At 42.1% G+C, this 72089-nt stretch overlaps 2 protein-coding genes across 2 annotated transcripts; both read right to left on the bottom strand.

Moving 5' to 3' along the window:
* Positions 1-23519: 23519 nt before the first annotated feature.
* Positions 23520-27992, bottom strand: LOC141001553 (ras association domain-containing protein 10-like). Its single transcript, XM_073472667.1, has one exon. It carries the CDS (start codon positions 27626-27628, stop codon positions 26186-26188), a length of 1443 nt encoding a protein of 480 aa, XP_073328768.1. The 5' UTR covers positions 27629-27992; the 3' UTR covers positions 23520-26185.
* Positions 27993-33627: 5635 nt separating this feature from the next.
* LOC141001645 (transcriptional enhancer factor TEF-1-like) lies at positions 33628-60147 on the bottom strand. Its single transcript, XM_073472792.1, has 11 exons — positions 59815-60147; positions 52882-52946; positions 50871-50933; positions 46791-46922; positions 46490-46539; positions 43687-43748; positions 41673-41800; positions 39947-40120; positions 36770-36910; positions 36525-36677; positions 33628-36405 (listed from the first exon to the last, which is right to left on the bottom strand). The coding sequence occupies exons 1-11, from the start codon at positions 60017-60019 to the stop codon at positions 36292-36294; spliced, it is 1287 nt and encodes a 428-aa protein (XP_073328893.1). The 5' UTR covers positions 60020-60147; the 3' UTR covers positions 33628-36291.
* Between the last annotated feature and the right edge of the window lie 11942 nt (positions 60148-72089).

The raw sequence follows: 72089 nt of genomic DNA, 5'->3' as shown, positions 1-72089 counted from the left end.
GTAATGTGTGGTTTAAACAGTGGGTTATGTGCAGGATTATTGCTTGGTGTTGCCATGAGGCAACCAGCAGAGTCCCTGTGCCCATAAATTTGACCACTGGAGTTTTCTTACAGTGATTGTTTATTTGACCTGAACTGCCTCCATCTCTTTGGTCTACTCACATCTTTCCATCGACTTTGAGTACAACTGCATTTGAGTCTATATTCACAACCTGCTCATTTGAACCTGTTGTTTTGTAGCAAAGTTGTTAGCGTATGTGAACACAGCCATCACACTTGATTACGGGGCAAACCAATATGGCTGAAATTACTGAGAGAGGATGGTCTCGCCTTGCCTCTGCTCCAAATCTGTCTGAAGCAGTTTGTTTGCGGTCAGACATCTCTACAGCTATCTCAACAAGTTTACCTGAAACATCATCCGAAAAGCAATTGTGATGCCATTTTATCGATTAGTCTCTGAACTGGAACAACAACAAAAAACTACAGGTATGAAAATGCCTGACAACACATCTTCTGAGCAGTCATTTGCCTCATTTTATCAGATGGTTGCACTATTGTCATTAAGGTACTGGGGAATACATGCTTGTGTGTTAGTTTTCATCATCTTAATGATGCTCATTTAGATAAGACATACTGTACTGTCATAGCTGGTGTTTACACTATTAAATCATTTTCAGACTGTTCCCTCTGTTTCTTATTTACCCTTTTTTTTTTTTTTTTTTACAGTCGCAGTGTCTCCCTTTTCATTAGATCTCAGCAGCAGCGTCACGACAGGAGAGCTTGATTTAGTGCTGGCATTAATCTGTCATGCCAAGAGAGAAAACACAGTTAACTGGATTCGCAGTGGATGGATGAAGGGTGTGGGCTGAAACAAAAGCACACTGATACTTGGCTCAGATATGATACGAAACGTTGTTAGAAGACAAAGGAACAATCACTAAAAAAGAAACAGATTATGGGAACATTTTAGTCTCTCTTCTTCTTCTTCCTGTAATTAATTGTGTTCTTTCCTTGTCTCTCTTTTTCAGTGTAGTGACCTATTAAGAGCTGTGGAATGCACAGCTTGGACCCTCTGACCTTGTAATGGTTTGACCCGGTAGTTCAGGATCAAAGACAAACTGCACAACCTGGCCAGAAATGTGGGGGTGGACAGAGGGGTCACATACCTCTGTTCACTTAGCCTGCACAGTTTCAGTGCGTCAGATATGAAATCAGCTCTGTGTATGAGAAACATTAACCTGCCCAGAGATTTGAACCTGTTACACTGTCTGGAAAAGTGTATGTCTTGTAGCTGCTTTTACAGGAAACCGAATCTATTTTAGGTGACTATGAAACAAAACAGATCACACTGCAGTCAAACATTAACATCAGATTTCCCTGAAATACTTTTCTTCTTTTTTAAGAATTTGTATTTATTTTAGGAGCTTTTAACACCACAGAAGCAAACCAGACACATCCAATAGACCAGACTATTTGTAGCATTTTGCTAAGGCATAATGATTAACAGGAGTATATTTTCAGTTCTGCTTATGATGTCTTTTCCAGGAGGATTTGTCATCAGGAGAAATGTGTTGCCCTTGTGATGTTTCACATGAAGAATCCAGAAAATTGCTGTTTGGGACGTCCTGGGAGCTGAGGGATGTAAGGCTCGTAGCATATTATTATGTTCCTGTTCAAGTCTGTTTACATGCTTGTCCTTAAGTCTCAAACACCAGGTAACAGATTTCAGTCGTGGACCAAGGTCGTCTTGGTGCAGATATCATCACCATGTGTTTAAAAGCACTTTGACTTTGTAGTAAATACTGCAGAACTGAGAGGCATAGATGCAAATTTCTTTTCTCCCTTAATCCAGCGCTTGTCTGTACATATTTGGCCACCTCCATTTATATACCTCCAAAACACTTTTCACTGCAAATTTCTTTTCATCTTTATATTTGGCACAGAAAGTATTAACATAAGCTGGAGGTTTGTTTTCTGATATTCCATTATTTTGATTCGTTTTCTTTACAACCAGTTGCAAAAATACATGGAGGCGCTGCCTTTTTGACATAAATTGTCATAATTCCACAATATGGAATTTTTTTTTAAATTAAATTAGCACTAAATAACTAATGTTGACATTTAGACAATTAATAGAAATTAAATATTTTTCTGTTTTGATATGCTTCTGAATTTCTGTATTTTTTAGAAATGACATTCTGGGAAGCTCAAGAAGTGAAATAGAAACCCCGTACTGTACATTCAGATATAAGGTTCTCAAAAGAAAATATTGAAATGCTGTTAATGGTGACATTTAAATTTTAACATGAAGTATTCAGTAGTGGTTGCATTTCATGATCAGGTATCCAGTTGCTTACAGTAAAAGGATTAATTGTTGTGACCTTTTTTAACTTCCATATGTGTGTGTGTGTTCTCATTTGCACTGGGCACCAAATGCACATTATATTTAAACCACATCCTAATATGAACTTTCAGATTGCCTTCTGCCCTCTCCTCTTCCATTATTTGAACTGTATGAACAGTACGAACTACACAACTATTCTGTATGTACATACAATATGCCATTTGAGATGTTTAATGTTCCAGTGTAATAAAAAAGAGACAGACAGCAGGTAGAAACACGTCAATTGGAGAAACTGACAACCATTTGAGAATGAGAGAGAAGATAAATTAATGTGAGTTTGAAATCCATAGCTAGATAGGAACCGGAGGTTAATGATTGCCTCCTGTTTCCTAACATCCTCCTCCTGTTGAGCTAATCTACAATCACATTCTTTCATTCTGGGGGAAAGTGGAGGAGAGTCCCTCTGAACCTGATCTCCCTGCACCACAGTGGATGAGCGCTGTAGTGAGCTAACCTGGGAGTGTCTCATTTAGAATCCTGGCAAGGACTGCAGCTGCATCAAAAATGATAGCGACATAAATAATCACTTCAAACGCATATATGTAATTGGGTCAAGTGCTGCCGTGACAAGACACAGAACTGAGTATACGACTGCTGACAGAGGCTACAACAGTGAAAAGAGAAAAACACTAATGACATAAAAGCAGAGCTGGAGAAATTCTTCTGCAGTGATTTAAATGACAGCTGGCTGTAGATGATTCTGATCCCAGTTATAAAAGTCACTTTGTTCTCAGCCGATGAAAAACATTGTTATGGCCCCGGAGGTTATATGAACATTCTCTTGTATGTTCTTCAATTTCCTCTGTGCTTTAAAGCCCCTCTGTTGTGTTATCTGTGCGAGTGTGTGTTTTGCTGAGCGAGTGGAATGAAGACTGAGTGTGTAGGTTGTCCCAGGTTTTCCCTTCGTTGAACACTTTACACAGCAGCTTGGTTTTGTGTGTGATGACTCACCTTTTGTTTGGTCACTTTGGTGGAGCTGTAATTAATACTTTTGTATGCAGTAACTTTTTTTTGTTTGTGACCTTTGTGTTGTGGTAACTGCACTCCATGTTTGTCGGGTCACTTGTTGGTTGCAGCTTAGGTGTAAGCTGGCAACATTTGTGGTTACTGGTTGACTACAGTGTGACGTCTTTGTGTTGTGGTTGTTGTAGTCCACTTTAGGTGTGGTCACTTTTGTGTGTGTGTGTTACTTCTGTTTTACAGCAAATTAGTTTTGTGTTTGGAATGGATCAGTGGATCTTTGAGTGGTGGGTGTGACTTCTATGACCGTCTGGGCACTTTCTGTTGCTGGTTTCCTATAGTACACCCATTACAGTGAGTTGTGTGTGGTTGGAGACCAAGACGTCCATTTTGTGCTGTGGTAGTGGCAGTCACTTTTGCTGGGTCTCCGTGTGCTGCTTCTGTATTTTAACTACTCATTGTGACATTATAAGTGGGTCGGAATAACCTAGTTATAATAATAATAATATATAATTTTATAATAACAGTAAACCAAAATAACAACGCTTAAACAATGTGACTTGTAGTGATGACCCTTTGGATATCATCCCTGCAGCTTTACAGAGCTTTATAGTGAGTTTGAGCTCATTGTTTAGCTAAATAGTGATCAGGCTCTCACTCGCGGAGAGGGAATAGGAGAGGGAACTCGCCAAAGACTCGGTAGGGAGGGCTGACCAGGTTGCTGTGACATGTCCACACTAAATTTGGTTATTTTATTTTCTATATTAGGTGCTAAAGACGTTCGCCCAAAATCACACAATCAACAGCAGTAAACAGCAGGAGCCTGCTGGCTCTCGCTCCCAGGGACAGACGCTTTTTCCGGGCCAAAGTGTGACGAAGAGTCTATAGGACAGACAGGATGACACTAACTGCTACCATATTACTGTTGTTCGATCTCGTAACAATGCTTTGTGGGTTGAAGTGTGGGACATTTCTCTTTTATTTTTAGCGATATCCAGTGAAGGATCTGTTTAGTTGTCAGACTGTGAACACCATCACACCGTCACACTCCTGTCCCGCGCTGCTGGCTTCCCCTTTCACACAGACATCGTCGCACCTCGGCTCTGTTATTACCTCTGCTGGTGGGTCAGAGGCGGAATAAAAAACTGTCATCCCAGTCTGCCTCTGTAACTTTCATACAGATGGCGAGGCGTAATAACGGCGCAATATTCCCACCTTGAAAAGGCAGTGTGAAAGGGGCTAATGAAGGCAACCAGTAAGGTCTTAGTAAGAAAAGCAGTGGGATCCATAAAAGTGTATCTTGGACTAGCTGCTAGTCTTGGGTAAACTCGTGTTGCCGATGAGTTAAGTGATGTCAGGTTTAAGAGCATGGCGAATGGAGGACCTGTCTGCAGAGTAAAAGGGAGTTCTAGTCGTTCACCAAGCAGGAGGCCACATCAAAATCATCCCAACCATTCATCTAACTGAGCTGATTAGCTCCAGAGCAGGAAAAATAGAATCCTGAAAATAGGCTCTCTCTCACACACACCAACATTTCCAGCTCTGATGACAAGAGCAGAAAAGGAAAGTTAAAATGTGCTACGCACTCACACACGGCTTAAGCGAACACACATGCTGCAGAGGTAATAGGAAGTGGCAGGCAGGAAAGCGGACGGCGGCATCTGTTTCCATCTATTCATCTGTTGGTGACGGTGATGAGGCTGGAGTCAGAGTGAACATCCTGCATGCCGCTCGCCCTATCGTCTGCTCTCTCTCTCACACACGCACATCATTCCTCTCCAGATGTGCAGCCTCGTCGTCGCTCCGTTTAGCATTATCTGTACAATCACTCATGGTGCAGTGTCATTTCTCTGGAGACACCCACCATGTAATGATACTGGATGTCTGTTGAGGTCAGTGGAAATAAGCATGTGACTCAAACACTCCATTTGAGCCAGATATGCATCAGTTGGTTTTCTTTGGACAGAATCGGAGTATTCAAGCAAATAAGAGAGTTGATGTTCAGATTGAAACCACTGTAATGTCTGAGCAGTAAATATGAAGCTACATCTGTTTAGCTTCGCTTGGCATGAATACTATAAACAGCTAGCTTGGCGTTGTCAAAAGGTACCACCACTCTTTTTTTATTGTTTATTTTGAGAACATTTTGAAGTATTCTCATTTGATTTATTCAGGTTTGTCAGGTGTCCAAATGCCACAGGCTCCAGGACTTGTACACACCCGACTCACAGGTGGATCATTTGTTGGATATAAAAGTGAAGTGCCGGCATGAGCTGTCAGAGGATTAGGAGAGTTGCTTCCTATCACTCTCATTGAATACTGAGCTGGTACATTGGTATCACAAGAATTATTAGCGTGCATAGCACCAGCCCATGAAAATACAAATGCCAAGAATGAACCTACTCCTACTTCTACTACACCAAGCCTTCCAACAAGTATGTGTTTGTGTATTCAAAGCCTGACAGGGGGTGTTTGTAAATTCAGTCTGAACCATTGGAGCGGTGGTTCAGAGGAGTAGAGCATGTGCGTTAATTACGACTTAACGAACAGGTTAAACCTTCCTGTTGACATGTATTATGAAACAAAATGTAATGCCTCTTGTGCAACAGCTTTTAAACAGTAATGAGGATGATAGTGTAAGAGATACCACTGTAACAATATGCCAATGAAGATACATTTCAGAAACCCAGACTACTAGCTCGAAGTTAGTTTGGTAATGGTAAAACACACAAACAACTCGCTCTTCTCTTCTCGTGTAATGCTAGCTCCTACTGCCATTTCAACTGAACACTGACTGCTCGTGGTGGTGCTCTGAATAACTAAACAGTAAATTCCAACAGCACTCTGAATTAACAAACCATCAAGTTTGTGCCAGTGTGCTCTCAGAGTGATTATTTTCCAATGCTGTGTATTAGAGCTCCATTGTTGTCCAAACCAAAGTGATGACCCTTTGGATATCATCTCATTTGCAGCTCCCTGCAGCTTTCAACCATCATAAAACAGCATTGCACTGGGTGACACGTTCCTTCCATAGCATAAAGGCACACATTGTAGTTTATTTTAAACTGTAGCCTCCAACAAATGCACTCCTGTTTTAGTAATATTTTCATAAAACAGCCGTGCCCACTGAGCCTTTTTTTTTTGTGAGTCATTTGTGAGTTTTGTTTAAAGATCTCCATCTTCAGTAGGAAGCAATAGGCTGAGAGGAACAGACGGTAAGGAAGTCAGAAGCTACTGAGAGACAGACCCACATGTTTGTTTTGGTCTTTCATGGGAATCTTTGACAATTGCCATATAGTAGTCAGTGGGGAATGACAAATACATTTTTGATCCCGGCCGTCTGAATTGTGCAGTGGATTAATCATGCTTTAACATTTTAAATGATCATTTTGCAAATCAAGACAGTCACAGTTACAAGATGGAACAATGGGAATGACTCAGCCTCTTTGTAAATCATCTGATTTTGTCATGTATTTAATTCATGTTCTCTTGTAACCCATCCAAGTGTTTATTTTGGCGAGTACTTCTTATATTAGGAACACGTCTGTATGTGACAATCAGAGCTTGTGCCACTAATGAGGTTGTAAACCTGCCACTGCACCCCGTCCCTCGCCCTTCTAAATAATAAATGGTGTCATTATGTAATTAGCCACCAAAATCTGAGGCTACAGTGTACGTTGTAACACCACCCAACCCTGACCCCTCTGCGGAAGGAGGACCCACCCTGCCCAGTATGATAGTAAGTGGGTGGGCTTGTTTTGTTGTCCCGAGCAGCCTGCTTTACAACACCTGGACAAAAACAGGTAGTTCTTCTCTCAGTATTTCTTAACTTATCAAATTTCTATCAACTTCCCCATGGAGCTGACTGTGGCATGACAACACAAATCGAAACAAGTAAGGGATTTACAAGTTTCCCAGAGCGTGCGTGTTTGTGTGTGTGTGTGTGTGTGTGTGTGTGTGTGTGTGTGTGTGTGTGTGTGTGTGTGTTTCACAAAGTGTAAGGCATCATTAGCTGTCTGTAATTCCTGTGTAAGATGATTGATAAGTTGCCGGAGCTCAGCTGTGATACCACCCACCTGTGGGAACTTGTTTTTGTGTTCACGCTCACACAGCGCTGGAACCCGTCAGCTCCTTTCTGTCTGGGAACATTTAAAGTGTGGTGAGAAAAAGGATGTGATGACACTCACAGGTCTGGTAAAAGTCACATCCTTGAATGTTTAAAAAAAAAACCCTGACACAGGCAGGTCTGTTTGGCTTTGACAGGAGTCAGGAACGTGAGGTCAAGGCAGCTCCAGGCTGTGTGTGTTGACTCCTGGTTGATGTTTAATCCAGAGTTTACATTACTGCACTGGGTGGAGTGTGGTCTCCATACCATGACCAGTGCAGGAACACCCTCACCCGAACTCATAAACACAGCAGGAAATCAACTGAAAAACTGTAGTTTCATTGATATTTCAGTGTATCAGCTGTGAGGACAAAATATGCTGGCTGTTCTAGCATTTTAAAGTCTACTCTAGAAATAATGCCAATATATGTCAGATGTTAGAAAACCAGAGGTGACATGCCTGTATGAGATTTGTTTAATTAATTCTACTGGATTATATTTTTTGCATCACAAATCTCTTCCCGTCTATTGGCCTGATGGCGATGCCGACTGTTCCACTCTGAGCTCTTAACCCGGCCCTGCCCATCTGGAAAACCAATGACCAAAATAGATGAGTGCACTTCCTCTTTGATGGCGGTGATGTCAGGAGAAGGCCAGATAAACCGTTCTGATGTTTGATGCCAGTTTTCCAATATGCTTGTTTGTCTTTCATCTCGTTTTTCCAACAGATGAGGCACCATCGCTTCAACCAAATATGTCCCCCCTCGACCTCTGACCGTCCCTCCTCGACTCAATACCAACCGTTCTGAATCAGTGAGTCCTCAGCTCACCCTCCCATTTGTCTGGTTTTTGTTTGGTGCTCAGAAAGAAAGATAAGAATTTATGAAAGGGATTGAAGGAACTTTCTTGTGCTGAAGAGTAAATGCAGCGCAAATAATCTCTGCCTGTCAGTGAAGCTCCTGAAGAGACCAAAACCAACAAAGAATGTATCCTCCAAACAGGTATCGTCAGTGTAGCCAGGGTCTTGTTCCTCTGTGCTGTAGAACTCCATCACAGTTCAATAGCTATTAAAGACACATCAATAGGCCACACTGTGAAACTGACTGACATGTTTCTTTATTACAATGAACACAGGCACTGCAATAAATAGTAAACACAATTCAAATTGATCGTGACTGAAAATTAGAAACTACAGTGCCCAGCTGCTTTATGAAAACACAGGTGTTTTAAACAAGAGACGAATGTTACGTTCAAACTAAGACAATTACAAAACAGCTAAAAACAACCAGCTACATTGTCACCAAGTCACTGTTGACTTGGCCAACTCAACTTTGATTTGTAATGCTTTATGCCTGTTACACAGCAACTAGAGCCTGGGGAACTTTTAGCCTGTAGCATTAGGGCTTTTCACACTGCATAGTCTTAGCCCTGGGCTAAGGATAGCTCTGGGTTAATTTAGCCCCTTTTCACACACAGATTGTTAACCCAGGGCTAAACGATTCACACTGCACTTCTACTAGCCCAGGGTTAAGCACACCAGTGCTCTGAAGTTAAGCTAAGCCTTTTAGGATGTTGTTTTACTATTCCATTATCTTTAGCCCAGGTTCACACTGGCACCTTTTAGCTCCTGCCTTTGTTGATTTTCCGGGGATGACCACACAAAGTCGGGTCTAACCCTCCTCTGGAGCAGGGCCAGCAAGCCCTAGACTAGCATCGGGGTGAGCCCACTTTGGAACAAGCCAGCATGAACGCTTTCTTAGTCCAAGGCTAACAGCCTCCTTAGCCTGAGCCCAGTGTGAAAAGCCCTTTTGTCACTGGTAGTCTGAACAGTCAGAGTCAACAGCCATTCTAGCAGCTCTGTGAAGTTGTAGCCAGAGCAGTGCTTTGAGCAAAATGCTAACTGTTTACCGTGCTCACTATCTTAAGCCCCTTTCACAAATGCACTGTAACTCTAGATTTATCACAAGTTTACCCAGAGGAGCTGTATACGTGAACACAAATGTGTGCATTATTTGCCCTGGACTAGCAAATAGCTCTGTAGTCTTAAGTCCCAGTGAGCCTCATGTGTGAACAGAGCAGACAATTGTCCGGAGTGAATCCACAGCGTGAGAGAGCGTGTCAACAGCATGTAATCTTCAGTGTTAGTGCTGGACGTACACTGTGCTTTGCACTCTTCTCTGCATGTCTGTTTATTACTTTCCACTCTTTTGTTGATATTTCGGATACGCAAATGTGGACGATGTCCTGATCTGACTCTCCGGATATTGTGCGGAGTTCATTTGTGAAACATGTTGGCATACAAACGGATGCTAATTAGCACTAAATGTAATGTGCAGCTAAGGTTTTGCAGAAATTTTGTCACAATTTAAAATATTGAACAAATTAAAATGTTGACCTGATGATGGCGCTCAATGAAAAGTTATTTCAATACATCCTATGGGACATGAATGTCTTTACACTCCATGACCATCCAGTATTGTTGAAATTTCACTCAAAAGCACATACGTATGTGAAGCTTGTGATAGCATGAGAGGAAAAGTCAAATAGATTCATCATCTGGGGATTAAACCTGTTTGTGGTGCGAGGAGGAAAGCTAGGGGATCACCGAAGACATTGGGATTCATCCCATGGGGACCATGAATATCTTTACAAAACTCAGAGGCAATCCATCCAGTAAGAGATACTTCAGTCTGGACCATAGTGGTGGACAACCCACCGACAGACCAACATCACCATCCCTAGAGTCATATATGAGATGATTATATCACAGGCCACATATCAATGAGTCATCATCAACCAGAGATCAGAGCTGAATCTTATAAAAGTGGGGCAGCGCCCTTTCTCTGAAGTTATATAACATAAGAAGTCTAAACATTCCTAAGCAGAAGGAATTTTAAAGTTTGTTTAAAACCACTTAAAGTCAGCTGTACTCTTACTCAGGTACAGTAGCAGGAGTCAAGTCATAACTTCAGACTCGACTACTTTGATATGCCTCTTCAGATCATCAGTGACGTGAAGGAACCAGCAGCTACAGTCTGACAAATCCAAATTAACTACAGATCTTCAAAGCCCTTGTTTTTATTCACACAGACTGTCAGAACTCAGATGTGAAACAAATGTTCCTGAGTCTGGAGCTTTTCACTTTGTGTCTGTCTCTGACGTCACCAACGCCGCTCTGTCTGTCTGGCTGAGCTGCTTTCGTAAAATATTGATCATCCCTCCGCCTTCCCTGCTGGCGCTGGCTTTAATTGACTGGCAGACGAGTGCAGGGACGGAGCCGGAGAGATGATTGAAGTGACGGAATAAAACAGAGACAAGAACAAAACAGAACCGGCTCATCAAGTTCATAAACGTCAAGGCCCGACGCCCTCCCTCCTCCTCTATAAATCACAGTGTCTCATTCCTCTTGTTTATCGTCTGCTCTCACACTCCTCGCTCTCTCACTGCAGCTTGGCCTCTCTCCCTCATTCTGATCCATCCATCTCTGCTTTCTGGGTAATGAGAGACTGAACCTGACAGAGCATTTTCAGGACAACACACTGCAAAGAAAATTGTGTTGAATTATACTGTATGATATGGATGGGTGTTCTATTTAAAGCTGCACTTGGCAGATTGTTTATGTTAAAGACTGACAGCCTGAATTACAGCCTGGAACAAACAGCGCCCCCCCTCCCCTCCTCGCTGTTTACCCAGGTGAGGTTAGCTGTCCGATCAGGAGGCGACACACCAAAGCTCAAAGGAAGAATTCTCACAGTGACAGTGCTAACATGCTGCTATAATGTTTACATAATTACCATATTCATTTAGCCTGTCAGCATGCTAACACTGGCTGATGAGCATTAAAGGCAGTTGAGTACAGCTGAGGCTGAAAGGAATGTCAGTGATCATGCAGTATGTGGTCATGGACCAAATTGTTGGGCATATTAATAGTTTGATCTGATTATGGCTCTTGATGAAAATGAAGTAAATAAAATTCATCCTGTCTGTATTGAATTTAATGGCAATCCGTTCAGGGATGCAGGATATGGATTTTTTCAGCTAATACCGATAACTGATGATCATCTGCTTCTCATGGCAGATACATAAGATAGATGATCATTTCACATTTTTATATTTTAAAAAAAGTTCCTAACCTGTGGTTTCTACACACCTGAGGGAGAGAGCAAAGACAGATGATTTAATATTCCACAACTCTAATAAGATTTGTTCTGGTAAAACTCAGACATGTTCCTCTTCTCTCTGAACTCTTGTGGAACATGTGTTGCAAATTGCAATCATATTTTCTTCCTCTGAAGCAGTAAAAAAAAAAAAGACTATATGTTCGTCTCTCTAGTCTACACTGCGTGGCTCTACAGAGGTGCAGCAGCTTGACATCATCAGTGTGATAACAGTGTGCTGTGCTTCTTCTTCTCTCTGTTTGTTGACTTCTGACTTGTGTTGTGAAGCACTTTGAGTGGTCGCTAAGACCAGAAAAGCAACTACATAATACGTAGACCATTTATGTTTGTTTAAACTGTACGCTTATTCGTGTTTGAGTTGAAGATAGCTGATACTTGTCCCCTTGGAGATGGAATGAGTTCTAAAATCTTGATTTAATTAGCAGAATTTCTGTCTGTTGAAACATTTAATTTTCTTGGCTTTGCTACGTTACTCCATTCACCTACAAGCTTTGTGAAACTTGTGTAATGTGAAACGTTCTCCTCGATCTATTGTAGCTTAAAATGTAACTCATTTGTCCGTAGATTTCAACCAAAGCATCTGTCAGATCAATAAATACCATATCTCACAACCATGTTATAGCCAAGACCCTGCACAGAAGGGATGGACACATGGATGTTGTTCATCACATAAGTCCTCCTAAAGTCAGAGGTTGTCCTCGTATAAATATTTAGCTATAGAGGCATAAGTTTGAATTTTAGACAGAGCCAAACTGCCTCCTGACTTTATGCTAAGCTATGACACTGAAATCGATCACCTCGTCTCATTCTCAAACATCTCCCTCTCAGTAGGTCGGCTCTGGAATACTGCAGCATTTCTGAAAAACTAGGTGTCATTACTTTTGTCCAACTGTAAAGGTGCACTGTGTAGTTTTGGGGAAGACATTTTAATCAGAAGAGAAAGATCTTCATTGACTGATTTTGTGTTTATGCCTAAACAAATTAAACAAACAAGCTCTTTTCATTTTCATGACTGGATAAACAAACTGACCTTAAAGGACGACATTATTTTATTATAAATCCCTTACTTTCCTCTGAGAACAGCTTGTTTATTCAGATATGGATACAGTAAATGTTTCTGAGTTTGTATAATTACATTAACAAAAAATGTACTTAACAAAACTACATAGTGCCCCTTTAAGCTATTTCCAGAGCAACTGCAATGGAGTTTGACAACAGAAGTCAAGTCGGTCTATTTATATAGAAAATGTTTTGGAAACATACAATATCAGTGTTCAGTGTCAGCCCCTCAAATGTAAAGATTTATGATCCAAGTCAGGCTGAATCATCAGGTCTTGATTTATTTGTGTCTCCAGACATGTCAGGCAGCAGGGAACACTGTCACACCAGGTAAACAAATGTAAAACCAAAGTCTGACTTGGTAGACTTTGTGTAGATGTGAGGTGTTGCCTCTGAAAAATGACTGATTGTCAATCCATCACTGGTTTCTGGCACACAGCATGTGCTGAATCCAGTGTTATCGTGCTGAAATTGCATATACATTCAAACATTCCCACACAGGGTAAAGCTTGTCTTCTTTTGTGATGTTGCTCTCTCCGCCCACATTAATTAAATACAGCGTTGCCAATTATTTTAAATAGAAAAAGTTATTAGAATTGCCACTAGCATTCATTTGCTCCCAGCGGTTGAGAAGTAAAGCTGGCAACACTGACAAAATGCAGCAAGTACAAGCCTGTTCTCTGGGATCGTTTTAAAACACTACAACCAAAAACCCAAAAATCCATCACATTACAGCCTGAACATCAGACACGATGACACACAGTACTCACCAGCTGAACGTGGCGTTGCTTGTCTGTGTGTTTGTGTGTGTGTGTAGTGAACTCAGGATTCACCCCTGAGTGTGTTTGAACGACCTTCCTTCCAAACACATTTCTGCTTCGATGACAGTTCCACTTTGCTGATAGTTAGTGGTGCTGATGGCTAATGAATGGAGTCCGTGCTATATTATCACATGGTGTAACTATTTACACATATATCTGTTGATGAAGATTTTGTAGGTGGTGCACCTTCCTTCAAATGATCGGCCACTGTCGACTGTAGTATTTGTAATAGTGCTATTTACAGAAAATCCTCTACCCTGACGTGGCCCAGGAATTTTGGGTGAAAAATCCTCCAGTCACAGCATGTATAGGACAGCAGGTGTGTGTTTATATGTAAGGCTGCTGATTTAAACTTAAAAGTCACTAAACATGATTAGAAATGGGAAATGGTGATTGTTACAGGCCACTAAAAACATGAATATAGAATACACAATTAGATTGTTTGTCAAAGAACTCTGATCCTCATCCAGACATACAAGTGAGCCACATGATATACTGTCAGGTGAGGCGTGAAGGCTGTGCTTTTAGTCATGAGTTTAAATGTCAATGGGATTTTGAATGAGGTTTTCCTCCTGGAACACAACCCGGATGTTACAGTGCACTCTTATTATTCATTACATATAACTGAAAAAGTAATGACATATTTAACTAATTACTCAACAGTGAACTGCTTACATGACTTGTTTCTTTACTTTTGTTACTCCTTGGTTCACTGATCATCAACAGCTAGCTTAGCTGCAGTGCTGCCACCCTGCACTCCAGAAGTAGGCTCAACTCTGCATTAAAAATTCCAGTCAGGCATTATACAAGCTGAGCCCCAAATAACACATTAGAAACAGTGATAGCATCACTGAATTTATTATTTGTTTCAATTCAGATTCTTTAATTCACCCCCGCTGTCTTATTTTCCTGCTGGCCTCTTGCACGTATGATTACATTCCATCCTTGCCAGCCTCATCACTTCCCGTCCTAATGCAGGTTGACATGGCAGAACGGCAGCTCTGGCCCGACAAGCTGTTTATGCTCCATTATTTATGACTTGAGTCTCTTACTCAGATGTCAGTGTTTTTAGGTTTTATAGAGGATGTGGATTTAGATACATTCTGCCTGGGGGTAAAAACCTGTCTGAATAAATGAAATCACTGACAAGCTCTATAAATCATGAGATAAGTGACTTGTTACTCAGGGGTCAGCGCTCTACGTAAGCTCTGATAAAAGGTTTATGATGGAGGCGGATCTAATATGCCACAGTTGCTGCAGGATGCTGCTGCAGAGTGTGACGGGGGTCCTTCAGCTTGTCTGGATGCTGATTTAGACACGTCAGCCTGAGGAACGGCAGTGACAGTTGCTCAGTCCAGTCATTAGTTTTATTCAAAGTGAAATAACAAGCTGAAAGGATGGCCCTGAAATTTAGTGGAGACATCCATGGTCCTCAGGATATTAATCCTAATGACTTTGATGATCCCCAGATTTTTTTGTATCTACTGCCACCAGCAGATTGATATTTTCAGTTTAGAGCAAAATGTCTTGTAACTGTTGGATTCATTGCCATCACATTTGGAAGAGATATTCTTGTAAAACTAATGAACTTAAACTGTAAAACTAAAACTAATTTGTAACCTGCAAAACTAATGATGCCAGCATGACTGGAGGTCTCAGGTTGTGTCCAAAATGATTCCCTATTTACTGACTAATGCATCATATTTACTGTCCAGCCTTTATATTTGACAGTCTGAATTCTCAGTTTGAGAGCTCTGCAATGGAACAAAAACCAGTGGTGTCCATGACCTGTATACCAATTAGATGTAACATAAAACTAGATAGGAGGCACCTTATAAGTCCAATGAGAATTCCTCGCCTGGTGCATACGCCCAACATGTTCCTTAGTTTTACTTCATGGTTTTGTGGCCTTCTGAATATTCACAGTAGAGTTTGTCCCATCCAGCCTCACACATACACACACTTTGCCACTCCAAAACACTTCCCAGCTTGAGGTGACTTAAACAAACCTAATACGAATTCAAAAGCACATAGATTTGTATTATTCTAGATTGCAGATTGTTCTCCAACTTTAAAAACGTATTTCACCTTGTATTTTTATTATAATCACGGTAGGGTTGTACCTGGGCAGCAATACATTTTTTTATTTAATTTGATCATATATTATGTACACACATATGGCTTTATTTTGACTGAATCATTTTAGTTTGATGTCGTTCCCAAATTTCCATAAATTGGATCAAATGACCCGCTGAGACGAAAGATGAGTTTGTAATCTGTGTCCTCACACACACAACGGGACAATCTCTCCAACCAAGTGTGTACTTCTTTAAAATGAGAGAGGCCATTTAAGGACAGAGCAGGAAGGAGAGGTGTGTGTTTCACTTTTATCACAGTGGCTGATCGCTGCTGGGAAAAAGCTGCTGAAACACAAAAACTAACGTGAACCAGGCAACAGAAAATATACGTACAGAATATCTGCTCTTCATTTTGATATTGTCATAATAAACTCTGTGTTCCACTTTAACTGTGTTTTAAACCTACCAACAAAAATTAAGCTACATCTGTCACCAGCTGTGTGACCGACGGGTGTCCCTGAGTGTTGGCAACACGCACACTCGCAGCTTAAACGGGCAAATGAAGACACCGCTGTGTCTGACTCGTTTTACCTGTTCAATCAAAATCTCAAATTTGATAATGATCAACAGTCTGAGGTGTGAGTTCCCAACATCAGACGTCTCTCCACCCACGTCTCCCACCAGATCTGTTGTGACACGAACAGAGAGTTCACCAGGTAACCCAGAGGACAAGAGACAGAGGACAAGCAGACTGAGTCACCAGGATGTCCCCCGTCTATTCTGAGTTTTAAATCTGATGATGAAATGCGCGTATTGTTTTTTTAAAAATAATGCCAATGATGCCAGATGTGTGTGTGATTAGGAGGACACACAAACCCCCGGAGCAACCGTCTCAGCCTGGATCACAAACACGACACACACATGCAGTCGTGTCTGTCTGCGAGCTCTCGTCAGGGATTAGCTCAACACACAACTGCACGTGCACGCTCTCACACACACATTCACACTGTCCTCTTTTATCCAAGCTGGACAGCTGTTTGTGTATTCATCTCGTCAGCCTGAAGCACTCAGAGAATCTCATTTATTTAGTTTGCTGTGTAAGCCTTTGTTTGTTGTTTGTTTGTCTCTATCATGCAGTTTTTCATTATCAGGTTTTCAGTTTATTCTACGTGACAATGTTTATTATCGTATACTCCTTGCCTCTGTAATCACCCAGACACACAAAATGGCACACATCCAAAAATCAACCCAATTGCCAGAATATGTGGGCACTGTACGTGTCTGCAAACCACTCATATGTTGAAACTTTGTTTCTTTAGGTTCAGCTTTCAATTTAATGTTGTGAAGACACTGTTCTTATGGTCTGGTCAGGTTTGTTAGGGTTAGGAAAAGATCCTGTTTAAGCTTAAAGTACCTGTTTTGGTCACCACAAACACAGCTGGAGATGTCCTGACTTCCTGTCAAAAATGTCTTACCAAGGTCTCCTTAAAAAATATCCACTTGTGTCCCACTTACAAGTGTTAAAACCCTGTGGTCCCTCATCAAAACTATCCAGTGGTTTCATACGTACAAATGTTAAAACACAGTCTCGAACCGTGGTCAACTCCAAACCAAAAGTCAGGTCATCAACATTAACATGTAATGTTAAGGTGGTATCACTCGTATTGTGGAAATGTCAATATCGTAGCCAATTTAAAGGTAGTAGTGACGTCTATGTATTGTGTTGCAGATTTCTGTTGAAGTTAGCATGCTAACCAGCTACCAACAGCCCGTTCCACTAGATGCACGGCTAATAGAGCTAACTAGCTAATGGCAGCTACAGTTAGCAACAGTTAGCATTTACTGTGGTGATATCCTGCCCCTGTATGTTCAGAGTATGAATTTGTCAGATGGCCAGTTCTTACATAAGATATGTATGAAGGTGAAAGTATTGGTGGATTGCATAAATGTTATCCGCCAACATTTTGTTCTGGCTGCAAAAATGCTGGCGTGTCTTTGAGCACACACAGACACACACACACACACACACACACACACACTTGCACACACACACACACACACACACACACACACACACACACACACTTGCAAACAGCCATAACACAGAGACTTGTGCCAGACTATTTCTTGGCCACAAACAGTGACTTCCTGAAGTCTCGTCACCACCATGAGATTCCTCGTCAGCCTCCAAAGATGCAAGATTAAAGGAGCCAAAGCCAGACAAGCCATATCCCACAGTTTGCAGTCTTTAAGCTAAGCTAAGCTAATTAGGTACTGGATGTAGCTTCATATTTTACATACAGACATGGGCATTACATCAAAACTATTGCTTTAAACATCCATGTCGTCCTATATTGTTCCTGCTGGTTCTGGTTCAGACAACAGCTGACTGTACAGACAGTAAGATTAAACGAGCACAAACATAAATCATCATCCTGTCATTTTATTTTATTTATTAGTTTATAAAATGTACTAAAATGTACAGACTTCACCCTGGCTGGGTCATAACACACTTTGACATCTGTTTTGTGTTCATATTATATCTTAAACATAAAAGCACAAGGACATTATCGTGTGCACACAAAACATATGTGCTCGCACTTGAAAGTTCTGGCATATAGTAAATGCATGCACATAAGCTGCAAGCTAAGTCATATTACTACTCAACCGATGTTCAAACACACACACACACACAAACACACACTATGTTTCCCTGCAGCATGTGTTTCAGGTCTGGTCTGGTTATATAAACTGCAGTGTTTTTTAGTGGAAAGATGTGAGCATCTGCTGCTAACTGGCCCTCATACCACCTCACACTGTTACTGCCAAACACAACACCGAGGGGTTCAACACACACACATGCACACACACACACACACAATACTCTGACAGGGTTGCATAATCTAACCGTATCGCTCTGTCTTCCTGTCTCTTTATCTCTGTTTGCCTCTTTTTATCTCAGTCTCACACACAATCACAAAGTTGAAAGTAAATGTCAGGTTACATAAATTCCAGTGTTTTTAGTAAAATGAATGGCCTCACACTGCCTATGCCATGTAGGAGGCAGGAGGTCAAACACACATACACATACACACGCACACACACAATCCATGTTACCAGTAGCAAATAATTTATAGTGAACAACGACTTTATATCTCAGATGTTTTGTTTGCTTGTACAGTAGTTTGTTTTGTTTGAGACACTTTCTCAACAGATACAAACTTTTGTGAAGTGTTTGCAGTGTGATACTATCTGCATAACAGTATAAGTCAGACTTGAGATTGTACATCCTTCATCAATTTGGGAGATTTGCAAATTTGGTCTCTTTCCAAAAGATGTAAAGGTTGATAATAATGTCATGTCTGCACAGTAAGTGTAAAGCTGGAGTCAGGACAGTTGTTGCCAAGCTTAGCATTAAGGCTAGAAGCAGAGGGAAACAGCTAGCCGGGCTCCAACAACTCTAAACTCAACTTATCATCCAAAACATCTCATTTGTTTCGACTGTGTACAAACAGAATCATGAGAACATCAGGTTGTGGTTTTGAGAGTTAAATACTTGAACAATCTCACTGCTTTTCTTGCAAGACCTGTCTTGCTCAACTTCTGATTGGTTGCCTTCGTTGGTTGTGTTCTCCACACTTGACTTAAACTGTTAACCGGTAGCTCTGGTTATGTTTGTTTTGCTTGCAGTTCTGTTACGGTGGTAAATGAGCGGCCTCCTTCCCAGACTGCTGCTCCTCGGGGTCACTCATCCTCCTGAGACGCTCTTCTGCAAGAGTGTCTCTGGGCTAGATAGGCAGAGTGGACAGGCAAGGTAGCCGTAGGGTGGCATGCCGCAGTGCTTCCCTGTCGCTGGTCTGTCTGCGTCTATGCCGTCCTCTCCACTCTAGATAACTAGCCCAGAGACACTGCAGCTGCGACAGCTGAAGAGGTCGGTTTGTTTACCAGGAAACTACAGCTCACAATCCACTGTATCAGCTCTGCCACTGGCTGTGCCACTCAAGAAAAACATAGACACAACCCAGAAACACCAGACAACACTGAACATACACTCAGCAAATAGCACGCTAGCTAGCTAATTGTTGTCTCATTGGTGGTGTGATGAACAGTAAAGTCATCGTAGCCCACTGACCTCCCTACCTTACTCTGGTTGTACAGTGGAGTACCAGGGCTCAAAGAGGTTTGTAGACATGTCAGGAAAGCCAAGCACTGTCCGTGGGCACAGGCCCCACTGAGCTTCCTCCATGTGGTTGTCCAGTTGTCTACCATGGCCACAAAAATCTCTGTTTTTCTTTTTTGATGGGAAGAAGGCACCTGTATCACCTTACTCACCTCCTGTTGAAGAACTTCATGGATGTGTTTAGCATGGTTTCAGGACCCCGTCGCTGTTGGCGCTCATCACAGAATTGTTCCAGCACACAACAACCCACAAAACAGTTAAGTTGTATTTTTGAACTTTGGACAGAGTAATATTGGCTGTTTTTCCTCGCCTCAAGTCTTAATGCTAAGCTAGACTAAACGGTTCCATTCTTACATAATGGATATTTCGATATGCAGTTCCTTTGTACAGTTGTTTGTGGAGCTGATAAGAAGAAAGGAGTGGAGAGCAAAGCAGACAGAAAGAAAGTGGAGAGGAGACGGAGGAGCCTATTGATATCAAATGAACCTGACAGTGTAACTGAAGCGCAATCTGCCAATGACAACACTGGAGAAAGTGGGTGTCGACTGCCAGCTCGGATCACTCAAACGTTTATACATTTACATCAATCCAAAATGAATGAACTCAGTAGCCAGTACAGCAGACGCAGCTACTGATGAATTCAACAGGCAGCAAACAAGATCCCAGACTGACTTAAAACCAGTCAGTGTTGGAATGAAATAGAATGTGTCAGGTGACAGCCCGGATATTAAGTGACACATTTACATGACACGGAGATAAGCAGGCTGACAGCCAGCTGAGCTGTGAGACGCCCCCCGGGGAAACCTTCCTACCTACACATGGCAATGTACATGTTTGAATCAGTCTTTGCTGGATGTAGACTCTCAGGTATTTGCTGTGTTGCTGCAAAGCACATCACAGACTATTATATTAATTATCTCTAAATATGCAGAGTTTAGTGAAACGTTTGTTTTTCCCCCTCAGGGTCACAACACTGAAACTGTAAGTCTTACTGCTTCTTTCAGGAATATACTTGTCCTACACTTGTATTTTTCTACTTAGACAAACTACCCAGGAATTCTGCTACTGATGCTTGTAATGCTCAGGTTCAAACAAAGCTCACCCATTTCAGTTTAATTTGATTTTAATTTAATTTCCTCCACCTCAGCTCCCTTCAGGGTTTAGACTAGACCACACGTTGAAGCCTTATAGGTCTCAGATCTTCACTTGGATCAAAAAAAAAACAACCACATCTTCAGAACCACAACTTCCACTTCCATCTGCATACACTGTTTACTTCAGCTGTTTTCAGTGCTTGCCCTTCAGCACACTTCAACTGACTCCTTATAGGACAGGACTGACACTTTAACTTTATTCATGATTTAAACTTTGACGTTTCAACTCACCTCCTTTCAGTTCTGCCGATAATTTGACTTAATGCAGTCCTTACACTCAAACTAAAACCTCTGCTGTAGCACATTTTAAGCAGTGGTCACATAAATCTAACCATGAGTTATTACTGCATCTATCAGGAGGATACTGATGCTGCTGACACACACAGACTTTCCAGAAATTACCCTGATCCCTTCCTCTTCAAATGAAAATTCAACTGCTTTCAGTGGTCACAGTTTCACTGCTTTCGTCTCTAATTCTTTAACTGAAAAATGAAAATTAGAGAATAAGACGCTGTAATTGACATATACTTCTAATGGCATTCATTTCTCTCAACTCAACATATCCTTTGCACTTAAACAACTTCAACTCCTTTCATTGTTTGAACTTCAGCACAATCATTTTAACTTTAAGACTTTTTTCAACTGCCAATTCAACTTTAACCACAACTTCTTTCAATATTTTGTCTATTTAAAATGTGTAACTGCAAGATTTCAGCAGTGAGCAGACATAATATTTGACTTTTCTACTGTTGTTCCTACAGCTTCTTTCAGGAGACTACTTATCCTTCTGTTTGTATTTTCCTCTTAACTCACACACACATTCTTCTTAGGTATTCCCCTACTGATGCTCACAATAATCCCAGCTTGTTGGGTAAACACTTGCTGCAATAGAGCCTTTCTCTCTGTACTCATAAGAGCATTTCCCCTGTGAATGTAGATTTAAGGCTTATGCTGTAGGCTCAGGCTCTGTTGATAATGCTATACAGGCTGAACGTAGCTCAGAACACCAGGGTGTGGCATCATCATCAGAGAGACGCATCAGTGAACAAGGAAAACTGGTACCAAATTATAAGCTTTGTTGAGAGAAATGTCTGGAATTCTAATGTTGGGACTGAGGAGACAGTGACTGAAAGTGGGTTTGACTTGAGTGATTAGGGAACTGATTTATCACCCTGCTCGGCCTAAAAATAGTCCGATTTAAAAGAAAAGTTCACCCCGAATGAAAATTCTGTCATTATCTACTCAGCCCCCAGCTTATGGAAAGTTGAGTTAAGTTTCGTAGTCCACAAACCATTTCTGGAGCTTCACAGCAAAACAGCATTGCAGCATCCTCCTAAACAACTGAAGTAGATGGGGACTTGTTTTAAAACATAAAAAAAAAAACAATAAAAAACCCATAAAATGGCCATACAGCTTGTACTGGCGTAATCCAAGTCTCTGGAAGGCCCAAGACCTCAAATCGATTTGAAAAGACGTTATTTACACCCTTTTTTAAAAAGTTTTAAAGCAGAAATCTTTGTTGCAGCTGCAAGGCTAAAAGCGTTAGCATAAAATAAGTTTGGGATCTCAGGGCTTCCGGAGACTTGGATTATGTCGGACAAGCTGTATGGAGCTACTTTATGTTTTTTTCTGGTTGGTTTTTGTTTTACATCTTTACTTCTGTAGGACACAAAATTTCACCCAACTTTGTGTCGGCATGTGGGTGGTTAGATAACGACTCCATTTTCATTTTTGTGTAAACTATTCCTTTAAGTATATCCCGTCTAAACACACTGGAATCACATTGTGTAATGTTCTCTTATCCTTACTATACCCTAATACAATGGAGGTGAATGGTACATCAGATTTACTCTGGATAATTCACAGACCTCACTGTAAAACCACTAAATACTGTTTACAGTGAGCTCTGTAGATTACACAGATTCACCTGGACAGTGTTTCTGAAGAGGAATGTTGTTCTATTTCTTTTTTTAAATAGAATTTATCTTGGCTATGAGCACCACAAACTAGACTCCATTCACTTCTATTAATTTAAGTGGGTGCAACAATCTCAATGATACAAACTACCAAACAAATAAAAAACAAAACAATCTGCATAGTTAGATGAGGAGTAAGTGGAAAAAATCAGTTTGATGTAATTTGGGTGAACTGACCCTTTAAGACAGCACCTGAGCAACATGTGAAGGTATGTGTAGTGACATGGTAACCTGAGCTGTATAGCTTGGCTGTCTGCGTTCTAGTCTTTGTTTCATGCTGTCATAATTAATGCAGGAGTTCATGCAAAAGCAATCAGGGAACAGCGATTAAACACATCTACGCATGACGAGTATGACGGGACAACAGGAGCAGAAATACACACTGTATGGAAACACTCACATCCACACACACACACACACACATACAGCTTTCAAACGAAGCACTGTGGCCTAGAGGTATGCAAACTATCTTTCCATCCAAAAAACACATATCAAATGCAAACCTGTGTGTGGGAAAAACGTTTCCTCTTAACTGAGGAGAGAAAAACTGTGTAAGCTACTCACACATGTCAGTCACGCTGAATGAAACCACACTGCAGGCAGAATAGGTTTTGCTGTTTATTTCAACACTAACAGTCATGTGTACTAATGTGCTGACTGGCGGTACGATGCAGCCACAGTGCATCTTGCGGTAGCCTCAGAGCTGCGATCTATAGCCATCTATGTAGACGAAGCAAGGCTAAACGTCAAGCCCACACTGTCCCTGATCAATGTCATAAATTAGCTCCACGCAGGTGATTTTGGTATTTGGATGCAGCTAACCGCTAACTCCACAGAAACAGTATCATCAGTCTCTTCTAGTTGTTACAGGGTTATTAATTCTCACTGTTTTACAGTTACCATGTAAGATGTTACATCACAACAGCCTGACAAACATACAGAGTGATTTACTTAAAGATCTCGACATAGTGTATTCTGGCAGCTTCTGTTTATTTTCTGTTGCTTGTTGTCTATGCAGTTCCAGGAAGTACGGCGAATAATGCTTTGCTGTTACTATTTCCAGGATGTAAAAAAGTGAACTGAGGCTTAAAATAGTTCCCTCTAATGTCACAGTGTTCAGAGATGCAGGGCTGAGGGATTTATAAACGGGGTCATTTCTCCCAAAAAGCATCTTAAAGTCCAGTCGTACAGGTGTTTGTCCTCACAGATGGACCTGGAAACTTTGTCAAAACTTAGATAGAGGAAGAGTTTCTAAATAAGTCTGCTATTTCTTTGTTGCTCTGGAGATGAGAGTAACTGCGACATGGAGTCACTTCAATATGGAAAGCTACAGGGGCCAAAACACACGACTACTGACGTGAACATTACATGTTTTTGAACTCCAAAGATTGTTAATAATAATGTTTGTATTTGTTATAGAATAACAATGATGATGGTCAAATAAGATGCTTTTCAGGGAAACAGGCCTCCTGCACCTGAACAGAACAATGATCAACGCTATTTAAGGGGGCACTCTACCAATTTTACACATGAAGTATACTCAGTATAATATCTTCTAATATGTTCTTGATGCTGATGTTTTGGGTCCGACTTGATTTCTCTATGGTTGTTTCATCAAGAAGACACAGCCCAGTCGCCAGAATTAAATGCTGACAGTTAACGTTTCTGCAAACCACTGATACGTTCACATTTGTACATGTAACAGGCCTACTCACTACTCACCATGCTGACATTTCTACAAAACGTGTCGTATCACGTTCACGTTACATTATCATGACCTGTCATACTGAGAAATGGACAGGATGATGAGAAGGTTGCAGACGGGGAGGTTGCCAAACCAGTGACCACAGTTTGAGAGTTTTTCACCATTTGTAATTGAGGAACCACAGCGAATTTTAAGGAGACCCCGGGACAATTTCCAGATGAGCTTGTAGCAACAAAAAACAACTATTTTTGACGAGAAGTCGAGCATCTCCTGTCATTTGAGGCAATCAAAGCAGGTATTTTAAGCCACAACATGATCCTCTCCTAACCCTATCCGTGATTTGCAGAAATGTACATTGGGGACATTTACTCTGGCGCTTGGTTTGGGAAGATGCCACACTGAATTGACTTTTTACCTGCTTTAAACCAGTGGTTCCTAACCAGGAGTTCAGGACCCACTAAAGGTGGTCAAACATCAATTCAGAACAACAACAAAAAAAATTTGCCCCATAAAATTATGTGTATTATTTAAGACACATAATTGCCTTTTTTGGCCTCTTTAGGCCTCCATAGTTATTAACATTAAACAATCTGAGCCGGTAAAAAAAAAAAAAAAAAACACTTTTCGCTTGCTTGAAATGCTCAATGTAACTTGCGATGAGGGGTTGTTGTTTTGAGAACCACTGCTTCATGTGACGATGAAACAACGAAAGAAATGCATGAAGAAAAAACAGGAATCAAAAGTTTCATGTTTAAATCTGACCAAAGAAAGCTGACCAGTACAGGACTGTAGCAGGTGAGCCAGAGGTGACACGTAGTTAAATAAATAGGACTGTTTGTGCTTTAAAGACACTGACACTGAGGACAATATCAAGTGATGTACTCTGCTGAGCAGGCAGGATGGGAATCAGTGTTTCAGCTCCGTCTACAGTCTTCATATTTCCAAAAACTGAACTTCTGAATACGTAGTAGTTTTATTCTGAGGAGGCTGAAGTGAACTGACCCCACCCTCGTCGTGCATTTGCTAGGCTGAAGAGCTTTCGCAGCATGTTTGCAGCTGACCTAACTGTACTGTACTGTGCATTAAGGTACACTTGATGGTGACCTTTTAAAGGAAACGTGTCTGTTTATGGCCATCGGGCCTACTCAGAGTGTATGAGACAACACTCAGCCTCACCTTTCAGTCCCACTGGATCCTGGCTACAGCACACTGTTATTAACTCTTTGTAAACCAGTGATCACCTTAAAGTTAGTTTCTCACTGAAGACTACAGATTATAAGTGTCTTATCATAATACTCCTCTAGGCTATTTCTCATAGTAAGTGGTACTTTGTTGACTCTCCTCGTGGAGGTCAAAGGTCAGCTCTGGAGCAGCATGTCCTATCACACCTCTCTAAGCATGCTCCTAGCTTATTGTGCAACTACATATAGGAATTATTGCTAAAGAATTACAGGTGCATTTTGGGTAGGGAGGAACATCTCCCAGTATTGCCAACACTGATTCTCTGCCCCTGAGTTTGTGGCTTTGACTTCCATAAAAGTCCAACATGCTTCCAACAGAGTGAGCCTATACCAGTGACTCGCACACAGGCGGGTTGTCAGAGTCCTGGCTGTGCATGGAGCTCAGGCCTGTGTCCGAGTCCTCATCGTTCGTGTTGCAGGCCTTGGACAGACCTCTGGCCTGCTCCACCCAGCCGCTGCTCTTCTCCGCTGACACCGGCTCAGCCTCAGCGCTCACTGCGCCCAGCTCCCCCTGCCCATCATCAGTCACAGTCAGTGTGTTGTCCACCTGCTCTATCTCCATGGTCTCAACCTTGGCCAGCAGGTCCAGCAGTTCACTTTCCTTGGTCTCCCAGAGTGCCAGACTCAGGTCCAAGTCCCCCCTGATGGAGTCCAGGTCCGTCTTCAGCCTCAGGCCGATGTACAGACTGGTGTCCAGCTGCGTTTTGATCCTCTCCTCCTCCAGCACGAGCTCGTTCTCGGACAAACTTTCCACATCTGGCTCCACAGCTGGAGGGGCAGACGCGGCCAGGCACATGTCCTCCGAGACGCTGTCCGCGTCCCTGGCCGCCTCCGCTCCTCTCTCCTCCCGCCGCCTCTTCATCCAGCGCCGGTTGAGCTCCTCCTGGATCTCCCCGGTGATGCTCTCCACCAGCGCCTCCCGCTCCGTCAGCTCCTCCTGCAGCCGCACCACCTCCTCGCAGCGCCGCGCGTACTCCTCGAACTGGACGAGCGCCTCGGCGGTGCTCCGGGCGTCCTGCCGCTCCGCTTTGCGCTTACAGTCCGAAGAAGCCTCGGAGGAGGAGTCCACCATGTATGTGTCCTGCACATAGTTCACCCCGTGTCTCTTGATGCGGTCGAAGTGCACTTTGGCCTCGTACCGCTCGATCTCCCGGTCCAGCTCCTTGATCCTCTGGATCTGCTGGCGGATGGTGTGGTCCTGGGAGATCACCAGGTGGACCAGCGTCTCCATCTTCTCCACAGAGCCTTTATCTTTACAAACAGTCTGCTCTTTCTTTTTGTTCATCTTATCCAACTTCCTGAAAGCCTTCCTGACGATGCGCCTCTGCTTCTCCTGGGACAGGTTGGCGGCAGCGGCCGCGGCGGTCCAGCAGGTCTTGGCGGTGCCCTTGAGCACCCCGCCCGGTCCGCCGCTCTCCCGGCTCTGGACCACCCGGGCCTCGGCGCTGCGGGGCCCGTTGTTGGGCAGCGAAGCCTCGTTCTTCACCAGCACGAAGCGGACATTCTCCTGCTCGTCCCCCCAGGCGCTCCACAGCCGGAGGATCTTGGTCTTGTTGGGTAAAATCCTCTCGAAGCCTCTCCATTTCTCCACCACGCAGTAGGACTGCGGGGCGCCGGACAGCATCGCGGCCGCGGCGCCCTGCTGCAGGTTCTGGTCGTCCAGCAGGACTCTGACCACGTCGGCGCAGGTGGTGCGCTTCGTCAGCCCGGAGACCAGCTTCTCCTCCCGGCAGACCCACACAGAGACCTTCCCCTCCTCCGGCTCCATCTCCGGCTCAACTCCGAGGTGAAAAAGTTTCGACAACGTGTCCTCGTTGTGTCACTCCGTCTGAGCGACTCGGAAAATTACAAGACACTAATGTAGTCTTTAGATCTGTGACCGGATCTGAAGTTGACTGAAAACTCGACCAGGTCTGAGAAACTGAAGCAAAGCGCTCATCCAACAACACATTCTGTGCGCTCCCGTCCTGCTCATCAGCGCCACTTCAAATCATCTCAAATGTCCGATCATTGAAAAAAAAATACCTCCATTCATATTCCCCCAGCGGTCCGGGCTGCCTGCCGGGACCTCATGCCTCTCTCCCCGGCAGATTGATCTCAGCCCTGCGCGCTTTCCCGGAGAGCAGAGGAGAGGTGCGTCCTGGTGTCCGGACAGGCTGCTCTGCTGCTGTGTGTGGGACAAAACAGGAGGGTGCTGTAACGGCTGGGACACGCCTCCCTGCCTCTCCCACCCTCTCTCTCTTTGTCACACACACACACACACACACACACACTCTCTCTCTCTCTCTCTCTCTCTCCCTCTCTCTCTTCTCTCTCTCTTCTCTCACAGGAAGAGCTGAACCAAGGTGCAGTAAACCTGAGTCACTTTAAAGGTGCATTAGGTAGTTTTGGGGAATCATTTTTAATGAGAAGAGAAATATCTTCATTGGCTGATTTTTGAACCCTAAACAAACTAAATAAACAAACTGTCTTTTGTTTTCATGTTTGTTCAGTCATGAAAACAAAGTTTGTTTATTTAGTTTGTTTAAGCAGTTTGTGGATAAAAAGCCCAGACTTCATAGGGCACCTTTAAGTGCATTTTCATGAGAATACTTGTCATTTTGAATACAGAACTTTACCTGTAATCCAGTGTTGTGTGTGTTGCTGAGGGCAGTAATGCAATGACAGACAAAACCAAAGCACAATTCTCTCATGTGAAATAACTAAAACTGTTGTAACATTGGGCGAATCAGTGCTAACAGTAAAAATCTGATTTAGAAAATAGGATTAACCAGTCTGTTTAAACCAACCGCCTTTCTGCAGAGTCAAACATGCAACATCCCTGCAGCTAACGGTTATTTTCATTATCAATCTGCTGATTGTTTTCACGATTAATAGCTTTGGTCTATAAAATGGGGGGAAAAAATGTAAAAACAAAAAGGCTCATCACAATGTCACTGAGCCCAAACTAACGTCTTCAAACTGCTTCTTTTGTCCAACCAACAGTCCAAAACACAGACTCATTCAACAAGCTAATGTTTGACATTTTTCCTTAAAAAAAGACTGAAATGATTAACTGAATACCAAAATAGTAGGCAATCAATTTTGTTTCAATCAATTATTAGAATAGTTATTGTAAAGAAAAGCAGCACATTTTTGCTTGAATAATGACTGAAACAGTTCTTCCATACTCCAGTTTGTTGGTGATGAATTTTCTTTCCATCCATTAATCAATCAATGGACTTATGGTTGCAGCTCTACCTGATACAGCTGCTGCTGGTTGCATATTTGTGAATTTCTTCCCTCTTTGCCTCTTTACAAATTTCACATTCTCATTCGTCTTATTTTTACAGACTGGGCACACTTCCTGTTGCTGCAGCTCTGTACTCTGGATATATTAAATAGTATTCTTTCATGATGTCCCACATAAACTAGAACTAATGAGTCCAGGTTTCCGAGCCAAGAGGAACAACAGAGAGCTGAAGCTAAAACACTGATGAAGCTCTTACTCAGCAGTGTTACGCCGCAGTATGCATTGTTATACAGTTTCATCTTCATAATCCCCACACAGCTGAACGTCTCGGGATGATAAAGCTCAGCTGGATTGAGCGAAAGCAAAAGGAAATCCATCTATTACACCCTGCGGCGCTCTCATGTAGAGTCTGACCCTGTAATCTGCTCTTTCAACTATTTCAGGCCAGAATATGCTCCATGGAACCCATAAAAGGATTTATGTGCGTTAAGACCGTTTTGGTGTGTGTGAGTGTTACATTAATGGCGAGTGTTCATCCCCAGCAGCCACCATTAGTCTGTTTGTAGCTCGGGGAGATGCATCGGGCCACGTTTGTTGGTAAAATAACTGCTTTAAACCATCTGGGAATGTGAACACACACTGTGCATGTGTGCACGTATCCAGACACAGTGTGTGCACACACATGCAGAGCGTGCATCACAAACACACTCGGCTCGGATAAAGAGGATTGTCAGTGCTGCGTCTGGCATGTGAGATAACAGACTGTTTTTCTTATCTTTGATCTCACTTCCTGTGAGGTCATCACGTCTGTCTGACCGACCAGCAGACTTATGGTTGTAAAAAGGTGTTACCGCAGTGCATGTGACCACAAAGCAAGTCCCACTAACCCAAACATATTTGGTCATGAAAATGGTCTGGGTTCCTGAAAAGCACTGGTCCGTAGTTTGTTGATAATGAGGTGTTAGGTGAGTCTGGCTTTGTATCCGGTGGGTAAAACAGAAAGAAAACCAGCAGTCGTCTGCACAGCAGTATGATTCACTGGTGCTGGTCGAGCCAGGCTGTGTAATAAGAATCCAGAATTAAGAAGCAGCTCATCACAGAGCCAAAAATCCAAACAAACCTTCCACGCTGGCCCAGGGACCATTTTTGTGTGTGTTGAAAACACTTGGTGTTACGCAAAGGTGTAATCCATCAAACGCACTGAAGGGTGGTAATAACTCCCTTATCTGACGAGCACATAAATATGATTGATTGAGCCTGTTTATGTAAATAAAGGTATGACAGTGATGACAGTTAGACTCATCATGCCATGAATAGAAATATAAAGCTGCGGTGGAGCGTTGGGCTGAATTCTTTGAGTGGGGCCCCCTCTGGTGTTCATAAGGAGAAACACACTTTTGGAGTCACACTGAGCAGCTGAAGCTCTCAGTGAGGCTCGTCAGTCTGTGATAACCTTTCAGTTTTCTTAGCTGCCTTGGTACAGTCATCTCACATAAACTGTGATTCTAATAACATTTCTAACAAACTGTATCACTCTCAGAAATGTTAGGTCTGTACTCATTGTGTAAATCAGTGGTTCCAGTCCAAAACTCCCCCTATACACACACCGGAGCTTTTAACTCACAACGTCCTGAAAGTGTGTGTGTGTGTCATCACGGGACACAAGAACGCACACTCATGTTATTTTATTTTTTTCTCCACAACCATCTGGCGACCCCTGTAAATTAACTTGCAACCTCCTCGGGGGTCTCAACACCCCGGCTGAGAACTGATGGTGTAAATGTTCACTTGCAAAATATTTTCAAAAAGTGAAAATTCAGTAATTATCCACTCACACCCATGCCAATGGAAAGTCAGGCGAAGTTTGGTAGTCCACAAAACATTTCTGGAGCAACATTCCCCTAAATGACTGAAGTAGCTGGGGACTGGTTTTAAAACATAAAATAAACAACATAAATTAATAAATTAATAACTAAATAAATGAAATGGCTCCATCAAGCTCATCCAGCGTGGTTCAAATCTCCACAAGCCCCAACGTAACGTTAAAACGTTACCACACACCCCGTCTGAAGTGTGTGCATGAGATCAACTGTGTGTCAGGGGTGTAAATAACATCTTTTCAAATCAGTTTGGGATCTTAGGGCCTCCTGGACTTGGATCATGCTGAATGAGCCATGTCTCCATCTTCTTCAGTTGTTCAGGAGAATGCTGTGACACTGTTTTGCTGTGAAGCTTCAGAAATGACTTCCTATCGGCATGGGTGTGAGTAGATAATGACTGAATTTGAGTGAATTTGAAATAGTTCCTGAGGGCTAACGAGTAAAGACAAAACTCCAGAGCACAGCTTGGAACTGACCATTTATTTAAACTGAATAGCATATGCGTACAAAGTCTCTACAAAGCTAGAAAATATCTAACATACTTTTAGCCATGAGGGGGAAAAAAGTTACAAAGCAAAGATCAGACCCTGTGCAGTACCAATAGACACACATTACTAGCTTTTGGATTTTCCTAAATGTACTCTCTTCTTCGCAAAATAGGATAAACATTAGAATATCAAAGATATACACAACATCTGTAATAAACGTTATTGTCACCTTTATACAAAGCACCTTATCAAAAAACCCTCAGTGCACACACAGACGTGCTGCAGGTGCACCGGGGCGAAAAGATTCAAGGCCATTTTGGAATTGATTACAGACAGGATCTCTGTGCCACACGTGGTTCGGAAAAGAAGATAAATATCCAACAGCACATACGAGACGACATTAACAACACGGACGACGATGATCCAGAAACTTTTTGAAACGACCTTCAGGCAACCTGTTTAGACTGCTTTTTGTGTGAGCACATTTTCTAGTGGGTTATAGCGAGCGGACGTTGAACAGTAGAGCCCTACGGTCGACTCAGACATTTGAATAAATCACAGTTTGCAGCGGCCTGCTCATGTCTGCCAACCAAGATGATAAGAGGTGTCCATATTTGATAAGGTCAAATTAAAATGTGTCTTTAGAGATAAAAACATTTTCATACACATTTCTAAACCAGGTTCAGAACATGGAAAGATTGGTTTTGACCCCACCTGTTGTATTTGTACAGTGTAGCTCATAAGTTACAGATGTCTCTGAGTTGATAGTCCTGTTCCTTGACTCTCTATTTTTTTTGGCAGAAGCTTGTAAGTTACTCTAGCTTGTAATAAATCCTTTTCCTCTGTATTTCATCTGTCTTTGGTAAGCAGGTGGTAGATAATGTCCAGACAGAGGGTCATTATTGCAGAATCAGCCCCTCTGTGGCTGTGTGTTAGCTGTGTGTTAGCTTCTCATGTACATGTTACATGTTGGTGCTCTGCTGCGAAGGTCCTGTAGACAACACACTGCTGTAGTGTGAGACAAAACTCTGGGAAAGTTTAAGGCGGGGGGTTTTGACGGGGGTTTTCCTGACAGAATGATTCACCAGTGTGTTGGAGAGGTTGTGTTTTGTTGGACAGGTGGCTGTAACCCTGAGAGACACCCACGGGAGCGCAAAGGTGAAAGACTGATGGTCCTCCTACAGCTGTCAGATCTGAGTCAGGGGTGAGTCATTACTTGTTAAGACCAAATATGTCACAGCTGGCAGCTTCTGACTACAGATGGCTCATTTCAGGTCTGGTTAAAATAGTACAAGTTGCCCTCAACACAAAGTAAATGACTGGGTATTCTGGACACCACATAACATCCCAGCTGGTCACACAGGAACATAATCCTGTGAGTCTTGGCACGGTCCTAATCAGCACACTGTATTCTTTATTGTTGTTAAGATGTTAGGAAACCTCTGGGCCTCATTTATTAAGATGCACATCATTCTGGAGTTTGTTTTGGTCTTTTTCAGTCTACATGATGGACAAACTGAGTCTGGCAGGAGGACCACCCACAAGGACTTCTGGGGGCTGCTCCTAGAAGCAGGTTTATCTGGCTAACTTTGCTACAACCTGTTGGAAAAAGACCACGTGTTGATGTATTTTGGACCATTTTTGTATGAAATGCTAACTGTAAGGTAGCTTACTCTAAAATTATTTTCATTTCAGTTTTGAAGAAATAGTTGAACATTTTCAGAAGACACACCTACGCATTTGCTTTCTTGCCAAGAGTTTGATGAGAAGATCGACACCAATCATGTCGGTACAGTAAATATGGCGCTACAGCTAGCTGCTAGTTAGCTTAGCTTAACAGAAATGCAATATATAAGAATTGGCCAGCTGTCCAATTTATTCTCAGAACAAACAGGGGGCAGCATTCACCACAGTAAAAGCTAACTGTTGCTAACTGTAGCTGCCATTAGCGTGTTAGCCCTGTTAGCCATGCATTTACTGGTCCAGACCGGGAGCCTGGAGCACAAGGGGAGTGTTGGTTTTTACAACTGATAGCACCTGAACTTCAGACAGGGACGAGCTGTCTGGTTAGCATGCTAACTTCAGTAGCAACACAACACATCGTAATGTCAAACTGTGATTTCTTCACATTCTGTTAATTAGTTGAGTTCATTTTTTAATGTTTTCAACTAAAAATCTTACATATTTCACCTTTAGCACGTTTATGTTGTTTGTTTAATGTATACAAAAAACAAAGCGTTAAAACAGTTAGTCTTAGCAGTCTTTTTGCTAAGCTAATAAAGCTAACAGTCTCATTGCCAAGCCCTAGTACACCTACACATGAGTGGTCTCAATCTTATCATCTTACTATTGGCAAGAAGTAAGTAATTTACCCAAAATGTCAAACTATTTCTAATCTTCCTCCTCCTGTATGAACATGTTCCCACCAGATTTGAATAAAATTCTGTCATCCTTACAGGCCCAGATCTTTTTCAAAGATTTTTACACAACAGGGATATAAAGAAACTCAAATTAGTAACAAGTCCAAGTGGCATTTTAGAAAACAGATACCAAACAAGACCAAGTGCGCGAGCTGTTCCAACATGAATCTGTCACACATACATGTAATACACAAATGCAGATACATGTAAATGTAAACAAGAATGTGTCTCATTAACATCCTGCAGGATATAAAAACAGTGAAGATTCTTTAGGGTGGTTCAGTGCTGCCTGTCTACAAATTACAACAAGAAACAGCCATTCAATATGGAATTTGATAATTGGCCCTCAGACATCAAAAACTTGAGCATGTGACATCTAATTAGGCATTCTTTATATTCAGTAAAAATGCCTCTCTATACACCATCCACAACACCAAATCATCAGGACTTACATGAAACAGATTAGAAATGTCTACTGCGGTTCCCGACCAAAGGCACTTCATGCTGCGGAGCATGACACAGACGAACCACCAGTCACCTGCTGCAGTACTCTTCATCATCAGTTTTTTGGTTTTTGATTATAAATTACTTTAATTCTGACATTATATCATCTAATTTTAAGGAACCAGTCCAGGACAGATTAAAGGGTACTGTGTCCTTGACAATTTTTACATCTTGTACAGATAAAAACGAGCACTGAGCGAGCTGTCCTGACATGGAAAACTCTCAAAATGCAAAACAGGTGCCAAGGCTTCAGGGCAATTTTCAATTGAAATATAACATTTCAGGCTTGAACAAATGTGTCAGTATGGACATGTTAAAGCTCAGGTTAGCTGGTGCAGGAATACTGAACTAAGCTAAGTTTAATTTGCAGTGAAACCTGATCAGAAGAATCATGGGTCTGTTTGACGTTTCCTTCACTCCATGAATGACGTATAGTTTAAAGACTCACAGTGCTTCCCAATGGACTGACCTCAATATATTTGACATTATAAGTTATAATCCTTAAGATTTCCATTTAATTAAACCCTGTTGGCAACAGCCATTCAATACATTTAAATTTAAATTCTATTGGTGGTGGGGTCCGCCATTCCCATGCTGGATTCAAACTGCCTCACAGGACACATTCCCTGTATGTGATCCAGCATTATTATTTGTAATTTCAATGTTTCCTATCTCCGATGGCTGTGTCACAGCTGTATTAAGCTGCTGCTAATGCTAGCCCAGCATTTCCTGACACGGCTGCTTCACTTTAAAAGCATTCAATTGACGAAAACTCGGAGTGGCTTTTATTGTGAAGCAATCCCAGGAAGCATAATGTATTTGTCAGCAGGGTTAACGCTGACAGCGATCACCAAATCAGCCACGACTGAGATCTTAAGGATTATAGCTTTAACATGCTTATTTATTTATTCAATCTTGATAAAGAGTCACTTGTTGCACAAAAAGGTACCTGAATTGTTGAATTTCACTTATACTTTCTTATTAACATAAATTTTAGATAGTGTCCCTGGAATTAAAATATAGTCTATATGCTACTATCGATAAACAATTTCCCAAAGTTTAGAAGCTATTCTTTTTTTTTTTTTAAAAGAAAACATACAAAAAGGTAAAAATGTGATTTCTTTTCTTTGGGACAAACCTCTTTTTTGTGCAAGAATACAGCTCACACAATTTGCAGTGGCTATCTGTACAAAACCACCTCTATACTGTACTATATGATAATGCAGTAGTGTCATTTCCTTCTCTGGTTATTGATGATACACAGGGTCTGACCTCCAGTGTCCGTCAGCATCTCGGCAGATAACACACACACATACTTTTGTCACAGGGGGAGAAAACTGTGAGATTGTTGTTTTTCTTCCTGAGTTGACTTTCCCAGAAACACATGACAGAAATACCACCTTCATTTCCATCATCGGAACAGCAAAATAACACATTTACTGGGAGAAGAAGGACGAGACCAATTAGCAGGAGTCAAGATGCCTCCTGGTGATATCAGAGTCAGGATGTTTCCCGGGAAAACCACCCAGGTCAGTTCTCATGTGTTTCTATGGCTGCACTGCCACTGTGCTACATACAGCTAATGAGCATCTGATAGTCAGGTCAGAGTTAATATTTATTTGTTGGTGAGGATTCTGCAGCGTACGGATTCATATCTGATGTTAATTAAAATGACCCAATTATTGCTGTGATGTGTTGTGAGCAGCAGTGGAAAGGCAGCCATGTTGTTCCTCACTAGAGTCGAGTCGTTTGGCTGAAAGACACTTTTCTGTTTTTAGACATTTCCTCTCCAATGTCACCATTAATTAACAAGCAAAGGCCATATGTGTGTGTGTGTGTGTGTGTGTGTGTGTGTGTGTGTGTGTGTGTGTGTGTGTGTGTGTTGCTTAAGTGTACAAGTGTATGTGTTATTCCTTGACGAGTCGATAGATGTGATGCTGTGCTCCGTGCTCACTGTTGGACACCTCGAACACACACGCCATACACAGCAAGGTCTCCTGAGTGTCTCTGTTGCTCACAACCTGGACACAAAGGGAGGATAAAAAGGGAAATGTTAAATATGTATATAAATAAAAAAAGGAAACACAATAATTTATTTACCCACACACAAAGAGACCGCCACACTGACTGCTGTCCTCACCAGCAGAATAGTGAAGTTCTCCAGCACACTGTTCATCATGTATTTCTCAGGCAGGTGTTTGAGCTTGTGGATGAAGTTGATCATGTATTCACACATCGGAGAGCGATTGATTCTGTAGACGAAGCGGCCATTTTCAAACCTCGCGTACTCCGTCTGACAAAGGCAGAGATAGAAATCAGTCATCACACAACACCCATCACTTTCTGTGAGACAGAGGACCTTCAACAACATGAACGCGTCCTCACCTCCACCTTCTCGACCACCTGCTTGCCGAAGGAGCAGACCTTGGTGGAGCAGGTGATGGTCATGTTCTCTGAGCTCTCGTATTGGCTGGTGACGCCGTAGAAGGCCGCGGGGTCGTCCTGCATGTTATGATTCAGGTCCGCCTGACAAACACAGGGCAAGAACACCATTAATGTTAGCATGAATGTCTCTGATCAAAAGCCAACAAGCGAATCATCTGCATTCTCACAAACATGAGAACAAACATGAAAAGGGAAGCTGTCCACTCCCTGTCAGCAAAGCTAGCCAACAGCGCCCTCTGCTGGTAGCTCAGTCACTGAACTATGACATCTGCTCACACTGCTCTGTAGCATCTGGCACAGACTGACTGGATCTCTGTATTACACAACTAGAACTGATGTCAAACATCATCTACCAGTCAAAAATACATCTGTCAAGTTTTTAGAGTAAAGAGTAAAAGAAAAAGCTCTTCTTCAGTGTGAATATTTTGTGTCTTTACTCCTCTATGACAGTAAACTAAATATCTTTGGGTTGTGGACAAAGCAAGACATTTCAGGATGTCATCTTGGTCTTTGGGAAACACCGATCGACAATTTTCACCATTTTATGAAAATGTATAGACCAAACAATTAATTGATTGATTCGAGAAAATGATCAACAATCAAAATAATCTTTGGTTACAGTCTTACATGAAATAAAGGTAGAGGCCGCCATTGCCCACTCTAAGTGACAGATTTAAGCATGAACTCATATCTTTTATTTTATTGGTCTACAAAAACACATTTCACTCACACCTTCAGGCTGTTTGATAGTTAATGTGCACATAGTTTTGATTTGGAGGTGAACGGATAGAGCTACTTTCAGCTGGAGAAAGAGTCCCTATGAACACTTTCAGAGAGGTCTGTGGATGATCAAAGCACGGATACTGATTCTAGAAAATATTCTTAATCTGTGTCTCCATATTGTAATTTTGGTATCTTTGAATACTTTTGAATCTCTAAACTTTAAAACAAACAATGCTTGGCTGCACAGCATGAGGTTGTACTGACTGACAGAATGGTAGACAGCTGCTTGTGACAAATTGTGTAAAATATTTTTATACCGCCAACAGATTTCTGTTCCTCTTTACTGTACAGGGGGGAAGCCCAGATCTCACAGATCTGACCTATAAAATGGCTGGATTCTAATCCAAACCACTATTAAGTATATAAATAGTGAGATACTAATCTACCTTATAAAATATTGGAAGACTTCAGAAAAAACGATTGTTGTGTAAGTTTGTGTCAGTGAAGTTGTTTAATCAGAGCAGTGAGAACATGCTGCACCTTCATTACAGACCGACACAAGTCCACAAGAGTTTGTACTACTTGTAATGAGTTCTCCGAGGAGAACTGTGTGTCAGGGCTGAAAACACACACACACACACACGCGCGCGCGCGCGCGTGCGCGCGCGCACACACAATATGCTAAGTCACCAACTTGCACACGCACATGCACACACACGAATATCAAACTGTGCTCTATTAAAGCAGCAGATTATCAGAAACACGCTCCATTGTGGTAGATCAGAGAGCTTTTTAATTAAATTCAGAGGGGAGGCTCCTGACATGGCAAGCACACACACACACACACACACACATACACACACACACACACACACACCCCTCTCTTTCTTTGTTTTCATGCTACAATCACAGCTCATCACTTCTACATTTATTGGTCTGCAGGGTTCTTGTGCTCCTGCACGATCAGACTGTCGACAGCCTCACTGCTCCGTTCAGATTCATCTTGTTCAGCGCTTTTAATAATTAACTTTTGGTTAAACCACGCCCCCAAACAGGTATTCTCCAATCAAAGCTTCGCAACCGTCAAGCTTTGAATTTCTCTGCATGCTGGAGTTGTATCTAGTGCAGTGTGGTGGCTTCTTCTTTTACACTTTCCAAAACTAAACACACAAGAGTGAAGGTGGAATGGATTTGGATAATGGATAACAGTGGATGTGTCAGCTGTAACGACAGTTATCTGCAGCTGTTAGCATGTCCAGCTGGCTTACTTACTGCCTACAATAGTGACTTAAAGGTGCAATATGTAAGACTTTTACTTTAAAATATTCAAAAATGAACTACAATGATCAAACAGAATGTGAAGGAATGACAGTTTTGACTTTATCTAGGTCTATGTATTGTGTAGCAGAGATATCTGCTGAAGTTGGCATGCTAACCAGATAGCAATCGTTACCTGAGATAGTGTTACATTCAGTAACAACACACTGCAAAGTCCTCATCAAAGTGAAAGATACTGTTTAAAAATACCATCAGTAAAGAATAACTCGCTAAGCTAACTTTTACTTGCTTGTCAGGGATGTAAATTCAGCAGCCCAACAGTGTAGTGTAATACTGTTCTTACGTTTCTTTCTTAGTATATTTGCTGCAATACAAGAACAGTTCCTTTATTTCCATTTCTTACATGGATCATTAACTGGCAAGGTGCTAACTGACTTCATGGGACATGTAGCTTTAGCCTTTTAGCATGATATGATCAAAGTAGTCATCAAGTTCCATTTTGAGACAAAGGGAAGTTGAAGGACGTGTTCAATTTGAGCCAGGATTGAAGTCACAGATCAGTGTGGAAGATGAAACTAAAATCTGACTTGTCACAAGTCTGAAATTATACTCTTGAAACTATCGGACAGCAGAACAGATGAAAAGTCACTAATCAAAAGAAATGATTGAATGTGTGTTGCGTTCTGTTGCTAGGAGTTTTGAAAGTCCTTTGGTATAGTGCAGCTTTGAGAAAGAAAAGTAACGTGGTGCACACACACACACACACACACACACACACACTTAGAGAAAGAGCAACCTGTGAGTCAGGAGGTGAGCAGGTGTTCAAACAAAGCGACTGTGCTTTCATCAACCCACCACCTCCATATCCCAGGTGGAAAGACAGAACACACACATACAAACAGGCACACGCACACACATGCACCTGTAAGTACAGACAAAGGCATGGCACTGGGTGGAAAAATACAGGAAATAAAGCGAGTACATGCTGACCTTGTTCGCTGATGGCCATGAAAATTTCAAAAACAGACTTAAGGACAAAAATGCCAAAGTATGAAATAGTTTAACAATCTAAACTCGAAAAAAAACAAAAACAGAAAGTAGTATTTATCTGCTCACCCAGAACTTGATCAGGTAGAAAGCGTTTTGCGGGCCCTTGGCGAACAGCTCCTTGAGGCCGCCTTTCTTCTCGGGGAATTTGTCGTAGATCTGCCTGATGTCCACACACTCCAGCAGGGGGTCGCTGTAGCTCGGGCTGCTCTGGCTGATGTGCACAAACATGTGCTTGTTGTACTGCGGGGAGGGAAACGGCTGAATCAGGCGAGGATGGAGGCAGAGAAAGTATAGACACCCTGAGTGAAACAGGAGCTAGTCAAAGACCGACAGAAACAACACAGTGTTTTCTGTGGATTTGTATTCAGAGGGGCCCTTTCCTGAACCACCTTCTGTGCTGTATTTATAATATATATATTCAATCAGATGTTTCTTACATCGTGAGTTTTGGCCCTCCTAAACAGATGGGCTCCTTTCCACAGGACAAGAAACCAAAGCAGTCAAGAGACCGCACAGAAATTAAAGTTGACAACGCTAGATCAATAAAGGGACTATGGAGCAATGTTTTATAAGCAATTCCATGTTTGATGTGTATCAAGAGGTCTACTGGCACACGCAGAGGTGCTCAAATCTGTGCCCATCAGCATGCTGGGTAAATTGATTCCAAAAAAGTTGGGACTCAAAAATAGACTGTGAAACAAAACTAAAAAAAACACCCAGCTTTAGGACTGCACAATCAAATCACACTCTTAACATAGCAGTGATGAACCAGTGTATTGGTAAGATTGTGATTTGATTGTGCAGTTTTTACATTATTGAAAACATTGAAGTTATTAATGTCTTTAAATGTGCTCTATGTAAGAATTTCAAACATTAAGAAAATAACTAAAATTGTTCACTGAATGTGAAGAAATAACAGGTTTGATCAAAAATGATTATGTCAAAATGTCTACAGTGCTGTAGACATTATATTCAATTTCTGTTAATAAATCCTACACACTGGATCTCTGCATAAGCCAAAGGTACAGTGGTTTCTACCTAATCATTAGGTTGAATAAAACACTACTGTAATGATGTATTACTGAATATGAGCTAAACTGGGTTTTTTGTGTAAACCCACTTCTCTTTATTCTACCTGATTTTCTTCACTAAGATAAAATCATTTGTGATTCAGTGGATTTAAACTAATCGTGTGTAAGACAGTGTTGATTAATCACAACTCAACCGTTCAGCCCTACCTACTCAGGTTGTACAATCATTTCTGAATTCTCCTTCAACAACTGTAGTCTCCTTTGTCTTTGTCTACCATTGAAGCCAAATAATACATTTTCTACAGTGAAATGTTTTGACCTATGAGGCCCACATTTACAGCGATGTAAAATTATGCAGGAAACGTAACATCTTTTGACAAGAGGGTCTATTTCAAAGTCAACAGAGAACAGTTCGAGGTTTTTACTGTCTAAACAGAAAGCAACAAGATGAATGCCAGCTGTCTGTGTGCCCGAGGTAGAAAAATGACAGTGTGTCCACAGTGTGGCAGGATGATAGATAGACTGAGCAGACAGAGAGATAGAGCTTTACAAAGGTTATTCATACTAGGATACACACAAAGGGCTTTAACGCTGTTCTGTGCTGTGGGGTTATCTGTCATCTCTGTTTATGGGACAATGGGGAGTGCTTATTGTAGACTGGTGCCCTCTCTCTGTGTGTGTGTGTGTGTGTGTGTGTGTGTGTGTGTGTGTGTGTGTGTGTGTGTGTGTGTGTGTGTGTGTGTGTGTGTGTGTCTACTCACTGCCTCCTGGTCTCTCTGTGTCTCCAGGAAAGATGAAAACTCCACCAGTCGTAGTTTGGTGGTGCCGATGGAGCGACCCTGCCACGCTGGCTCTCTGTGTGTTTGGGCTGCAGTTGGTGGCTCGTAGCCTAGACAACACACACGGACAGTTTGACCTCACTTCATACCACAGTCATGTTATTTAACAGGGTCAGCAGTAACGCCAACATCATCCTTAGATAAAAACATGTAAAAATGTATGTCATTACTGCAGTCTCGTGGACAAAGCCTGACTGAGGCGAGGCTGCAGCCATGAAAAGCGTTTGGCAAAGGCAGGAGTAAAGGTGTAACAATGATGAGGACCCAGTAAAATCTCTTGGGTGCTGACTCAAAGCTCATACACTCCATTAGTGCCATTGTAACCATCAGCTGCCATCCCCATATTGAATATTGACAACCCTGCATAGACCTCAGGGAGCTGCGAAAAACTCATTGTGAAATATCAACAATACACCAGAGTCAAATAAATAAATTAATAAATTCCTTAAAAGTAGCCATTGTTGACCAGTGTTAATACTACAGCTGGTGTTTTACAAACTCCCTGAATGGGGATGAAGCTGCGGTCATGATAACCTGAGAGCAGGTGATGCTAGGAGACTCACCGTCTGGAAAACATCATACTGTGTGGCCTGTGAATGCTGACACACACGTTTTTTCCCTACACAGTCTTGGTAATTGACTGATTAACAATCTAAGCAGTCTGTCCGTTTACAACATTCAACATTTAGGGCAGACCCAGCCTGCTATTAAGTTCATATTCCACCCAAAGTGAAAGACAGTTAGCCATGCCTATTAGCATAAGCACATATTCCCACTAGAATCAGCTAACTAGCTTTCAGCTGGATTAGATTTCTACACATTTCCACACCTGCTGAGTCATCAGCAGCTGCTCACTCAAACACAGCGGGGCTCAAGAGTCCAGTTGTGGTAATGGCAGCTCCGTACATTAGCCAGTGATTCAAATCACCACCTGTGTGTCTGATGGAAGTTAGCTACAATTATAAACTGTTTGTGGTTCTGACGAACTAATAACAGCACAGACATCGTTGGACAAAAACAACATTTCTCATGCACAGGAGAGCACTAATGCAGGGTAAACTTACAACACCAAGCAACACCTACAACATAAATAGGGAGAGTGGGATATCTTGTCACAGGTAAGCTGTCACACTGGCTGTATCTCCAACACCAGAGGGCGCTATCTTGAAAATCTGACAGCTGCGTCTGCCATATATGTTCTGAAGTCATTCTGCTCTTGACATGCAGTTTATGAATTGAGAATTATTTTCAGATTTTTTAACCATAAACGTGAAAAAAAAAAAACCTAGTATGTTCAATTATGTTAGCCAGCGAGCTTGTGGTATAGCTAGCATCGGGGGCAAATCATCACAGGTAACAAGTTTACATATTTAATGCAATAACCAATGCAGCAAATGGTTTGACTGAGTTTGAATGATGAGTCATAGTTAGGATGAATTATTTGCTTTTAGTAATCTGTTTTTAAATGTATTTATTTTCAGCTTGACAGTTTAGCTGCTGATAGGACAACTTGTCATAAATACAAACTCTTTAACATACTTAAACATTTATAACTCTATAGTAAACAATACAATTTAAAGTTTACACATTTGTTTGAATGTGAAAGCAAAAAGTGTGACAAGATGTCCAACTCGTGTCCCCACTAATTTCTTTGTGAACAAGTATTTTAATATCAGTTCAACTTGAATGTTTTTAGAGTAAATACTGTAAGAAGTTACACCAAGTTCTTAATTAAAAGTGATATCAAAAAAGTCAGATCAACACCATTTTTCTCTTTTTGACCTCTTCACAGGACAAACCTCAGGGTGCACTGGAGACCCGGGCGTGCAGACTAAGTGAAAACCTCCCTGTAGAGAGACAGCGGCCTGAATGGCAGGAGAGAAGACTGCCTGTTCACTTCACAGAAAGGAGATAATTGTACCGGGGTCCCACTCACCTGAGATTGTGGTGGTCCCTGCTGTCTGCACAGAGTAGGCTTGCTGAGAAAACGGCTTGATACTGAAAGAAGTGGAGACACAGACAGACAGAAATTAACAAGGGTGAAAGAAGAAGAGGCACAGTATGACCAACCAGTCACATTGCACCTACATTACACTGAGATGAATTCTGTTCTGTGTCTTGTATGAACATTAGCAGGAGCACAGATGTCAAGAGCATCTCTGAGTTCAGTTACAGCAACAGCAGCCCCATTATCATCATCATCATCATCACATGACAATGAACCGGGCTTGAAATTGAAGCACGATGATCCTCACTAGGCTTGAGAACTAGTGTAATATATGGAAACAGCAGGAGAGCAGCACTCTACATATGGCTTTTATGACAGACAATAAAGTCAGTCAGTGTTTTGGCAAGATGAGAAGAAACAGCCATCAACCATGTGAGTCAGCCAAACTCGCTCCAATGGTTTCTTAAACATCAGCTGAGAACTCAAGTCTGAAGGAGTACATTGTGAGGTTTATGAACGAGTGACTTGGGAGAAATATTTGGATATTTTAATCTACTGCAAGAAAGAAAACATCCTCAACAAGTTCTGTTGGAAACTTTACATGTACAGTAGGTACAGGTGAGCATAATCTGAATCGTCGGTCGTCAGTGCGGAACATCTTCTAATGCCGGGATCAGACTGTGTCGGGTGAGGTGATCGTCATTACTGAACTGGCCAAGAAACATGAGCAGAAAACTGGCCAGTCATAGCCAGCTAGAAGCAGTCCACTGGTCTAGTACTGTACCCTATAACACGGCTGGACTCATTAGGACAGTTTGAAAACAAATGATCAACATTGATACAGCAGATGCAGAGATGTTTTATTCCATACATTCTTCTGCCTTTTTAAAACCTGGTGCTACATCAGGGGTCAACCGATTTTTGGGTGTATTTTTCTGGGCCGATAATGATTATTCGTAACTAAGGAGACTGATAACAGATCATCAGAGCTGCTATACATTTGCAGTAAAAATTAAAATCTTAGTGTCAAAATTTAGAATAACCCGTAAATGTAACTAAATAAAGTACAATTTTGAGGTACTTGAGTATTTCCATTTCCTGCTACTTAATATTTCCGCTCCACTAAATGTATTTGATAACTTTAGTAACTAGTCTTAGCAGAATCAGATTATTCAGTGTTGATAGACTATCACATGTGACGTGTAACTAACCAGACAGTGTTGTGAGCGGGACATTGCATTGAAACCACAGAGTGGTGACTACAGACAGAGGAAAGATGCTACATCAGAGCCAAATGTGGAGCCATTTTTAAATTCATTTCTTTTATCTGCTATCAGACACAAAAAACACTGAAACTGATAATCGGAAAAAACTGAATATCAGCGATTATCTGATAATCGGCCAGACCAATAATTGGTCTACCCCTAGCCTACATTACCCACAATGCAACTGAGCCACTGAGTCGCATCACTGGAGGCCATTGATCAGATTACATGCAGCTTCCTCTGGAGGCACAAACAACCGTGTTAAATTGGTGGAGTTACCCTTTAAGGCCGACCTCACTTATATATGATGACACACTGTTAACCTGGAACATCATCACTACATGAAGAAGGACTTTTTTCTTCCTTCTTGCTGTAGAGTATATGAGTGAAGTACAGCTGTGTTTGGCCCCGTTTCCTCTTCTGTGAGGTAATTAAGAAACTGCTGCTCATCCTCTGAGACAACGACAACACCGCCTTCTTCTGACTCTACTTTTGACTAACTCTTACATTCTTTATATAGCAAATTCTCTATCTGATGAAGCTGCTTTTCTATATCTCATTTATTGATCTTCTGATGGTGTGATCACTTTTGATCTGCCTGATTCTGCTTTCGGTACAACTGATCCAGATCCTGCAAAGTGTGTTAGAATCCATGCACTGCCCTCTTATACCCCTTTTCTACTGGTCAGAAATCCCACTTAAACCTGCTGAGATCGGGATTTTTTATGCAATGGGAATGTGTAAACTCTGCATATGCACCCGGGTCTATTGACCCTGCAGTAGAAACAGGTTTTTATCACGCCGGGTGAAGACGCTAGATTACGCCGCGCGAAGTGATGAGACGTTATCAACATCCGGTGGTGGCACGTAAATAAGGAAGGAATTTGGAATTTTATTCAAGGACATTTTATTACTGGACACAGAGCCCCGGTCATCCCTATGAAAGCTGCTCAGAGGTGTTTTAAAGCCAAAAAAGTTTGATTTCCCGGCTGTGAAAATACCTGGATCGCAGACCAAGGTGGCTAACTTCCGGTTTAGCGCCCGGCTAACTTGATGATGGATAAAATCATTTAATCTAGACTTTTCAAATGTGCCACTGACACTTTCATTTAATCTCGGAATCCTCTTTACATACTCTTTATGTGACAATATAAGAGATTTTCTATGTGTTCTCAGACTTTTAGACCCAAGTGTATGTATGCAGAGTGTTGCAGGTCTGACGTCATGCAGTCTGACCTCAGAGTTAAGATGCTGGGCTTTAATAGGACAGTTATCAACAGTGACTGAAATGTTTTCTTTACATACGTGTGGTATATAAAAACAAGAGAAATCAAAAAGATCACTAGCTCTCTCTGTTGCTTCCAGAAGAGGTAGAATAGCTCACCCTTAAATAAATAAGAGTAAAATCTAGTTTACTGACACAACCAGCCCCATACTAAACAATAAAGGTCAAAGCAGCCACATAAATCAAAGCAGAAAATCAGTAACTACATTAGATATGAGTGTATAAGGTGAGTGTGACTTACTCTTCTGCGGTAGAGCTGGACTGTCCTCCAGGAATCATCCCCTGCCACAGCTGAAAAGAAACAGAAACACACACATACACACACATGCGTTAATACACTGGACCGGTGTGTGATGTTATGTGTGTACCAGGACTTCAAACTGAGCATATGTGGCCACCGGGTTGTACAAAAATTTGCTTCATGTCCTTGTGTTTCCTGGATTTATTTGAAGTGTGTGTGTGTGTGTGTGTGTGTGTGTGTGTGTGTGTGTGTGTGTGTGTGTGTGTGTGTGTGTGTGTGTGTGTGTGTGTGTGTGTGTTACCTGCGCGCTGCCGGGGAAGCTGCTCCGTACTAGTCCAGGCAGGAGCTTGCTGTGTATGGCGGTGGCTGAAACGATCTGCGCCGAGGACATGGTGGAGATGCTCTGGAGAGCCTTCTCCTTGGCATTCTGGTCCTGCACAGCAACAAACACACACATTCTCATCTTCATCACCTTCAGGTCCTACACCGCCTAATTATCAGCCACCACGACACTTCATTCAGTAATGAAAGGCAGGAAATTCCCGAAATTCTACAGAATGACTGAAGAGACTTGAGATTTAAAATCCAAGTGAGACGACAGCCCTGAAGGGTGAAAATCATAAAGGTTGTCACACAAATTAAATACAGCAATTTGAGTAAACTTCTCAATATGAAAGGGCTCATTTTCCTCCAGTACAACACTGTGAAAAGTAGCAAAACACTTAGAAATTAATGTTTTTCTTTGTATATTTTAGCAGGACTTGCTCCACAGACAATAAAACACTAATTAAAATAGCTGGAGGAAATTTTAGTGAATACAGTTCAGGGAATAAAACAGGAGACTAAACTATTCATAACAGTTTCAATGGTTTTGACAGGCAAAGCAGAGGTAAGGCTCTGTCAGCTTTAATATTTAACCTTTCAGACCTTTCTAATAATCTGCCTCCCAGTGATGTTGCAGAGGGATTAGGAAATATACCTTTCCCTGTGCATGTGTAGTTTGGGTGTGGTGGTCTGGCTTGCAGCCCTGGGGGGGAAGTCATGGCAACAGCAGCGGCGAGCGGAGCGCACAAAAGCATGCAGCCAAGCTAAACGTGCTTTACAAAACAAAGTGAACATCACTGGTCGGGGCCGCTGCCTCGGGGCAAGATTTACAGGAAGTCTGAACATGTGGGCTCATTTGTAACATCTAAACTGAAAGCAACATGAAACTCAGAGCAGAAAACAGCTGAATGAAATGGAATTAGAGGCGCTGCGATAGCTGCAGGATCACTAATTGGCAGCTTCACTCAAGTTAATTGGCACTGAGTGAAATCTCTCCTCCTAGGGGAGGTAATAACATTAGTAGAGGTAGTGAGATGGGAATCTTGCTGGATTTTCATATTAAATACCAGAGACCATATGGGTTTTATAACATCCTTGACACTGAACTCATTTCTTTGAAAGGACCAACCCTTGATTTTAGCAGGAAACAGCGGTGAAAGCTCTTACATCAGACTGTAACCCTGCACAATTTTGATTTGCTACTGGCAAATCCATGTTAGATAGTGCTGAGGAAATCCATTCATAATAAAATTATTTATTAATACATTTTTCTGGGTAATCTATTAATTGTATTGTAGGTATTTAATCAAAGATAAGGCGGCCAGTAAAGTGTCAGTCCTCTCAGCCTGGAGCCCCATTTGTTTGAGAGAGTTTGGTTTTGTTAGGTGAATATTTTGTGAGTGAGATCAATTCATTATTGATGCTGGCAGTTTCATTGGATTTGATAACAATAAGAAGCGTCATCAGACTTCTACATATCTTAGCCAAAAAATGCCAAATATTTCCCAGTTTCAGCCTCTCAGATGTAAAGATTTGCTGCTTTCCTCTGTTTCGTATCATTGGAAGAGGATTATCGTGAGGTTTTAGAGTGTAACCTTGGGCTGTGGGAAATTGAATCGAACAAGAACATGGTCGGGTCCTTTGGATAGAAAGCGCTTTATTGCTCCTGATGAGCAGGTCTGCCATCAGCGTGTGTGTGAATGTGTGTGTGAATGTGTGTGTGAATGGGTGAACGTGGCGTGTGTTGTTAAGCACTTTGAGGGGCTGGTAGACGAGGAAAAAATACTCCACGGCACGACTCACAATTAAAATATTAATTACGTGCAGATAATAAAAAGCTGTGATTAATATTGCCTTTCGAGCTGTCAACACCTGCAATATATCACCATATATCAGGTGCATTCTTTTTCATTAAGTTACAGATTAATCCAATATCAACATGCCTGAACATAACATCCTTCAGACCTGTGGGTAATTTAGATAGAGACTGAATGTAGAGTTTACAATTTGTCATGTTAAACAACAATATATTTATCTAAATAAGTTGTTTCATGATACATTTTTATTCAGCTACATTGCACTGTTTTAATCCAATTTAACTATTTCCCAATCTCATAACTGGAGCCTGACCGATGCATCAGTTGGCTGATATGATTGGCCGATATTGGACGGATATATCGGTGTATATGTCATCCAGTATGGGAAGTGAACATTTTTAAAGAGATTATTGTGCAGTAAAAGATGCTTGGGGTCATTTATGGTTATTAAATTCAAGTAAGGTTTACCGCACTGATATCATTCCAGACAAAATGTCATTGTTAAATTGTGAAATATCCTGCCATGTCTTTGTCACAGGTGTTTGATGACCACATCTGAGGGATCATTGCAAAAAAATGAGTGAATATCAGCTGATATCACAATTTTTACTTTAATGTCTGTATCAAGTATCAATCGAGCTCTACCCATAACAGTGTTATAATAAGATTGAACAGGGCTCGAGGGTGTGCCTGTTGTAGTTGCACCTGCACCCAAAAATATGTCGACTTTACATTTTTAATTGGTCCCACTGCTGCGGATGAAATTAAACAGTTTTTTTTAATCAGATGAGAAATATCTTCATTGACTGAGGAAAATAAGGTCCAAGAACACTGTTTGAAGCTAGAAAGGTGGCAGGGTCCGCCACATAAAAACAAAGCAAAACAGTATAAACTGTGTTGTCCTTTAAGGTCAGTTTGTTTATTCAGTCATGAAAACAAAGAGAGTTTGTTCATTAAGTTTGTTTAGGCAGAAAAAAACATCAGTCAATGAAGATCTTTGTCTTCCGATTAAAAATTCTTCCCCAAAACTACAGAGTGCACCTTTACAGGATAACTCAATTTCATACTGTTTTACTTTGACCGACCTTATTTTCCTCTGAGAACAGCTTGTTTATTCAGTACTGGAAAAAATAAATATTTCTCAGTTTGTATTACTACCTCATTGACATTTCATCATAGTGCCCCTTTAACAATCGAGGTTATGTATGTTATGTTAATGAAGAAAAATATATATTTTTATATATATTTTTTTTTATTTTTGATGATGTGTTCAGAAATTGAAATGTATTATTGGGTGCTTCTGAATTATATGCTAGTGCACCTAAGTGGAAAAAGTAAGTCACACCAGAGCAACCAGTGTAACAAGTTAGTCTGGAGCCTTGCTGAATAAATACATTAAATAAATACTTTTAAAGCAAAACATTATATTCAGATATACTGTATCATCATCAACATTTTGACACACTGTATGTTAGAAAAAACTTTACTATCAATTCTAATGAACCAGCTGTCATTTATTTTATGACAGCAAACATCAATTCAGCCCTCGCTTTGTCGCCATTCAGAATTGCGACCGCTCCTCTCGGAAAACAAGCGCTCCTTTGTCGCTTTACATGAAGTTAATTACAACCAACAGTGAGAAAGGCAAAGAAAGAGGGAGAGAGGGAGGAGGAGACACGGAGGGGAAGAGATTAATAGACTGAAAGGAGGGTGGAGAGAGTGTAAGAAGAGGGAGGGAAGAGGAGAGGAACAAATGAATGAATGTATGGATATAAGAGAATGACAGGAAGGGGGAGGGGGGTGAAAACCTTAACAGGCTTAATTAGACACCTAGGATACTGCAGTCATTGTGACAGGCATCCGTCCAGGCCCAGTGAAAAGTTCAAAAGCGAGGGACTAACACTGAATTCAGAGTGCTTTTGTGCAGTACAGGGAGTAAAATGATTACTGTTGTCTGTGAAGGCTTCAGGACGGACACATTTTCTTCATTCATTAAGGTGAAAATCTGTTATTCAAACGGCAGTCTTATAGATTTTAATGCTGGTAATTGCTATAGTGATTTTACACTTAATTTCCCAGAGATCACATCTTCACCAGTGTGCTGAATACTGTGACGTCTTTTTCCTTGAACTTTCTGTTAAAGCTCAATTCTGTTAATGCCATCTTTTTCTGCCTTTTCATCCATAATGGCCATCAGTGTTTATCCTCCCTAATCAGCTGCAAACACTTGTGGTCCTTACCTTTAGTTTAGATTGAAACTCCCTGGATTTTCTTCTGGCTAAGACCTGGATGTGACTGGATACCTGGAGGAGAGGAGAGGAGAAGGAGGAGGAGGGGGGAGGAGGAGAAGAGGAGGAGAGGAGAGGAGAGGAGAGGAGAGGAGAGGAGAGGAGAGGAGAGGAGAGGAGAGGAGAGGAGAGGAGAGGGAGAAGGAGAGGAGAGGAGAGGAGAGGAGAGGAGAGGAGAGGAGAGGAGAGGAGAGGAGAGGGAGAAGGAAAGGAGGAGGAGAGGAGAGGAGAGGAGAGAGGAGAGGAGAGGAGAGGAGAGGAGAAGAGAAGAGAAGAGAAGAGAAGAGAGAGGAGAGGAGAGGAGAGGAGAGGAGAGAGGAGAGGAGAGGAGAGGAGAAGGAGAAGGAGAAGGAGGAGGAGAAGGAGGAGGAGAGGAGAGGGTAAGAGGAAGGGGGTTGGAGGGTAGAAAAGAGAGGTGGAAGGACCAAACAGTGAGTTGCCATGGTTATGAAAGGACTACTGGGTATACACACACACACACACACACGCACAAATGCACGCTCAAACACATACACGCGCGCACTTCTCCCCTGACAACAGTGAATAGACTGATCTATGCACATCTTTTGAGAGAGCAAGGAGACACCTGGGAACACAGGCCAGGAACTAAGATACTATGATGACACCACACACAGGTGGTGTCGCTGTATGTTCTGTCGAGAGATCGAAATTATTGTAATTCTCCATTCTTGAAGGAACAAAAATGAAAATTCTGCCATTATCTACTCAGCACCATGCCGTTGCAAAGTGGGGTGAAGTTTAGTGGTCTACAAAACATGGAGAGCCAAATTGATTTGAAAAGACGTAATTTAAACCCTCAACGTGCGGTCCAGCTCTTGCACACACTTCAGACAAGGTTCCACGCTAACACTTTTAGCTGCTTAGCTACTTGTAGATAATGTCTTTTCAAATCAATTTGAGATCTCAGGGGCTTAGAGACTTGGATAACGCCAGACAAGCTGTATGGAGCTATTTTAATTTTTTATTTATTTATTTTTTCATGTTGTTTTTTTATGTTTTGAAGCAGGTCCTCATCTACTGCAGTTGTTTAGGAGAACGCTGTGACGCTGTTTTGCTGTGACGCTCCAGAAATGTTGTTTTTGGACTGAAACTTCACTTGACTTTCCATCAGCATGGGGGTAAGTGGATAATGACGGAATTTTCATTTTTGGGTGAATGCTTCCTTTAATGAAACATACTACTGAAAAGCATCCATCACATTTCCAGTTGACTTCTGCTGTGTATCAGTCACACATGTCCACACCCGCCTAACATCACAATTGTCAAAACAACCACAGCAATCATGTGAGTTTACCTTAAAGACGGTGACCCTTAACCACAAGAGCTGACTGTTAAAACATTTCCAACACTAATAATTTGCAACTTTAGAAAGCCTATATAATTCTGAGTCCTTTACAATGTTTTCTTTGTTAATAAAGGGGAATTATGTAGTTTAGGAGAAGAAATTCAAACTCAGAATTTTAACCTTAACAATATTAATGAGGTAATAATGCAAACTCAGACATATTTATTTTCCCATAACTGAATAAACAAGCTGTTCTCAGAGGAAAATAAGGTCCCAGAACACTTTATGGTCAGTTCGTTTATGCAGTTTATTCAGTCATGAAAACAAAGAGTTTGTTTATTTATTTTGTTTAGGCAGAAAAAAAATGATTAAAATTTCTTCCCCAAAGCTACATAGTGAACCTTTAAATAACACCACCATTCCTTTATTTCTCCAAATGAAGAAAACTGACCCTTTAATTCTTGCAAAGTGCAGCTACAACTTGTTTTTATTCTTTGCCCAAACTTAACCATCGAGCATGACAGTTCAGTTTTTCAAGTCTTTTTTTTAAATCACCACAGTTAGCACCGTTTCCCTCATTATGTCTGTATAATGTGATATGCTGTGATACATACGGCAGACAGTGTGATTGGATTTGATGCACACTCCCATTATTACCTGTTTCCTCGTCCGCGTCTTGCCTGTTCGGAGCTTGATATATCTGGCTATCAGCTCATTTCGACCTGGAAGGAAAAGACACACAACATATAAATGAAACATGCATGTGGTTTTCTCTCCAGTGCGCACAAACACACATACACACACACACACACACACACACACGAACCCCATTTGAACTATCTTTCTTCCTCACAGACAATCACAAGCAGAAATCATATGACCCTGACAAACAACTTAGTGCCTGATTTAGCACTGTTGACCCAGCGACCCTGTGACGTGCATTTTCACAGAGTAGTGCTGTAATCACCGATACCCCTGTTGAGCCCTCCACACACACACACACACACACACGCACACACGCACACAAAATCACACACGCCATGGCCCTGAATACACATGACCCAACAATACAGGCATTCATGCAGACCGGCCGTCCCCTGATTAAAGGAACCAGCAGGCCAGCTGTACCCATGCTTACGTGTGTGCACGTACGCGCACGCACACAGACACACGCTTACAATGCTGAATAATTCAGCCCATTCAATGGGGAGCACAGCAAACTCAGCATGACCTGGCTAGTATAGATTAGTGAGGGAGAGGGAGACGGAGGGAGAAAAGAGGGAGAAAACAGAGTTACATCCACAAAACCTGAGACAGAGAAGTGTGTGTGCGTGTGTGTGTGCGTGTGTGTGTGTATCCATATACACGATGGTTGATCGATGCATGCCTGGTCAGTATTGCACTCCAGCAGCCTCCAAAGTCTGACCAGGTTTATAACGTTAGACTCCTCACAAGACAAAGAGGACTGTGAAGTGTTAAATATTTAATGCAATTATGTCATTTGACTGTTATTTTATTTGCTAACAAGCATATTTGTGGCTGCATGGCTTAGTTTGGTTTGTCTCCTGGCCTGTTTTTCTGTTGCGACCAAGTGGAAAACCAAAGTCAGGCCAGCTGGCCAACTGATGGTCAAGATCAGCACAAAGCCAAACCTCTACACACTACCCAAATGGCTCGCAACAATAGCCCTAACTAACTAGCAGATGGTGTGTGTGCATGTGTGCGTGTGTGTGTGTGTGTGTGTGTGTGTGTGTGTGTGTGTGTGTGTGTGTGTGTGTGTGTGTGTGTGTGTGTGTGTTCTGACCAATCCCACTCTCGCTGAGATAGGGAGCTTAGACCGATAACATCTACAGCTCCACATGCAGGTGTTTTCCTTCTAGCAGTCAAAAGCTGTGACTGACGACAGCACCCACGCAAACACACACACACACACGCATGTATATACATGCGTGAGTGCCAACACACACACATACAGAAAAGACACGCACACACACACACAATCACGCGCACAGTGAGTCCTGGCTGCGGAGGCTGACATCTGACTCCAGAGGGGCCAGCTGGTCTTTCTAGGAGGCTTAACGGTGAATTATCATCCTTCACTAACCCTGCGGCACACATCCCTCGCTCCCGCCCTCCCTATTTCTCAAAAACTCTACAGCGCGCACACACACACACACACACATACACACACACACACACCCCGCTCCATCCATCCATCCTCTGTTCTGGCTGTTCCCTTTCTCCCCTCCTCTGTCCCTCTTGTCGTGAATGGGCTTCCCTTCTGCTCCCTCCCTCCCACCCTCTTCCTCTCTCTCTCCACTTGCCCAGTGAAAGACTTCAAGGCCAAAGTCAGATGGCCATTAACCGTGACGAACAGAAGCAACCCCCCCCCCCCCCCACACCCCACACACCCCCAACCCACTCCTCTATCTCCAGGCTGAAGCCAGTCTGTGAGCGAGCAGACGCACTCGAAAAACAGAATAAACACACAAGTTTGGCGATAAGGGACTATCCAGGAAAGATTTGCGAACATGAAAGATGATCCATGAAAAAGAAAGGAACAAGAGGAAGAATGGGGATAATAAAATCCCAAAAACGATAATAAATAAATGTGAATATGAAGTCCAGATGAGGTGATGAGAGGATGAAATCACAAATCACATAAAAAGTGATTGAAATACTTTCCACAAGGCAGCAACCATGTCAACACCACACTGGAAACAAAATATCTACTGACCTGTGAGAGAGTAAGCAATCTATTCAAGTCTGCAGCTTCCTCTACTTTTCTTCCCTTGTCTTCTAAAGAAGCATCAGTGCTGTAGTTAACTGACCCCATGCTCAGTTAGCTGAGTGATTAAGAGCGTCAGCTGCTTTACAGAATAGCTCGAGAACGCTTTCAGAGTAAGTTCAAAGCCCTGCTGACCGCGCTCGCTAACAAGGCTGCAGTGGAGTGGTGTATTGTTGTGTACCCTGGGAAGACTTCAGAGACCACAGGGGCCAAACTCTGGCCCAGGGCCAGGCTGCACTATCGCAGAGCAGGAGTTCTGCTCGTTACGACATCCACAGGACACTAGGAGTGTACCTCTCCAGTTCAAGTTCACCTGTCAATCACACAGCTTCAGCAACGAGACGCCTTTTGCAGATTTTGTCCTTTCTCTAAGTCATGTCAGTTCAGATACAACAGCTCAGTGCTCCCGCTGACCACGCGGTTAATCTTTAATTTATTACAAACAGTGCCAATTCCTTTAAAAAGTAACTAAACACTGGACATTTTTCGGCTGCCAGGTGATGTCACCTGCAGAGAGCAACACCTAACACCAAAGATAAGCCAGCAGCAGTTTGCAGTTACAATGGCTGCTTTATTAACTGCTTTCAAAGGAACTGAGGGAGGAAAACGTGTAGTTTCAAATGTGATGCCTCGCTATATCAACGTGTGATAAAGAAACAGATTCTGAACAGATTCTTCTAATGATCACTTTCTTAACATGTACCCACTGTGACAATATTGTTCTATCCTTTGTTATCATTGTTCATTTTCAATGGCGTGCTAGGGGCAATTGTATGGTAGCATCAAAATCGCTATTTTTAAAACACTAAGAAGACTCAACACAACATGAAACTTTGCTCGTAGCATCACCAGGGTCTCTACACATGAACACGAGCATTGAGAACATTGTGAAAATGAGTTTGACCCGGAAACGAAACTACGGTGAATCTTAAAAGTGGCTTTTTCGTCGTAATTATGCTTTTACATGAAGGTTTGACTCAAACACATTCACAAAAAAAGCCTAGGTTGCATTTTGGCGACTGTTTCACTTTAACAGCTCAATGCAGTGAGAGAAGTTTGGATAAAAACACTTCTAAACAGATCAACAGAAAAAAAGTGTATCTGGCCAGATGTTTTGAAGCAAACTATATACTTTAGACTTCTATTTCTGGTTCTTGATCAGTCAGTGTCAAAGAGTATTGAGGCCCAACACTAAAATAACATGTCTGGAGCATTGCCACAGTAGTGTAAAGTTAGAAAATCAGGTTAATATAATAGTATTATGTTAAGTTGTGTACTGATTTAGCACTGCACTCCTTTGTCGGATCAAAGTTAATACAACAGAGATATTGTCTATTTTATTCCGTCCTTGTCAAAATCTGGCGCCTATATTACCCACAATGCAAATCAGCCACTAACAGTTCAGAGTGACAACACTCAAGGCAACGTGTTTGTGCAGCTCCCTCTGAAGCGACAAAAGACTATAAAACTTCTCACACCTGCAGCAGTACTCTCCAAAGACCTGTTAAGACGCTTGGAGAATCACGTCCATGTTAACCTAAGAGAATTGGTTCTTTCTGCATCAGTTCCTTTGAAATGAGACTCATTTTGAGCTGAGTAACAAATTCAAGGAGACCTTTCCCCCCAGTGAAGGATGTGATGCAACACCTCCAGTTAGAAGGAATTCAATTTCAATCTTCATTCAATGGGAATATAGCCTTGTGTTATAAATCTGACACGAGGGATCAACTAATTTAATAAGACTGTACTGAAGATGTCTGGGAGATATTTGTAGTCTGGGTCACTGCCACAGCCTACGCTTTCTTCATTGCCATTCACAGTATGTTGTAGCCTTCTGCAATCCATCTGTTTGGAACATGTCCCTGAGCCACAGCCTAAGAGACACAGAAGGTTCAATACCAACTAAATGACTTTCATATAGTCCATATGACGTTTCTGTAGGAGACAAAGCCACAGGCCATTATACTGTACCTCTGCTGTACCTGTGCCAAGGATAATAGAGCTATTATTATTCACCATTTCATTCCCCTTTTGTGTGCATCCATTTATGATTTCATGAGGTTATCCCTGCACTTTTCCACATTTTCTTCTCTTCTTTTCTATTTCAGTCCATTTCCCTGCAGCCAGAGGAAGTATTGTTAGAACCCCATAGGTCTCCTACTTATCAGATATTACCCTTTTCTTTTCTGGAGGTATACTCTCCTGCCACTCCTTTTACATTTAATGTAATGTAATGCTGAAGGAATCTGTAAATGCACCATTAATGACAACGGCGTGAGGTTTGAATAGCTTAGAATATAATGCCAAGTTTTCAGAGTAACCTCAAGGTTGTGTGCACACAGTATGTTGCCTTTGCACAAGGGGAAAAACATCATTGTGCTTCTCTTTTGCAAAAGAATGAAACAGCATGCATAAATAAAAATGTGAGCGTGTCCTCTCCTGTGTGCAGGGCCAAAAATAAACACGGACTGGATGCCGTTTCTTAATTCTAGTTTGCACAGATGTTCTTGTTACTATCAAAACCCCCCGGCCTCTATGCCAAACACTGCTCTTCCTTCTCGCCATTTCGCCTTTTGAAAAGAGACACCATCTCGCTCAATGAGGTCACAGTGATAAACCTGTCAATAACTTGGACACTAAGTCAACAAGGTAAACAAACAGCGCTGAACAGGCCGCCGAGGCAGAGAACACAGTGAGTCTGATTGATTGGCGACTGATCAATAACGCAGGGCTTCAACGGGAGTGTTAGTATCAGGGTGCCTTCTGCAAGGTCAGCATTTCAGGTTTTTTTATTTTCTTTTCCTGTTTCAACATGACAAGGCCTCAGTGCACATGGAGAGGTTGCATTTATTGATTGTTTTCTTAGGTACTTGAGGGCTGTAGAAACACAAAACTGACATACTATCCCATTGCCTGTTTACACACCCACCAGACACGGACCGATGTGAGCATTCATTTGACTTGGTCCAATATCCACTCTGTTTTTGTCAGGGAAAACCTGTCTTCTTGGTAGTTGAATGGCCCATTATGTTCAGAAGATAGTGGTTAATTTCGTCTGCCAGCTGTTGGTGCTAGAGTAGTGTACAGTGGCTTTATCACAGTTTTCTTGCTGAGAACAGCTTGAAATAAGGATGATGATGAAGATGTTAAAATGTTCAACAGACCTGTGGGGAAGTTTTTGTGGTTTTGTCTCAACAAGTACCACGTCTGAAGTGGGTACATGAGCTCAACCACGCCACAAGAGGGTAAATAACATTTATTCAAATCACTTTGGGATCTCAGGGTCTCAGGGTTTGGATAAGGCCGAATGAGCTCTATGGAGCCATTTTAGTTTGTTTTTTTTATGTTTTAAAACAAGTGCCCGGCTGTTTCAGTTGTTTAGGAGAAAGCTACAAGACTGTTTTGCTGTGAAGCTCCAGAAATGTTTTGTCTTTGAAACACAGAGGGAAGTGTAGATACTGTATTTTCATATTTATTAACTATTCCTGTAATATAAAGAAATGATTGGTGCAGCTTTAAAGGTGCAATATGTAAGATTTTTTGATGCAAACATTAACAAAAATAACTAAAATCATCCATAGAATGTGAGGTAGTGACAGTTTCAACTTTGTGACGTCTATGTGTTATGTTGAAGAGATATCTACTGAAGTTAGCATGCTAGCCACCTAGCCCTGGTCTATCCCGGTCCAAAGCTCCCGTGCTAGAGGTATAAACACCAACACTCCCTCGATGCCCCAAGCTCACCGTCTGGACCACTAGCTGCACGGCTAACTCAGCTAACTAGCTAACGGCAGCTTCAGCTTGCAGCACTTAGCCGTTACTCTGGTGATATGCTGCCCCCTATTTGTTTTGAGCATTAATTCAACAGGTGGCCAATTCTTACATATTGCACCTTTAAAGAGACTACATACTTTTTTCATCAATTCACGGTTCCCGGGGCAAGAAAATGTGTAAGGAAAAATAAACGTTTAAATATCTTGGATTTAATTTAATACTCAGAAGCTTAAACCTCAAGTACTATCATAAAGAAATCAGTAGAGTGCACTCTGCAAACAGAGAGAGAGAAAAGAAAAAAACAACAGAGTGAAAGAGAGAGGGAGGGAGGCGCAGCTGGTGGCAGCCAGAGGACCATCTGTTCATCACTCTATTAGTTCACACACACACACACACACACACACACACACTCTCTCTCTCTCTTCCTCAGCGTCACGCTCATTCTCAGACATGTACAAATACACATGATGCACCTATAGCACACCTCTGTTTCCTCTCTTTTACAGATCGTGTTATTTCCTGAGTCTGTGACACTGGAGGCCCTGTGAGACGGCCCTCACGCACAGCCCTCTATCCTGTAATTCTCACAGTCTGACACACCACGGCGAACGCTTCAACAGCTCGGCCAATCACCGCATGTGTTTATAACACTGTGCAGAGATGTCACATTCTAGCACACCGTGTGAATTAGTGTTGAACAATCAAAATTATCTACGCTCTTTAAATACGGTCCATCATCAATCCCCCGCTATGCGATTTAAAATCATCCTCCTTCTGTACGAATGATTAGTGAGCAGAGGTGTAGAAACAATCTCACACATCACACAGCTCATCCTTTAATTAATCATTATCGATCAATAGAAAATTAATAAACAGCTATTTTGATCTGTCATTATAGCATAAACAAAGAATCTGAAGATTCATCTTGAAATTGGACATTTTCTAGATTTTTTACAAAGCAAGGCTTCCCTCTTGTCAGTGATTCATACAGTTTACACCCAGCTTCTTTCCATCCCCCGATCACTCACCATACATCTTTCCTTCATCTGACAGTATAATCTTCCTCCTTCCACAGGGCGGGTAGATGGCCAGGGCCTCCTGGAAGCTCTGCTCGATGTCAGGGCTCCAGACCCCCTCAGGGTCCCCGTCCATGGTCTTATCTCCTCCTGAGTCACTAAGTCTGTCCATGTCCTCGCCTGCACTCTCACTGCCGCTCCAGCTACTGCGCTCCATACTGGCAGCTAACCTCAACTAGCAGACGTGAACTCAGGGCTAATGCCAGTGGTTTGATGCTAAGTAGGTGGTAAAAAGCTAATGGCAAACTTAAGCTTAAATGTTAATACCAATGGCAATAATTAACTCCCAGCGGGCACACCCAGCTGTGGACAACTACAGACTGAATGCAAATGCTAGCTGCTGCTTCCACAATGGTTATCCCAATGTTAGCTGCCAATAATAACAGTTGCAGGTAGAGTGTTGACAGCGCAGCAAGCTGGTCCACAATCCAACATCAGGCAGCAGGAACCCTGAAATTGGGAGAAAAAAACAAGACAAAAAAAGGATTGTATTAGTTACCATTAAACTTGTTCACAGCAACTTTACATTAGTGGTTCATATATTAAATCTATATCACATGGATCCCTGCATACTGAAGTGCAAACATTTTACACGTTAACATAGTGTGAATCACAAGTAAAAGCATTCGACCATCAGATGATGTTACATGCTTTGTATCACCACAGTGTTGGTGGTATATGCAGCTGAACAATGTTAAACTGTCAACTACAGATTATCTTCTGCATTTCTGTACGCCCGTATCAACAGACACAAAGACTATAGTCGGCTCATGAGAGAGAGAAACGTCAGAACTAGGCATTAACTTTAACCATTCTGTTGGTACAATGCCCTTTTATTGTTCTCACAATAACATATTTTAGCATACTCTTTAACTGCAGCCTGTTATCGTCTATTTCTTGCCAAAAATGTTTTCAGAGACATATTTTAGAGTATTCTTTAGCTGTTGTTCGTGACCAGCCTGCCGCCATATTGTTTCCCGTTCAAAAAGGATGCCGAAGCAAAGCCAAGCAGCACCCAACTCGCTGTACTTCACCCATCAGCGGGATTTATCAAAAAATAAGTCCCATTTTGTTTCAGGCTGAGGGATGATTTGTTGGCCACACAACTTCAACACAACACTAAAAAATAGGGTACAGTTTTTTCCACCACAACCCAGAAATCCATTACAGAAATCAGGCCAAAAATAATGGAAATGAGCCTCAGATTCACGCTGATATTTAGTCTGTGTTTTTACCAAGAAAATATTTTCTAGCGCAGTTGTAACTTCTGATCAACACATTGTAGGCCTCTGTCCCAGCTGCTAGAGGCAAATTATTGCTCCTTTTCATGTAGGAAATTGCCTATTTTGTTAAACCGTTGTGGTAGCCCAACATCAAATCCACATGCACATAAGTGGAGCAAGTGAATGAGGGGCAGACAGACGGTTAGACAGGCAGGCAGGCAGACAGACAGACAGACAGACAGAGAGCACTACTACACACAGATACTAGCAGATTTAGGAAGAAAAAAAAGAAAGTAAAAGGGCTTGCCAGCTGCCTACAATTCTTCTAAAATCCCCCACGGTAAACAGCAGGGTTGGCTCAGTACACACCACACTCACAGACCAACATATGCACACACACACTCACAAACACATACACACACACATACACACACAATTACAGTGCCAGCTCCTTGGGCGAACACATGTCATTTTGTCTGGTCTTCTACTGTTCACACTTCCCATGCTCTGTCCCTTGCCACAGCCTGCACAAGCCTGTAGTGTGAAGTGTATGTCAGTGTGTGTGTATACTGTGTGTGTGTGTGTGTGTGTGTGTGTGTGTGTGTGTGTGTGTGTGTGTGTGTGTGTGTGTGTAAGTGTGTGTCTGCCTGGCTAATTTTAACACGATTACACTTGACAGTGTGCACACGCACACATGCAACTGATGCATGTAAAGCAGCAGGCAACATTCTGGACACATTTTAACCCCGTCCACACACTCCAGCCCAGCTCGACGCTTTTTAACACCTGGGGGACAACACTAAGAAAACATCCGCTGGCTCACACTTGCAGCCATGTGTAATGAATGAGATCCGCTAGCTTTACTAGAGTTTGTCGTCTGGTTCTCTCTTCATGCTTATTCTATTCACCCTCATATCCGTTTTCTCTCCAACTTCCCACCCTTGCTTTCTTGCCCTCTTCCCTCCTGCCCTCCCCGAGCAGTTTTCCATTCAAACAAGGATTCATTCATCCAGCCGGCTGTACGGTTGAGCACCACCGGCAAGATTTGTTTCCTCCACACCAAGTCTGAGTGTGTTTGTGATTATGAAGTGAAGTATCCTTATTCACAGACACCAGAGGCGGTGATCATCTTAGATTCATGTTACAATGACTCCACTGATGAGAGGTTTTATTGGTCAAAATAAATAAAACATCCATAAAAATCTGCACCGCTTGCCCGTAACACAGCCATACTCTTGTTGGGATAGAGGAGCAGGGTGAGGTGTCAGGGCTACATGGCCCTCCAAAGAGGCAAACAACCAAAACAATTGCCATTAGTTTGCTGTTGTCTTGGTGGCTAGCCAGCCAGCTAAGGTCATACTGTTATTCCTTCCTTGTGCCCAACAGTCCAGGATTTTGACATATTTCAGTGGTACATTACCCTCCTTTGATGGCATATGATGCCCAAAAAATAAGCAGGGGTTGCTAATGTTAGCCAATAAAGTGAGTAGTGAAACAGTGCTTTTATTTGATGACTTGATGTGACAGTTGTGAATGAATTGCGAGCGTCCATGCTTGGCATTGTGATAATACCAGCGTTGCAACGCTCGAGAAACCACCACAGCTGAAGACAGCTTATTTGACGGCTACTGATGTTGCATGAGGATCTTGTAGGGTTGTTCCATCTCATAGAGGGACATTTCAGCCAACACCCCTTGAAACACTGTTCTGAGAGGCGAGGGGGCACTTGAAATGGTAAAAATTGGAAATGAGATTGAGCCTCTATAGAAACAATAGATCAACCGGGAGTTTTAAAAGTAGGAAACAGCTGATCACAGCAGTCAGTTCATTACTTCATCCGCGGGCTTCAAGATGAGCAACTGGAAAGCCGCTGAGATCCGGGAGATGCTAACCATCACAGCCGAGAGAATCGTCAATAACCAGATCACTCGTCACTGTTCACGCCCAACTTCGTGCTTCACGTCACGTCACATGATTACGCCTACCCCAGTGGTGGCTTTTTTGCAAAGGAGGAATGTTACACCTCTGTTTCACATAGACAAGACGGCAGATTGCAGCCTTTACCTGGCTGCAAATGTGGCGCATTTTCTAACTTAAAGGGGCTCAAGTTAGCAGCTAGCTGGTGAACATAGTGGCACATTAAGCTGCTGACTTTAAATTGAATTTCAGAACCTCTTACACCTCTTTCCATAAGCCGCAATCAACACTGGAGCTAAAAGTGTTGGCACGCACCCCTGTTTCAAGTGGGTGAATTTTTCCTTTAAAACAGCCAATCACTATGACCCCTGGGAGTTATTTACAGCTGGTGATGCTACAGTGACTTCCTGTTAACATTGCTGATGATTTGGTCACGAAAATGCTTCGAAACTTTGCCTATCAACCAATATACACATGAAATCAATTCTTTAACACTTTAGGGCCAGCAGTCTGAAATAGAGAACTAATTAGCAAATAGCTGCTTATTTACACATCCAGAAGGTATGAAACAATGCTAGCTTTCATTTAGTCATGTTTTTGTCCCATGTAGCTCTGTTTTTGGTCTTTTAGCAGCTAAATGCTCGACTATGTTCACCCGCTAGTCACTCATGTAGTCTGTTTGTTGTCTGGTGCTTGGCTTTTTAGAGCTTTTACTCTGAAAACACTGTGTGATATGGGCAAAAACTACGCTATGCGAGCAGTGAGCGTGAGGCCAAACTCCAAACTAACAGACAGAAAATGTAAGTAAGCTGAAAAAAAGCTATAAAGCTCTGTGAAGCTGAGGGGAGCTGCGGGGTCAGGTGTTTAGTCTCTGCAGGTTCGTCAGAACATTAAGCGCAGATACAAATATTGATTACAGCCCCGATAAGTTTTTATGCTGCTGCCTGACAAATGATGTCACGAACAGCCAGCAGTTACTCAGAACTTAGGAAGAACTTTCCACACAAGCTTTGTGACAGATTTATGAAGAGCTGATGCAACTCAATTCTGATTATTAATTAAACACAAATTTCACTGCCATGCATGTGCCTTGGGACTGTAATGAATCTGTAGCAGCTTAATATGATGAAATCAGGGAGAAGAGAAGAGAAGAGAAGAGAAGAGAAGAGAAGAGAAGAGAAGAGAAGAGAAGAGAAGAGAAGAAGAGGTTTCAGGGTTAACACAAGAACCACAGTGAAGCTCAGGAGATGTGAGCAGCAGAGGGGCCCAGCAGCAGATGGACGCTGGAGAGAAACATTAGTCACACAACAATCAATTGTGACTGGGCGACTCCTCTGCACCCTGGGTACCCCTCCTCTCTGCGAGTCTCTCTGTCACCAGGCAGGCCCGGGCCACTCCAGCCAGGACAGCAGGCTTCATGGTGTCAGTGCCAGCCCTCAGGAGAACACACGCAGGGCAGCCAGCCACAGTCCTGCAGCTGCCTTGGACTCTCATGCTCTCCCTCTGGGTCGCCTTTCTTCCTCTTCCACTTCTTTCTAACAGCACTTACTGGCTTCCACCACACGCCAGCTACATGTATGCGTTTGTGAGCATGCAATGTGCAAGGCTCTCAGCCTCCATATTCTTCAAAAACAGGTCAGTGAGTGAGGTTGTAATGTAAATGTAAGTGATGTGAGAGTGTGTGCATTATGTGTGAGTCAGCAGGGGGGCGTGTTGGTATACAAGTTGCGTTATCACTGGCTAGTCAGTTCCTTTCACTCATTCTTCTATTGGACCACTCAACGGCATCTGTTTTAACTGTTTCCAACATGTGCACACACACCCACACACACACACACACAGATTTATACAACAGGATTTTCTCATAATCCTCAAAGCAAACATTGTTCCACTTTACAACATTTTGCCATGTTTTAAAGGTCCATTTCAGCCCAAATAGAATTATGCAGCATTTGAGGTGATATTTCAGGTTTTCTGCTTATTTTTGGTTTCTGTTTTTGCATCAAGGACCGTGAGGCACGACACTTTTTTTTTTTTTTTTTTTACTCGCAAATGTGACTGAAGCATTTGATAACTGAACAGATCCAGGGGTGCCTCATTTATCTCGACACTTTAACAGCCTCGACAGCAGGCGCATCATTTGCAAGGTAAAACCATTCAAGTGCACCTCATGTTATTCAAACAGTCAGAATTTATTTGAGTGTATGATTTCAGACGGCGTGATGTCCGTCTGTCCCTGAGCTCCTCGCCGCCGGTCACTATGGGAACAAATCTAACATGCATAACATCATTTCAAAATCTCTGCTTTCTTTTCATATGCTTACTTTTGAAGTATTGCGGCGAATAAAACTCACCATCTTGTGTGCGAATGACTTATTATTAAAAAATATTGTGTATTTTATTGCATGTTATCATGTATTCTGCTTGGTCTAATTCTAAAAGGATCCTGGGCTGTGTGACAGATACAGCTTCAAAGCATTACTATATAATGACCAGTGGGATTAAAAGGCTGGAGGTTGGTAGTACAAGACGTTACGTTTTTGAAAAATGTCCAACATTCTACAATATTTGATTGATGACCTCTGGCTGTCATCTCAGATCAGAATCAAAATCAAAACATGGAGCATCTGAGACATAACCAGCTGGGTTATAATAATAAATATACTTTAAAGGAAAATAACTGTGCTCTATATTTACATGTTTCGGTGTGTAAATGATTCATACTTGGCAAACATTTTGGAATTGGTCCGGTGGATCGTCTCAGCTGGCAACTAAGTTGAGTCCATTAAAAGTGCTTGTTTTTGCCACTGAAGTTTTTCTAAATAAATATGGTCCATTTTGTTGCCAGAAACACAGAAAGTCTTGCTCAAGGAGAAGTCTCATTCTGAAATCTCACAAGGTGAGTGGTTACAGCTGTTGCCTCATCTAGACTGTCAAAATCAGTTAAATATGCAGCCATGACTTTGAAAATAAAATTCTTGCTGGCAGTTCTTCAGAGTAAACTCCAAACTCCTCACCGACTCAAGTGTCCACCGTCGTCCTCCTGCAACAAGGAAGGACTTCTCCTTGAATGAGGCTTGTGTTTGTGGTGGATTATGTTGCAGCCACTGCAGCCGTCTACTGGACCATTTTTCAAACTTTTGGTAAGTATGAATCATTTACACACCAAAACATGTAAACATTTGGCCCAAAAATACTGGAATTCCCCTTTAAGTTTTAAAGGTGTTCAGTGGAGTAGTACAATGCTGATATATCAGCGTACTGAAAATGTAACATTATTTGTATATATCTCAGCCAGTTGCTTAACCTAAAAGCCAAGCTTATGTTTGAAGTCATTCAGAGAGGTTTTACACTGTAAAATGCTGCATTTAATATGTATCTTGGTCACAATTCTTAAAAAAAAAGTTGAAGCAATCTGTGTCAAGATGCTTTTATTTTGTTAAGAGATTAGTTTCTGCCATGTCATAATTATTGGATTTGTAGAACGCCCAAATATAAAGATAAATGTCGCCCTCTTCTACCCAGTATCAGCTGGGCTGGACTGTGGCGTTGTCTTGAAGTTCTGTTTATATTCACCAAAAGGCATTTTGTGTATGAAACTAACAAACCATCCATGTCTTCTCGTTCCCTGCCATTGTTGGTGCATTGTTACTATTCTTCAGCGCCTTAATGCTGCTAACTGTCAGTCAGCGGAAAAGGTCAACAACAACATCCGGAGTGTTAATCCTGTGGGCCGTATGTAGACCAGTGTGTGCATGATAAAAAACAAACATAATAATAGTAATAGTGCTACTAGGGGTCAAAAAACTCCACAAGGTACCTTTACTACTACTACCAGTGTTTAACATCTCGTGGACAGCATCCATTTGTGAAGTATAAAAAGGACCCAAATGAATTCAGAACCATCCCAATCGTCTCTACGCCAGACAGAATACATTCAACACACAGCGTCTCAAATGTGTTTGGAATGAACACTTGTGATCACTGTGTTGCTTTCTTCCATGTGATTGTGTCTGCGGTAAAAACCAGCATCAAAATACATTTCCCACATTAGCACTCATACAGCTGGAGATGAAGAGCAGGAGGCGAAACAACTGCATCCGACTGTGTCTGCTGATTCGTGCTGCTTTCAGCACGCTACAGTCAATAAGGCCTTTCTTTCGGTGGGGTCAGGAGGGGTCAACTACACACATAGAGGAATATGAGGACACTGTGTCAGCGCTGGAGAGAGGAGCACACTGGACTGCATGTCCCTGTCAGCACTGATGAAGTTACAGGTAGTTGTGAAGCTAGCTTTAGTATGTGAGAGCTGTCCAGATGTTGATTGTCAGAGCTAAAGTTAGCATGTCTGCCCTGGCTAGCTTGACTTTTAGCCCATCAATCTTATTCTCAAAGTGTTTCTTGTCATAAGGGATTTGGGTTCGAGGTAACACTCCCACACTGATTGGCAGCCTATATCTCCTGCAACCGGCATGCACACTTTTCCCCAGCTGACGGCAACGTGATCTTTAGCTTTAGCTATCGTCAGACATGACAGCAGGGTGCTTGTTTGTAATGTGGTACAGGATAGTGCTAGTAGTATTCCCAAACTGAAGAGTAGAATCACACATTTTAACTTACATTTGACTTTGTTGTCTTTCTGGAGAAAATGTTCCCACACTGAGCTTCATTTAGCTTGCTTCACTATTCACCTCAGGCTGCTGTAGTGTAGCCGTTAGCAGACATTGTGTTTGTATATGGAATTAACCTATAGAGCAAAATGCATAACCAGTCAAAATTATTCTCAGCAGCTAACTATTGATGAAAAAAAATTATTCTGTAGGTCCTGAGTCTGCACAAGTTGTTTTGTTTTGAAAATTGACCAAATGCTCTATGCTGTTCCTGTGTGTGACTTCCTGCCTGGCTCGATCTGCTCTGTGCAGCTTGACGTGGCTTCTGTCCGCATCCGTCTGAAAACGGCTGGTGGAACCACGAGCATTGTCTCGAACGGTCGCAATCAGCTCTGGTGGCCATGTCGCGGCCGGAACGCGGCGCAGGCGGTGTAATCTTGCCTCAAACATTGTAAACACATAGCAAAGTGTGAAATGATGGATTTTATCTGAAATGTTTAAAAGGAAGATCTGCATCAGATACTGACCACTGAAAAACTATCACAAGGAAGCTCCATACAGCTGTCATTTACACTGGCTTTTCCTAAGTGTTGTATCGTAGGCAACTAGACGTGTTTCAGTTTGTTGAAGACGTTTCACCTCTCATCCAAGAGGCTTCTTCAGTTCTAAATAACTGGAGGGGAGTTGCAGGCTTTTAAATTCTGTGTGGGAGTGTACTGTACATGAGTATTGAACTTGGAACCGTGGCGAGTTTTCCTCACTAGATTTGCGTTTTATAGATTATGTTTATGATCAGACTGCACAAATACGTTCATGCTGCACTGATCGCTAATGCAGACTGTTATCAGTTCTCTGCTCCATTACTAGTGATTATATGCCTTGGCGCTGACGCACGTCTCTGCATTCACTCTTTAGTTCCCAATTTCAATTAATCCATTACTGAAAAGTTCATCTTCCACAGTACCAGGGAAAAATAATCACCTTTATGAACGTCTGTAGTTGATTAGTTCTGACCCGATCTCGTGTTTGAAAAGCAAAGACAGATATTCATTAGGCCGAATGAAAAAGCAGCATCAGTGAAACGAAACCATAAAAGCTCCTTTGATTCTTCCTCGGCGCTAATACACACTTGAGAAAGACAGACAAAGTGAGAGAGAGACTTGCTTTATGAGTGGTGAAGAGGCTGTGATTCACAGCGTGCACTCCTCATTATTTCACCATCTCCCCTCACTGAAGCATTACCATTTATGCACACACACAGTAATCGGTCACAGATTGCACACTGATACAGTGAAGTGCTTATTTCCTCCTGGAAATGTGACGGTAAAAGGTTCAGCTAGCAGCTCCTCTCTCTGTTCTTACAGGAGTTTTTGCTGAGTCAGACCGAGACATTATCCAGCCTCTTCCTGGGGGGGTTCACTGTCACACATAGACGGTCGCATCGACACACACACACACACACACACACATACACAGACAATATCCTCCACCAGTCAAAAGAGAGGCCTGGGGAGGTTGCAGCAATACCAACACCATTTAATAAGTGTGAACTTGGGAGCATTGCATTATTGTGAAACCACATGTGTGTTTATGCGTGTGTGTGTGTGTGTGTGTGTGTGTGTGTGTGTGTGCGCACGCGCGCGCATGCATGTATGAGTCTCATTCCACACCTGGTAGAGGAACACTGTATGAAGGCAGCATGAACGTGAAGAGAGTACAGTGAACTCCATCTAGCCATGCCTCTGCCACAATTACATCCTCTACAGCTAACAGATGCTCTGCTCTCGTCGCCACTGCTCAAAACACACACACACACACACACACACACAACAAACACACTCATATGCACCCACATGCAAAATGAATTAGCCCCTGAACTGTGTTTTCCATCTGTGGTCCATTAAAACTTGCTTTATTTAGACCGATGCAGGTTAGGAGGCAGAGACCTCGGTGGCTGTGCATCCCATGCTGGTGCTCGGTAAAATTATTTTAGGATTATTTGATTAGTCTGATTATTTCATATTCCTTTATCTACTGAAGTCCCAAACGAAGCCTCACCACAGACTAGGATAGAGCAGACCAACGCTACATGACTTTACAGCAGTGTTCTATGAAGGACCCAAAAGCCATACTGGAATAAAAGATGACATCATGTTAAAAATATTACTCTGGTAAAAGTGAAAGCTCCCCATACAAATATTACTGAAGGAAAGGGCTTTAAGTCTCTGATATTAAATGTACTTAAGTATCAAAAGAACATTTAAAAGTGAATTATATATATTTTTACATAGTATGGGTGACTGACTGACTGACTGACTGACTGACTGATTGATTACCAGCCTGGCCTATTAGAGGTGTACAATACGATCGGGAGATTGTAGCCTATTTTAATTGCTGATTTTCTGGCAATAAAGTTGTGATGTTACTTTGCAACGTCATTCTCTTGCATTCAATTGTAGGTGAACGTAAGGCTAAAGCTACTTATGTTGGGAGATGTAGTGGAGGGAGGCAGAGATCAGCAGAAAAAAAACACACCCACAATTTTAGAGAGCGGACATCTGGGCACATTTAGATTTTATAAACTTACTGGGAAGCACAAACTTGACAAGATACACGCTGTGTGCAAAATCTGACTCACAGCCATGACCAATCACGTTAGCCATTTTCACCTGAAGCTAACCATGAGGACTAAAGTGAGCCGAGCTAATCGGCTACTGTTAAAGCCCCCAACATACATAACTTCAGCATAGACGTGGAGAGCTGCAGACATGCATGCGCTCCTTTACCTACAAACAGGGGTACACAGAAATGTTCCACCACTGCTTATTCGAAAACATGATGACAGCCTCCTGACAAGAAGAAGAAGAAGGGCTCTTTTGTTTGTCATATTTGGCTGAACATCAAGAAAAGTTACAAAAAACTAACGGTGTATGACTGCGTAACAAGAACTGCATGGACTCACATTTGATGACACATTTACACTATGTGGAACCTCACAGCCACTCGGACATTAAAACCTGAAAATGGGCGTTAAGTCACTTGAGGACCTCTGCTGTGGGTCATTCACCATATCTTCTTCCTCCAATATTTCTTGTCATCTCTCTACTGTCGACATGGTGATAAAGCATAAACATCGCCCAAAAAGACACAAAATCATAGCCGAAAGTACAAAAATTTGACTTAATTAACTGCAATAACTGGAATTCTCTGTTAATATGTAAAGTAAAAAAAATGACTCCAGGGATGCAGAACAAAACAGGTTACACAACAAAGCATGCCACCAATAGAGGAACAGCACTAGAACAACCTCCACAGATTTGGTTTGACAGAGATCAATTCTCTCACTGATAAAACAACCTCACAGTACATTTGTTTGCACTGAAAATCTTAACTTAAAGCAAAACTAGGCCCATGTAAGAGTAGCCACTGTAGTAACAGGTAGTAGCAACAACCAGAAATTGAAAAGTGAATTCTAAGAACAAGTAAAGAAGTGTCATTGAGGGAGGGAGCTAGGAGTTTTCCTGTTTCTTCGGTGTAACGTTCAACGTCACAGGAGTGACAGGAAACAGGAAACAGTAGGAAGCAGCAGATCATTTAGTTCATCATACTACATCCAGTGTTTAAAAAGTCTCAATGAATGCTTTTCTGAATTTGACACATTGTTTTTTTTCTGGAGCTGATGATGGAAATAGTGAAGGAGTGAGACATCTCGCTTCTTTCTCATCTCTGTTGAGGTGCACATGACAAAGAGGCCAGTGTCAATATTAGAGTGGTTACTTTTTATTCTTCAGTCTCTTTCAGCACAGACAGAATACTGTTCGAGCACTGCTTCAACAGGGACGGATGGGAAAATCTCCAACTTTGTAGCATCGAACCGGAAAAGGGGTGTAAATGAGCGTGTCCGCCTGGGTGTCCATTTCCATCACAGCCAATCTGAGCTGGAGTCACCCGTCACTACACATGGAACGATTGCTGATTCTACCCTTTCACACTGAAGACAAAAGCCAGATGTTAGTGTGTTTTTTTGTCCAGTGTGAAAGCGGTATTACACAGCAATGACTAGCTAAAGTTGGCCAGCATTAGCTTAGCATACTATAATTAGCTAGCTGCTCCAGGTCATAGGACCAAGACACACCGCAGTCATTCAGTCAGTCATTCAGTCAGTCAGTCAGTCACAGTTACTGATAGCATCCAAAGAACAAAAAGGCAAGTCAGCAAAAATCAAATGTTGCAGAAGAAGTAGAAGCTGTTCAATATTTTCAGTCAGTGAAAACTTCTTTGGTTTTAACTCAGCCATTACCATTACTTGATCTAATGCATCGCTCTCTTCACCGAGTGCGGGACTGCAGAACAAACAGCGATGAGTAATCACTGTCAGGCCTGCCGAAGACAAAAACTGATGTTGCGAGCACAGCAGCAGGGAAACATTTTTCCACTGAGAGGGTATCAGAGAGCGGAGTGAGCCGTTGTCCCGCTC

The sequence above is a fragment of the Pagrus major genome, chromosome 8, assembly GCF_040436345.1.
Source record: "Pagrus major chromosome 8, Pma_NU_1.0".
NCBI lineage: Eukaryota > Metazoa > Chordata > Actinopteri > Spariformes > Sparidae > Pagrus > Pagrus major.
This window is presented reverse-complemented; position numbering and strand designations above follow the sequence as displayed.

Bases quoted from the DNA above. Each gene is read 5' to 3' on its own strand.
- LOC141001553 (XM_073472667.1), bottom strand. From the start codon at position 27,628: ATGGAGCCGGAGGAGGGGAAGGTCTCTGTGTGGGTCTGCCGGGAGGAG.
- LOC141001645 (XM_073472792.1), bottom strand. From the start codon at position 60,019: ATGGAGCGCAGTAGCTGGAGCGGCAGTGAGAGTGCAGGCGAGGACATG. The intron at 41,801-43,686 runs GTGAGTGGGACC...TGTGTTGTCTAG, and splicing joins AGGGACCACCACAATCTCAG to GCTACGAGCCACCAACTGCA. The intron at 40,121-41,672 runs GTGAGTAGACAC...CCCTCCCCGCAG, and splicing joins CACAGAGAGACCAGGAGGCA to TACAACAAGCACATGTTTGT.